The sequence below is a fragment of the Chelonia mydas genome, chromosome 9 (assembly GCF_015237465.2).
Source record: "Chelonia mydas isolate rCheMyd1 chromosome 9, rCheMyd1.pri.v2, whole genome shotgun sequence".
NCBI classification, from domain to species: Eukaryota; Metazoa; Chordata; order Testudines; family Cheloniidae; genus Chelonia; species Chelonia mydas.
In genome coordinates, this window is record NC_057855.1 from 93,120,504 (window position 1) to 93,192,592 (window position 72,089).

General features: G+C 41.7%; 1 long non-coding RNA gene across 1 annotated transcript; it reads left to right on the plus strand.

Moving 5' to 3' along the window:
* Positions 1-45,343: 45,343 nt before the first annotated feature.
* On the plus strand, positions 45,344-56,428 carry LOC122461815. The gene is made up of 2 exons (XR_006284014.1): positions 45,344-45,505; positions 55,657-56,428. It is a non-coding gene; the product is annotated as an uncharacterized LOC122461815 (long non-coding RNA).
* The last annotated feature ends 15,661 nt before the right edge of the window (positions 56,429-72,089 follow it).

Consider the following 72,089-nt stretch of genomic DNA (forward strand, 5'->3'; position numbering starts at 1 on the left):
GTGTTAGTCTGTATTCGCAAAAAGAAAAGGAGTACTTGTGGCACCTTAGAGACTAACCAATTTATTTGAGCATAAGCTTTTGTGAGCTACAGCTCACTTCATCGGATGCATTCGGTGGAAAATACAGTGAGGAGATTTATATAGGCACAGAACATGAAAAAATGAGTGTTATCATACACAGTGTAAGGAGAGTGATCTTATAGCTCATCTTAAGTGATCACCAGACTTCTCATCCTCCTGTCTTGTAGAGACCCCTCAGAATACTGGTCCAAGTATCATTATAAGTTAAATTTATGCTTCCTGTACATTTACTGAGTTAAATCCACAATCCTAAGAAAGCTATCTGAATACTACACCACACATTGTCTTGTAGAGTCAAAATCTTTCCTCTTTAACAGCGGCATCATTGTGTCTACTTATCTAATGATACAGAGGGAAGTCTTGGCTTATAACTTTTGTAATATGTATTAAAATTAGTTTCCAGTAGCTAGATAACTTTTGTCATGCCTAGAATACATATAAAAGGTTTCCTACTGACGCCTTTGAAAGTTTAGGAACAGAATGGATTGAAAAGTAGACAGTAATGGAATGATTTCCATTTTCCTATTTCCCCAGCCTTTAAATTTCCAATCTACAGTTCCAATATCTGTTATCAATGCTGATTTTATTTGAATGAACAGCTATCCTCATTCAGAGAGACTTACATATACCTAAATGTTCCCTGGTCTCTGCAAATTTAGGGCTTAATCATGGGGCACAGCATACCTCCTGCAAGATAAGAAGTATCTTGTAGTATTGGGCCCACAGTTATCTGTATGTCCCTTTTGTCTTTTTTTATATTAGAATGACCAGTTGTCTTGATTCTTTAGTCTGGAAGCTTTCAATATTTAGAGAGAAACATTCTCCCTTTTAAAGTAAAACTTAGGTTTTTACTGACGTATTTGAGCAGCTAATTAGAAAACATGACTTCAAATACAAAACCAAGATATGCACTCTGGAAACCAACTGGAAGTGGGGACAGCAAATTCTGATGCATTGTCAGTGATAGGTACATGAACTGTCCAATAGTAACTGTAACCTCACCTCATTTGATTCCTTGTATAATAGTCCAACTGGAGTAAGGCACTACTTAATGGGATTAAGGGTACTGTAAGGAAAAAAATCTCTGAGCAGGGATCACATTGTGAAAATATTTGTGGCTTGCTTCCAAAATTCACTATGGTATGTGGATAGTGCAGAGCCATTAACTAGTTCAAGCTTTTACCTAAGGAATAAGAGGTGACCACTTGGCCCCACTGAAAACCAATGAGAGTTTTGCCTCTGATTTCAGTGCGATCAGGATTTCACCCAAATACTACAAGGGTCAGATGCAGACGTTCTTACTCAGGAAAGCTTCTGACTCATGGAACATTATGGATTAGGCCCTTACAGTGTGATTGATCTAAACTAATGAGTTGGAACTTTGTTAGATGAAATAAGAGAGTAAATCATAAGGGGTTCTAATTTAAGTCAGAAACAGGGCATCGTGAGACACCACAGTGGTGGTACCAGGTAGTCTGAAACTTCTTATGACTTGTGAACTGACAGCTAGACAACTCATGCAATAGCAGCAAAGGGTCTTTTGATCTCTGTCTCATTCACTGTAATGATGAAGCAAATGCTAAAGCTGTATTCAGTCTTTGCTTAAAGATCAACAGATGAAGCCCTTTTGAATTATGAAAGTAAAAAAATAAAGCCTAGCAAAACCACACCATGACCTTTATCAGTCTCTTCCATTATTAACCCTATTAAGTCTGGGCTTACTGGATAGTACACTTGATTTTGGAAGACACCTTTCTTTTATAAGGTACACACAATCAATATGCTAATTTCCATTTTTCAAGACATTATGATGACTTGAAGGATGATTGTCCATATGAAAAAGCTATATCATAATGGAGAAGGAAGGTCCCATGGTTAGCATATGAGTCTAAGACTTCAGAGAGTGGGTTTAAGTCCCTGCTCTACCCCAGACTTAATATGTAACCTTAGGGAAGTCTCACTTAGTGTCTTTGCCTCTGTTCCCCATATGTAAAATGCGGGTGATAGTACTACTTTACCTCACAGGGGTGTTGTGAGGATACGTAAAGATTATGAGGCACTTGAATATTATGGGAATGGGGGCCAATTAAGTACCTTAAATTATTTTTATCGCCATTATAAACATGACATTAGTCAAGCCTACAGAACAATCTTATTTTGTAAGTGGCCTCTATTTTTAAGGATGCCACTAAATGAATATCTGCTCTGTGCCACTTTCAATAATGTGTGACCTTATTTACAAACAAATCTTCCTCATTCGGTGCTGTGAAATCTAGTATGTTCCTCGTCCACTTTAAAATGATTCCAGTCAGGAACTGATTGTTGGGTGTTTCTCAATAGCACACAACTTTAGTCACTCAGTTCTGCAGCTTCTTGAGTTTTTATTCATGACATGCTCTGCAAGAAATAAGGGGCAAATACTGAACTGTAGCAGATTCACCATTTCAATATATGTCTCTGGTTTATGCTCCTTAAAATAGATTCATAGATATTAAGGTCAGAAGGGACCATTATGATCATCTAGTTTGACTTCCTGCACAATGCAGGCCACAGAATCTCACCCACCCACTCCTGCAATAAACCTCTCACCTATGTCTGAGCTATTGAAGTCTTCAAATCATGGTTTAAAGACTTCAAGGAGCAGAGAATCCTCCAGCAAGTGATCCATGCCCCATGCTACAGAGGAAGGCAAAAAGCCTCCAGGGCCTCTTCCAATCTGCCCTGGAGGAAAATTCCTTCCCGACCCCAAATATGGCAATTAGCTGAACCCTGAGCATATGGGCAAGACTCACCAGCCAGGCACCCAGGAAAGAATTCCCTGTAGTAACTCAGATCCCACCCCATCTAACATCCCTTCACAGGCCATTGGGCCTATTTACCATGAATAGTTAAAGATCAATTAATTGCCAAAATCATATTATCCCATCATACCATCTCTTCCATAAACTTATCAAGTTTAATCTTAAAGCCAGATAGGTCTTTTGCCCCCACTGCTTTCCTTGGAAGGCTATTCCAAAACTTCAGTCCTCTGATGGTTAGAAACCCTCATCTAATTTCAAGTCTAAACTTCCCGATGACCAGTTTATATCCATTTGTTCTTGTGTCCACATTGGTACTGAGCTTAAATAATTCCTCTCCCTCTCCGGTATTTATCCCTCTGATATATTATAGAGAGCAATCATAACTCCCCTCAGCCTTCTTTTGGTTAGGCTAAACAAGCCAAGCTCCTTGAGTCTCCTTTCATAAGACAGGTTTTCCATTCTTTGGATCATCCTAATATCCTAAGTATTAATCTTTTATCTGTCTGGCTCTAAAGAGGTGAGTGTTCATAATTAAGAGATTTGGAGGAGTAATAGATGAGCTTAATTAGCAAAGCAGAACTTGTTTATGGTGGCTGAAAAATATTTGAATGCCCCATAAGTTAATGATGCTGAGGAATTAATTGTTCATTGTCTATGTCTTGTTGCTCTCCATGTTATGATTCAGAAGCTTAAAATTTTCGACTCTATGAATGGACTGAGGCATTAGTCTGATCTGTCATAGGTTGCAGGTACCCTAGGATAGGGCCCCAACTTCCCCTTTTTCTGTAATTGGCAGTTTAAATAGCAATAAACTCAGCCTAAAAGCTCTCTGCACAAGCCTGGCTGCTCTTACAGTTTCCCTGAAGTACCTCTGTCCCAGACATTATTTCCTTTGACCCTCAGAACCACTCACATCTCTATTGTAATCATATTTGGATTAATGAGTCCTGCATGTCACAGAGATGCAACATGAATAATCAGCATTCCCATGTCCGGTTCCACCAAATAACGTGATGGATCAGCAGAAGACTCTGCCATGTTGTTACAGACCCTTGATATAGAAAGCAAGGAGAGCTGGAAAGAAATAACTTGAGTATTTATCACTGAAACAGATTTTTTTCCTCCCCACTGACTCATGAAGAACATTAGTTTTATGGATAAGTGTCTCCAAAAATCCATCTGGTAGCATTGAACCTGTGTGCGCTAAATGTGGACAGCAATTTGTAAAAGTAATATGGAGTTGAAGCTGTAGCGAAGTTCCATTTATATGTAATGCCTGCTGTTAACCTTGCGACTGGAGGAATTATTTGTTAGAACTTGAAGTCAGCCATTACTCAGGACCAAATCTCAAGTCTTGTGGTCAGCCTGAGGCTTTTCCTGATCTGGTAAGTGTAATCTTATTAATATTAAAGTGATTTGTATTGTATCAATTTAATCTATCTACAGTAGTCTCACTTCAGTGTTTCTTTCCTCTTGAGAATGTTAGCAGTTTTAGAGATTTTCCGTATTTGGGAGACCACTGGTATTTCTCAAAATGGGGGAGAACTTCTCTGCAGTTAGAGCTAGTCCAATAAATCTATCCAAATGTGCCCCTTTGTTACTGGTTTTGCAAAATCACGCACACAAAGAAGTCTGCATTTTGAATTTTTTCATCATTGAAAAATGCTGACCCATTCTACAGAGGGTCAACCTCTGCCCCCCAAGTTAAACTAAAACTTCAACCAGCTCTCACTGCAATCCCTGTCTCTTGCTTTTATACCTTGCTCATCACAGCGCTATCAGAGCGTCTTCAAGGTGCTGAGCATCTCCTGGAAGATGCTGATCTCCAACTGAGTCCTGTGGGCACTGCGTGCATTGAGCGTATCTGTCCCAAGTGGCACTCGACAGTTTGCGTGGTTGGGATTACTAATGGCTGACGTACAGTGGAGTTCTGGGGTCCCTGTGAGTCAGGGGATTCCATAATTCCCATCAGTTGTAGAATAGGAAGCATAACTGCTCTCTGGGCTGAGAACTCCTGTGCACTTCCAAAGAGCTGTTTTGGACCGCTGATCCACACAGTTGTGAATCAGCTGGCACTGGCCCCACCCTACCAGTACTCATGGCGAGGCACTGTGTTGAACACGTTGTGTTTTATGATTCATAGCCCTGTATGAACTGAACTTATTTTAAAAGCTCATTTTAAATCTGCTGGATGAAAGTTCTGGGTACTCAGTCTTTGAAATTAAAGCCACTTTTTATGTGACTAAATATGAATTTAGTTTTGAAAATTCTGGCCAAGGTCCAAATGCCACCATGTTCCCATATAAACAAATATTCAGCTAGATCCCAAAGATCTTCCCCGGAGAGGGAGGTGAATTGAGAGGGTAATTCAATCATTAGACCCTGCAATTGAGTCATGATTAGACTATCTGAGTCAATATTAGACTGAACTTCCCCTTTAGATACCAATCCATCTCCCATTGAAGTCCAAGTTTTGTCACTGAAAATTAGGGGCACTGGCCCCTTTGAATGCTTACAAGATAAAATACTAACCAGCAGTATAAATGGAAATATGTACATTGCATATATACATAGAAGAAAAATAATTGCATGATCAGAGAAGGTGCCAATATTTGAAAGCTCAGAAATGGGGATTTTTTTAGGCACCCACTGGAAATAGACAGGACTTGCCATTTTTAGTGGAACAGAGTAGAATCTGTAGCAAAAAATCTCTCTTGTAATAAATGAAATATCCCATGTATAAATCATAATTTTCCATTTTGCAGAAGTGTGCTTCCAATTGTAAAGTCTCAGTTTTCAGTGGTTACGAAGAGTTCTACTTAGCAATGCAGTTCTACAACTGTTTAAAATTCTGGGTTATGAACAAGAACACTTGCAAAATAGGACGTCCCAATGCCAAGAAAATGTCAGGGTTTGTTTTTGGGGTTTTTTCAATCCGAGTTTGAAAAAAAAATGAGGTTGCCTAAATCAGAATTTTGCATTGCAACATAGACGATATTTACAATATGTAGTCTAAATGCTTAACTTATACAGTAATGTAGCCACAACTGTTCTGAGTTAAATGGTGGCAATCCGGTTCTACGCTCGCGAGGAAATAGACATTCCTCTTTTAAAAACCAAATAATTGAAAACTCCAAATTTCTCCCCTTTTTTCATCCCCCTCCCAAATGCCTAAATCAGACATTTGCCTGTTTATAGTTCTTTGTTTTCCTAGATAAATGTTTCAGTTAAAAGCCATTGCTGAAGGCCAAACTGTAGAGGTCTCTTTTTTGCAAAGGTTGAAACAAGGAGTATTTTAAAGCATCTGCCTCACATCCCAGTAATTTATTCTCCTGGGGATCTCTATTAAACACTGGGTATTATGGATTCAACTTGAAAGAGTACAGCACTGTAGCTGTGCGACCCATAGGTTGCCCCCACTTTCTCACTTTGGCAGGGAAATTAATGTAATCTGAGGACTCCTGAAGTAGCAGTCACAATGTACACTGGGAGCATTCTCAATCTCCTTATTCACATCTTGGACTGTGAATTCATAATGTGAACGATCTACTCCTGTTCATACTGATTCAGAATAGTCAGTGCAAATGGCAAAATGCAAATACTAGGGGCCAGTTCATGATTTCAGAGGAACTGTAGACTGTTCTCAGTGGTACCAGATGACAGAACAAGGAGTAATGGTCTCAAGTTGCACTGGGGGAGGTTTAGGTTGGATATTAGAAAAATCTTTTTCACTAGGAGGGTGGTGAAGCAGTGGAATGCGTTACCTAGGGAGGTGGTGGAATCTCCTTCCTTAAAGGTTTTTAAGGTCAGGCTTGACAAAGCCCTGGCTGGGATGATCTAGGTGGGGATTGGCCCTGCTTTGAGCAGGGAGTTGGACTAGATGACCTCCTGAGGTCCCTTCCAACCCTGATATTCTATGATTCTATAGTGAGGTACACCAGCTGAGGATCTGGCCCTTAACCCCAATAGGTAAACAGAGATTGACAGATCAGAAAGGTCATTTTTCCCATTCTCTCCCCTTCTTTAAATATAGTGGCATGCTAGGCACTATTAGCTACTGTCAATGGAGTGGATTAATATTAGTTTCAGCTTTAACTCAGAAGTCACTTGCTCTTGTGGGTTTAGTTTACTGCATTTATCCGGCCATGTTTGTACCAATATCTTCCCTTTCATGAAAACAAAGGGGGAGAGTGGCTGAGGGAGGGGTGAAGTATATTTTAAAACATGACTCTGACCAAGAGAGAAGGAGCTGCTTGCAGATCTTTGCATTGGACTATAACATCATCCCCTTTTCTGGGAATTTTGCAATTTCCATGTAGTCATTCTATCAGGTGGGCTGTGCTCTTGTAAGACCCATGGATATTGGCCCCAGCACATTGTTGTCCTAAGATCTACAGAGGCAGAGAAAAGCCCTGCCCTTGACGAATTCATAAAGGGCTAGCCCTTCTTTTTTCCTCCCCCGTAGCAGCACTGTTCTATGTTGCCACTGCTTCCCACCCCTGCTGAGGGGTTAGCAAGATTCAGTGGAAATTAATGCTGCCAGGGTCTGTGTAACCGCTCATGGACACTTCCCTGTGGGTATGTCTGAGGGATGGTGCTGTACAGTGTCTCCTCCCCCATTCCCTTTAGTCTGGACAAGAGTATTGGCCAAGGGTGGGCTGGCCTTTTAAGGCAATTAAGTGGATTTAGCCCCACCTGAGTTTTATCAGCCACCCAGACCACATGTGTGGGCTTGGACTGGTGCCTGGGTCAGGAGACCAGCAGCACATGACACAGCCCAGAGGCAGTGCCTCCCACCACAGAGCCCTGCTCAGTCAGAGGGGTTGAGAGCTGTGTTACCCAGGGCTGGCAGAACCCAAAGCAGTGGGAACTTAATTGTTTCTCTCCAGGCAGTGGCAGGAATACGTCAATGGGGGTACAGCTCATCCATCTGGTATACAATTGATACAAACCGGAGTGCATTCACCTAAAACTACTTCTTTCTTAGCTCTTAAGCGCACACACACACACGCTGTCGATGTAGGTTTAGAGCATTTCGAAACATTTCTGTTTACCTAAAGTTAAGAAATGGTTTCGAGGGCTCAGCTGTCAGGCATCGGGGGGCCCTGCTTTCCATCTGGCTGCTGGGGAACTTAGCTGTCAGATTCTTTCCCAAAGTAAGCTTCCTCAGAGTGCTCCGAAGCAAATGCTTTTGCCTAATCTTTTATAGCTAATTTCAAACAAAGCACATAAACTATAGTGACCCTTAGTGGGTCACCATACTAACCCCTAATGGGTCACCAATTCTACTTTCAGCAAAACTACTCATTATCTCTTCTCAAAACATTTCTAGTCATAACAATAAAACCTACATGTTGAAAGTGTCAGAGGTGCTCAAGACCAAGGTCGACCGTCCAAAAAGTCCTTCTATTCTTGCAGTACATTCACTTCTTATCCCATCCTCCCATTCTGATAGCGAAACTGCAAACATACGGGTATTTGGCCTTGCCTCTCGGGGCCTAAGATTTTCCTAGCTGTGTGGTGATTGGTTTTCAGCTGGCCGTGGCTGAACATACAGAATTGCTGACTGCAGTACTGTTAAATTCTGGAGTTACATGCAGAAATGTCAAATTCGTGGGTTACAGCTGTAGCCAGGTTCTCCCGCACTAGAGGCTGGAAGAGCTAAGGGTTCCAAGGAAACCAGGCTGACACTCTGGGACTGATAGCGACCCTCCTCAGAGGGAATTGGGGAGTCAAGAGAGCTGGCACCTAAAGTTATGGTTTAGGGGTGACTGGGGAGCCCTGAAGGAGAGCCAAAAAAAGATGTGAGCTGGCAGTGTTGAGCTGGACTCGTGGTTTACCCCCAGAAAGGGGCAGTGTGGGGAGGGAGGTGGAACTCAGGATTTGGCTGCCGGACTAAATCCTTAATAAGCACTGGAACTGGCCCATCCAGTAGTTGGAGAGTAAAGTGTCGGAGTGGGAATAATCCTCTTACAGGTACCTGTGGATATAGAGGGAGTGGGGTGAAAATGTAGCCTCTCCTTAATATCTTTAGGGATTCCTTCTCTTTTTATCCTTTCCACACCAGTTTGTGGAGAGGATAATTTAACCTTTAGTAAACCCTCTCATATCAACAAAAACAACAAGGAGTCCTTGTGGCACCTTAGACTAACATATTTATTTGGGCATAAGCTTTTGTGGGCTAAAACCCACTTCATCAGATGCATGGAATGGAAAATACAGTAAGCTGTATATGTATTACAGCACATTAAAAGATGGGAGTTGCTTTACCAATGGGGGGGGGGGGGGGGTCAATGCTAACGAGGCCAATTCAATCAAGGTGCAAGTGGCCTATTCTCAACAGTTGACAGGAAGGGGTGAATATCAACAGAGGGAAAGTTACTTTTTGTAGTGCTCATATCAATAATTTCAGATGGCTTTCAGGCTGTGTTCAGAAATATTCATTAACCTATACTCAAAAAACCTTAATAAACACGCTCACCGACTCTGTTTTGATCTGTTTCCTACAATATAGGGCTAAATCTTGACAACTTTCTCAGGCCATACTTAGGCAAAACTAAATTAGAGCTTTGAGATTCAGCCTCCAGTGACCAAAGCAATGTCATTCAGTCTATCCCTCAAGAGTCTGAAACTCTTGTTAGAGACTTCATGTTAATTAGAACCAAGATGTGTTTGGAGTATCTTTTGGACTGATTCTCCAAAAACTCTTGTAACCTTTTTGCAGCTTCTATATGCTATGCCTCAGTCTTCAGGAGGAGTGGAAGAAACTAGGAAGAAGAAAAAAATGCACTAAGGATGGGAATCTTGTACTGTATCTTAAACACTCTCTTTCCTGAATGCCCAATCTACATGTTATAGTCTAGCATCTTCTAAACTTTGTTGGCATAACAGTAACTACTTTATTGTTAAAGGAAATTCTAAAATAGTTGCTTTAAGAAAGCACTGAGCCAAATCCTGCTTGCATAGTCCTAGTGGCCTGACTTTTCTGCCACACAGCCAGAGGAAATCAGCTTATTCTGGAGTTACACTAGTATAAATGAGAGCAGAATTTGGCTCATTATTTTCAATGAGATTACATTTGTGTAAATGGAGCAGGATATGCCTTGAAATTGCAGCCCCACCCCCACCCTCAAAATATCCTCTTAAAATTAAATTGAAACAAGTAATTAAAACTTCCATTAGTTATGCAGGGGCATATTAGGTGTTTAAAGCAAGTGGGGAAAATATTAAGGGAACACTTTATAGTTTTCCATTGTAAGCCAGATCTTCATACTTCTCCTCAACCCTAAAGTGAACCACCTGAAATCCAACATGTATGATTTCAAGCCAGAGTAGATTCTTCTGGAAAGTTTCACACAAGCCAAGAATCACTGGGAGATGAGGTCAAATACTGAATTGAATAGACTTGGGAGCACCTTTCCAGGAGCTCACTTACTCTGTTTTATGAATGAGTTAAGTTTTGTACAAAGCTTTTTCATTTTGTTTTTGTTTTTATTTTACTTGTATTGCGGCAGGCACCAGGTTGCAATTCCACTCTTACAAGATTTTGGGTGTGAGCAAGTGGTCAGTCTTGGGATGATATTCTGTTAACTTTTTATGCTAGGTTCTATGCTTAAAAAAAGCAAACAAACAAAATGTGGTCCTTGCAGAGGGACCTTTCTCAGCAACAGGACAAGTTTCTCTCTGATTGGAGTTGTCTCTTGATTAAGGTAGAATTGCTTCATGGAACCAGACACTGGCATTGGACTGAGTTTCTTGAAAGAGGGGATTGTCCTACATGTTTGACCACCTCTCTCCCAGGGCTGGGGTTTCTGTAAATAAAGCAAGTTAGAATATACCCAGACTTATTGTCCCTGACTTCTTCTCCACTGGGAAGCTAACCTGCTTGACAGTTGCCCCTTCTCTCAACATCAACATTAGATCTCTATTTGATGTTGTCTTTCTCCTTTGCTAACTGGAGATCTCATAAGAAAGATGTACGTAACTGAGCTTAAACAGGCACTAAGCAAATTATATGAGCACATGGAAAAGAACTAAATAATACAATTCATATTCTAATGTGAGTTGATATGTCTTTCTATGTGCAACCCTGAAGATACTGGGTAATTGATAAACAATTAATTTAGCTAATACTCAGGCAGTCTCTTGTTAATTGAAAGACTGTTGTTGTTGTTTAATGGCTGCCCTTCCAAAGAGCTAAATGCTCCATTGTTGCAGCAAATCAAAACATGTTGCACATTGGAAAATGAACTTCCTATTCAGGGATGAATGGAGGGAATAACAAATAGGTGGGTTTTTTCCTTCATTTTTCAGCAGAGGGACAGGGACAGAGTGAACAGAACAAAAACAACACCTCTGTCCCAAATCAACATGTTGCCTGTGGAAAGTTGCCCATGTGAACAACATCAAACATCATTCTGGGAGAAGTGTTTTAATGCTGGAAAGGCTGTCAAGGGGGAAATGGTCCCTAGAAACTGAAAACCCCATAGCAACATGTCAGTGTTTATCTGGATGGAATACTTTAAAGTCTGTCATGCCGCAGATGTCCGCAGTTTTCAATGTGAAGTATCTTTTAAAAATATATACATAACACAATCTGTTTCTGTAACACTTCAGACCTCACTCAGAGCCCATTTTTAGATAATGAGAATTCTCATTGCTGTGGGTCAGCCCCAGTCCTTACACCTTCAGTGGGTCCCCACCCAGCTTCTGAGGTGTGTGGTTTTTTTTTTGGTTTTTTTTTTTTTACAAAGGAACATGTAGAACTGGGCTCATAAATAAGAGACCTGGTATAGAACTTGCAGTCATAAGAAGACAACACCCAGGACTACAGTTAGGTGGGGAGTTAAGAGGGTTTTGAAAAGGGTGGCATTTGGAAGATGAGTGGGGAGATTATCTGGCATAGGGGCAGTATAACAATGTTTTGACGTTCAGAGTTTTAGGAGCCCATGGGAGGAATAAGGTGTACGGATTGAGATGGAGCGGGTGAATAGGGGGAAATGGAGGGGAAGTAGATGGACGTGAGGTTGTGTAGGCCTTTGTAAGGAGAGGATGCTGGACTTGAATTTGGTGAGGTATGAGATAAGCCAGAGGAGAGGTATTGTGGTTGAGATGATGGGAGTGTGCGTTACCACAGTGCAGTTTTGGAATGGGCTGGGAGGAAGTGCTGAGTGGCCTGAGGCTGGAGAGGGGAAGGCTACAGGAGGCGAGGCAAAAGTTTACTGGGGCGCAGGTCAGGTTTCGCAATGGAAAGGGTGAGGAAGAATGACTGGATTTATCAGAGTGCTTGATGTGTGGGGAGCAAAAGAGGGAAAGTCAACGACCAATCACATCTTCTGTAATTGCAGACATCCAACGAGTGACTGTTCTTAATCAGTTCTGATTTCTGAGAGGCTGGCGGGCCTCTAAAATTGGCACCTACATCCACTTCTGCATCAGCACAAGCAGCTGGGCGTTTCAAGTGATCAACAGTAAGTAACCGGCCACAACTAGAGGCTTCCTTGTGCCAGTCCTCTTTGGAGGGACACCCCTCTGTGCTAGGCTGTTTCGAACTCTGTAACCTTTAGGGATTCAGGAATTTGCCCAGGAATTGCTCCAATGCGCTGATTTATCTCACTGCCTTCATTAGTATTTGCAGAAACCCAATGGCACTGAAAATAACAGTCTGTGGGTGTATAATATAAATCAGATGCCTAAAAGAAACTGCCTCAATCAGTCAGCCTTGACAACCCCTCTAGTGTCAGTTTTTTTAGTCCTGGATTAAGGTCCCTCCCTCAGAGGTTGTAGCCAATTCTTACGTATTGTGCAGGCTCATAGGGACCTGCAGTCCAGCTGGGACTGTCCCTTAGGTCTGAGCTCAGACTTTCTGCCGGCTGTGTCCATGTCGCCTGAACAGTCCCTTCTCTAATGGCAATCCCATCACTTATCAAAGGAGAGTATTGGAAATTTTCCAACAAAATAATTTAGTTGGAAAATGCCAGTTCATCAGATCCAAAATGTTTAGCAGAAAGGGTCTGGGTGTAAACTTTCATTGAATCACAGGCAGGGTTGTGACAGAAACAAGCCAGCTTCCTGTCAGCTTAGCTGGCAGGCTGCTGGGAATAGCAGAGCTTCTTGGTTCCTCAGCCTCAGGGCAGTCTCATGATGGGGCTGACCTGAAGCAGTGGACCCTGGAATCCTGGCAGCTGATGACCTCAAATGAAATTGGCATGATTCTGGTCTGTTTCACTGCTGCTACTGAATAACAAGAATCATGTCAATTTTGCCTGCAGTCATCAGCTGCTGAGGTCTAGAAGCATATTTCATTTGGTAAACTCCGGTAGATGTTCTAAACAGACAAGCCAAACCCATGGAAAAAACACAGAAACTGGGCTTGTTTTTGGCTTAATTGGCTTGTGAGTTGCTTGCTGACTAGTTTTTGGCTTGTTGCTTTTTTGGCTTATAGCTTGTTGCTGCTTTTTTTGGATTGGCTCCTGGCAAGCAGGGGCAAGGAGGGGACAGAGTCAGGGGTGCACAGCAGGCCCACCACAGTCCCAGACTGCACGCCGGGGGGATCTAGTCCCATAGAGTGTTGGGGTTCTTAGGGAATGGCTTGTTCTGGCCTTGTTTTGAAAAGGGATTAGCTTGATTTTTGGCTTATTGTGAAAGTCAGGTGCTTATTTACCGTGTGAAAGTTGGCAACTGTGGTTCTAAACCTTATTTTGAAACTTCAGGTTCATGGGCAACCGGACATTTTGGTTTTGTTTCAAATTGGACCAAACCCAAGCTCTGAAATGTTGAAATTTTCCAGGAGCCAGACACTTTGGTGGGTTTTTTTGGCCAGCTCTGGATGGGACTTGGCAGTAATCAGGGCAGCAGGACACTGTCACCCTTACAACACTGCTGTCCTGTGGAGTACAGCTCCGCTTTGGAACAGGCTTGAATCTCATTGAATAGGTGAGTAACCCTGGTATCCAAGACTCACCGTGTATAGGCCTCAACAGTTTGTCGATGATACAAGTAGCTCCTGGTCTGTAACTAGCTTGAAAATATCAAGACCTTGTAAGCATCTTGTGACATCCATCCATTCTTTCAACATATGTTTCTCTGTTTCTCATGTATCTGGCCTTTGGTGTCTGAAAGTGGTATGAACAATCTAGCTGATTTTTTCAATCCGCTCCAGGTATGTGGAATGGCACCCCACTGTGACCTATAGCTTCTAGGATCTGCTGAAATGGCTGTAAATTTGGAAACATTACAAAAATGTCACTATCAGGGATGTGTTCAACTTTGTCTTTAAATCCTTCAATGTGCATTCCTGTGCTAAATCCAAAATTCACGCAGTCTGCTTAAGCAGTTCATGAAGAGGCCTCTTGCATGCAGGATAGCTATTCATTTGCTCCAAAACTCTGTTATGCTAGAATCCCTCTCTGTTCTGAGACATTTTTATGTGGTGATACTTCAACTCCAGCTTAGGTAGAAATAACAGAACTTAAAATGTGTTTTCAGGATACATTTTAGGAGAGAAAAAGAAAACAACAAATACTACACAACCAAGACTTGTCTTTCCACACCAGATCAATGACACTTTTTTAAATGTTGCATTTTTTGAACACAAACTAATTTGATCATCTTTTACTTTACAAATGTGAAGATTGATTCTGCAGTCTTATTGGACCCCAAACTCCTATTAACTTCAGTGGCACTTACTCATATAGGCCCTGATCAGCACGGTGCGTAAGCTTAACTCTAAGCATGTGAGTTGTCCCATTGAAAGAAAATAAGCATGCACGTAAGTGCTATGCTGAACTGGGACCTTGGAGTGCAGCAGAATCATGCCCTACCCAATGACTAGTTGCCCAGAATTAGAAAATTAAATTATTTCCTTTCAGAGACCATAGACTAAACGTTTCACCCACAGCCCAGTACCTCTCTGAGCACGCCTTTTCGTCCTGAACATCTATGACAGGCAATAGGAGACTCATTGCTACAGAGAGAGAATAGTTGTCGTATAAGGAAACGGTATGTGGATGGAATTGCCGAGCTCTCTATTTTGCCAAGTGCTGCAAATCTTATGCTATTTACAGATATAAATGGTGGTCATGAAACGCAGATTGATTCCTTGGTTGCTAATCCTATTTCTCATTTTTAAACAGTGGATGCTTTTGCAGTAAACTCTTACAGTACATTTATATTACACAGAAAAATCTGGGAGTTTGTCTGAAGGAAAACAGGATATCATGTTATCCTTGTCTCTGCTAATGCACCTGGCTAAAGCAATAACTGCACAGCCACCTGTCTGAATTCATCTTTCCATAGCGTGGGCATCTGTGCATGTGTGTACACATACAGGAAATCGTTTCCCGTTTTAGGCTTGCTTCAATTCTATAATATGGGCTGGGGAAAATAATCTCTACTTGCAGCTCTTGCTAAATAGTTGGATACATGTTTAAACCCTCAATTGTGTTGGGGATACTTATTTCCACAGAAGGTAGAATAAATTTTCTAGGGGCAACTTTGAAAGTATAACAAATTTAAGGGGAAGGGAAGAGTATCCTCAGAGTTTATTTCCTAATGGTAGCTCACAACTGAAAATGAGATGAAACTGACATACCAGGTTTGTAGCAGCAGGTGATAAGCATCATATATCTGACTCAAATTAAGGTAAACACAGGCGATTCCTACCTGGCCTGCCCTGAAGAACCTTTGCTGTAACTTAGGAAAGTAAATTCACACTGGTGTAATTAGAATTAAACACTAATATTAAACTCTCCAAATAAATCCATAGCAATGTTGGTTTATGTCAGCCTTGTGCCAGATAAAAGGCAACAGAGCAACTTCAGCAGCCTGGAAACTTCTTCAAGGGGAAAAAGTCTTATTTCACTCCAATCTGCTGCTCCTGATCCTACTGAAGAAGAATTTTTGGACTGTACTTCCAGCAAAGAAACGACATAAAGATAGACAAGAGAGAGTGTGAAAAATCTATGGAACAAAATGGCCCGTTACTGCACCCCTACCAGGAGCAGCACAGAGACTGTTTTTTATTAATGCTTTGGAGCAGTGGTCCCAAAAACAGTATTGATTTTTTTTTCTTCCCCTCCCCAACTACTCTCCAAAGTACACTACTAAAATTGATGATAAAGCAAAGCTATTAAATATCACCCTCTTCCTCCATGCAGCAGTGGATGTGTAATTAAGGCCATACCATGCTTTGGTGCCCACTGAATACTCAGTATGAGTCCAATCCAGCAAGCTGCTGAAGCACTGGTTTAAGTGACTTGGGTGCAGGGATTCCTTTGCACAGAGCCGTTCCAAGCGCTGGGATCTAATGTGGAACTATATAATGTCCTTTTCACCAAAGATCTCTGAAAGAATGATCCTACAAATGCATAGTCTGGTGAGTAAGGGCTTGTGGAGTGGAGGCCTCTAATTTATAAAGCCTAATAACTTTGGAAAATGAAATTGTTTTTAGTTGAAAATGATTGGAACATGTAAAGTATAGTATCTAGGATATGATTATTAATCTTTCAGTGTATTATATACCACAATATGTTGAATTCTCCCCACTTTCACTTCCAATGTGTTTAATCCCCAGGCACTGGAAATGTAATGCCATCAGAATAATTCAATGAAATGTGTATATTTTAAATAAACTAGACATAAAATGATTGTATATTCCTCAGCTAGGCTACCCAGCATGGCTTGTGGGGTTCACCCCTCCCTGACCTCCATAACTGGAAAAAGTTCAAAAATCATATAAATGTTTGAGCCATGGGATGATTTAAATTGTCTCCTGTCCATTCATTATTATTATTATTAAGTCAATAATACCTAGCTCCTATAGGACATTTCATCCACAGATCTCACAACTGTTTTTATGGTCTGATTGGTCCCCCCCGCCCCTTCCATCCCGAGATACTGACTTACATTGTAGATTTAACTGAATGGGAGCTATCTGGGGCCCAGCAACACAATCAGCCCATTTCATGTGTGGTTGAGTTGCAAAGAAGGCTGAAAGAGAATTGCAAGCTCAGGGCATAAAGTAACTTATCCAGCTAGAGAAACACATTGGATGACTCAAATCTTCTTGATCCATTAATTCTTTTTTGGAAATATTGGTGTAACATTATCAGCTGATGTGAAATAAAGATGTGGTCACTTCTTAATAAAACATAAAAAGTAGAGCTGTGCAAATATATATCTTGGTTCACTGACAAATCAAGAAGTGTTTTTTGGTTTGATCCAAAACTTTTTAAAATGTATCCTGTCAAAAATTAATTTCAGGTCAAACAAAAAGTTAATGTTTCATTTGAATTTCCAGCTCATTTTAACACTTAAATGTAAAAAAATATAAAAATCAGAACATCTTGAGAGTTATTTTGAACTAAAAAGAATGTTTCATTTTGACACTTTCCATTTTTTAAACACAATTTGGCAAAACCAGCCCAAATTCACCAAACACTTAGGCATTGCTGAATCCACCTTTTGTATGTTTGAATATTGCTGTTCTACCAGTGTACAGAGCAAAAAGATTCAGTTGTTATGTGTATTGTAGTGACATACAAAACTAAATAAAAGCCGACCCTTCCCCCCTAAAGAAAGGAGCCATCTAATACCAGCATGTCTCAAATAATACAAAGTTGCAAACACATGCATCAGCAAGAACGCTTTTCTGCACTTTCTGGCATGCAGGGATCAGAGCAATAATAATCCGCAAAGGCAAAAGCCAACTAAATATTTACTATTCACAAACATCAAGCTTAAGCTGTTGCATTACATGAGAACTATGCTACATAATGTTATCAGGTATTTGTCTGTTGGATTGAATAAAACACAGCTCAGTCACATCCAATTATAACAAAAGGTACAAACAAAATGCATGTCATCTAGCTGTATAATGCAGTGGAGGCTAGTTTAAACCTGCTCTAGTTAAAGCTTTCATTTTAACTCCCTGAATCTTTGGGCAGAAACTTTCCAGGTGGTGTCTTTGCTTTAAAGTGGTTATGTGAGCTGACGGGAAGGGGAGGGATGTGTCTTTTTGTTTGGATAGCCATAATGCTGAAACTCCTGAGATCTGAAAGGTGAAATATAGTGTGGAAAGAGTCCTTGCTGAGGAACAGCACCTTGCCTTACCTTGTAGTGACTTGACTTTTTGAATGTTACAAAATGGGCTTGTGATCGTGCCCAGTAATCTTTGTTGATAAATTTAGTGTTCCTGGAGGAAAGATGGGCTGCTCATGTTAATGTATCTGTGCAGTGAAGTAGCTTGCCTCCTGGGTCTATGCTTGAGTTAGGACCAGAGCTGCCTTACCATATCCCTAACTTCACCCAGTCCCTTTTCATCCCTTTCTGTGAAGCTAATTCCACCCCCACTCCCAGCAGTGCTGGGAGCAATACTTCCACTCTGCGTTACTTGTCCCTCTGCTGGGGGCTATGTGCATACAGGATGAATGGAAGGCTCCTTCCACAACTTCCTCCTGTCTGGCTCCTCCTGCCTGACGCATGTTGGCCCAATGTACGTTCAGCTGTCAAAAACATGTGCTTTTTTTTTTCCTTCCAGGTGATTGTAATGCCTTAGCTGGAAAACACTACTACAAGTATTAGCTGCTTGAGTAGCATATAGTCAGACAAAAGTTTAGAGTTACTGTGTTTAATAGGCTTCCCCACCAGCGACAAATTTTTATATTGACCAATTTAAATCAGCCTGTCACTTCCCATGCATTTAATCATTAGGGCTATCTTTCCCCTGTAAAATAGCTATAACTGTTGGCTAAAAATGGAAGGCAGCTAGATACAGTAAGGTGTTTACTGACCCAGTTTGGCTGGTCACGGTTTTCTTTCACTTTATCATCTTACCTCCACTTAGACTAGCAATTTAGTCTGTGGGCTACAGATGCCTACCTATTAAATCACTGCTATATCAATTCCAATCTTTCCCTAAGAGACAAACTGTTCAAAGGCACATATTAATATGTGGCAAATTAATGGATACATCCAGGCTCTTGTATAATACCTATCAAAATAAACCTTTTCTGTCTCTGCCCCCTGCTAAAACCCCTGCCTGGTACTTGGTCATCTGTAACTTATAAATTAAGACGACAATAGGAGGTTATAACATTTTTCTCTTGACCTCTCTGCAGCCATGGTATGTAAATTGTGACCTTCCTCTTCTGCCAACTTGACCCTGTTCTTCTTTGAATGCCTTCTTGCATCACAGATCACCTTTCCTATTCCAGTTTTGCTACCTATATCCTCATTCTTTCATCCTGTGGCTACATCTCCACTACAGAGCACTGCCGCATATCGTGTGCGTGTAGCTGCACACCACAGTGAAAAGCACACCACGTGCACACTGTGATGTGTAGCTGCCCATGACAGTGAACGGCTCTGGCAGACAGGAGGCTGCAGGGAAAGGATGTAGCAGCTCCTCACTGCTGGAGCCTTTCACTGCAGAAAGCAAAGGCCCAGCCTTTCCCCAATGCTGGAGTCTCTTCCTGTGTTGGGGAAAGTCTCAAGCAGCTGGACACTACAATGGTAAAAATAGCAGTGCAGACTGGGTGGCCCAGCTTGGGGGAGTAGAGCTGACCCCTTTCAGGTATGTCTTTTTTTCTACGCACCTAAGTCATGCCTCACCGTCTACATGCCCTATATACCTATGCTAGGGGAACTATGTGTGTATGTATCCTACACACCACTGACAGAAAGGTGCAGATAGATGCGCTCTAATAATGGCAGATGTCTACAACTTGCCTTGTTTACATTTCTGTAAGTGGACACCCCTGCAGTAAACTAGACAGTTATGAATTAGGCTATAAAGTTCTTGGTACACTACTTGTTTATATTGCCATAGCATCTAGGAGCCATAGCCCTGGGCCTGGACCCCATTGTGTTAGGCCCTGTACAAACACAGAATGAACAGACAGTCCATGGCCCGAAAAGCTTACAGTCTAAGTAAGACGAGAGACGACAGATGGATACAGACAGAGGAAGGAAAACAATGAAGCAATAATACTATACTGGTCAGCATGCTATTCAGTGGTCACTGCACATTTTAATTTTAATTTTTGTTGTAGGAATTGTGGCAAAGGACAGTTTAAGGAGGGGTTTGCAGGTCAATTGGGGTAGTTTTGTGGATGTTTATTGGGAACTCCTCACCCATATGAGGGGCAGCCTGGGAGATGGCCCAAAGGTGCTTGTTTGGAAACTTAGCAAGTGGGCAGGTGGAGTGCCACTTCTGAGCTTTCTCTGGAAAGGCCATGTGGCAAGAACAGTTTCTGTGAAGTGCAAGGGGCAGCAGTTGGATTGGAGAGGTCTAGGATTGAATTGGAGGACTGAAGTCCAGACCAGGTTGTAGAGAACATGCTCAATGAGCTTAGAAATGAAAGGCGGATGGGGAAGGGGGGGAGCCTGTGGAGAAGAAAAAAGGGGATGAGTTAGTGCAAGATAGATCAGGGGATAGGTTGGATTAGAGGAGAACCAATGAGCCATTTCTGCATCTGTAAAATGGGAGAAGGAGGGAGTTGGAGTGGAGAGTTCTTGGCAACTTTGTCTTGGAAGAAAGTGGTACAGTGAGAAATGGAAAAAGGGAAACTCTGAACTATTTTCACAAGCTGTTCTAAACACCGACCAATTGACAAATATTACTCTGATTACCACTGCTGATAGGAGATAGCTGCACGGGGTGGAATGTTAATCTAAAGGCCAAATTCAGACCTGGTGTTAACTTTTACTGATGCTAGTGGAGTTACTCTCATAACAACTTTGGCACAGTGATTACAGTGGGGTTGTACTTGTGTATATCAGGGTTAAATATGGGTTTATATTTTAAAACAACTCTTACATTTCAACAGTTACCCAACAGGCTGATTTATAAATGTATTGGAATGTTGTCACTTGCTATGAGTGAAACTGTTCACACTGTTCCTAATACCTATGCCCCACTTGAAATTTTAATCCCCTGTGTGGAGTCCCGTCCTTGTCAAAGATCTATCTGTGTGAGCTTTGCCCAGGGCAAGAGCTCTGTCTTGGATGTAACTGAGAGTGACTGGATTTAGTTGGATAGGGTAGGTAGGCAAGGTAGTATCTTTTTTGGACTAATTTCTGTTGGCTGAAAGAGACAAGCTTTTGGATTTAGTTGATTATATATCCTTGTAAACCTGTTGGAACTGGATCTGACATGCATGTCAGGCAGGTAAGAATATAAAGATAATGACAGGAGACTAATACATACCTTGATTCTTCAGATAAAATTCAACCTGTATATACACGATCACTTCCCTAATCTCAGTGGGACACAGGGAATATTGATCTTTTGCACTCAGTGTCATCTTGGGTATATGTCAAGCTACTCTGTGGAATTCCAGGAATATATTACATTGCCTTGTAAAATATACAATGGAAATATGATCCCCAGGAACAGCTACATGTTAAAACCTGAAACGTTTGCCATTTTAACTTACCTCTGTGAGAGTATCTGCAGTTTACAAGACATTTGATCTGGACATTGGCATCTTGGCAGTGATCCTATACAGACAATAATTGCTAATGACTTTGTTTTGTAACTTGTTTTGTGGTACTACCAAGGATTTCTGCACTAAACTCATTTTATGCTAATATTAGGCCAGCCATCCCATGCAGATAGGAAGGGTAGGTTGGGAGGACGTCTGGACACTGACTTTTCTATGGCAGAAATACCAACACTAAACTTTTGGATAATTCAATATGACTTTTTTTTTTAAATAAAATCCTCGTGTTTTGGCCAGAGGGTCCTGAGACCAAAGAGGACCCCTCTGTCTGATGGCTCAATCTGCCTTACAGAGCTACATGAGCTCTGAGAGAGAGCCCTTTTAGGTGAGCGAGCCACATCACAATTGGGGCAAGCTCCTTGCTGATGTGTCTCTCTCACTACCAGAGTTATTGAGAGCTGGGAGAGCCCACTTGCTCATGGCTCCTTTCCCCCTCCCTCTACCAAAGGCAGCATCAAAGTGGTGGCGTGACCTCGTGCCATGCAAAGATTTCAATTCTAGTCCCAAGACTGAAGAATCAGTCCTAAACCAATTGAGTACTACGGGTGGCAGTTTGCTCTGCCCCACTGGTTGAATTGTTCTTTAGCACTATTTCTGTTTAACACAAGGTAGGAGACACTTCTATTTTCCCTTTACCAGAGGAAAGACCATCCTGATGAGGAGCCTTTCAGCAAAAGTACGTACAAATAAAAATATTGGAGTTTCACCATTGGCAGATGGACTCGGAAGACCTCCTGCAATACCCAAGAAAAGGAACTTGCCCATTGTCCCTTGGGATGGTCAATCAATAGTGATCTCTTTACAATCTTCAGTGACTCTGCAATACTATATAATCTCACCCTTCAAAAATCCTGTTCAAATAGGATTTAAACTTACAATATTGTAAGTTTTAGGGTTTTTTCTGCATCTGGTCCATGCTGATAAAACAAGAGCTGTCTTCAAACAAAAAGAAAAAGATTATAAATCAGGTGCCTTTTTACCAACTTTCAGGGCCTTTCCTCCACAGTTGATTGTCCTCAAGCACTCCTCCTCACATCCAGCAGATCACGAATGTCTCATTTATCTTAATTTCTGTTAGTAAGAGACACAGATGTCTAGAGCAGAGAATGAAATATGAATTCAGAATTACTTCAGTTGCAGGCATATCTATCTGTCTGGAACACCTTCTCCTGCAGAATGGAGAGAATAATAAAGAGAGAACCAGAGTGATCATTGTATTCTCTTTATCCCCCTTCTAAATCTTCTTTTAACTGTGATATTTGGTACCCAGAGCCTCTCCTTTGTGTAGGTGATCTGTGGCTTATGTCTATAGATGTTAACAGAAAGGTGCAGAGAAACAAGTCAGGTTACAGATTGTTGCTTCCAATACCAGTCAACATTAAAACTTCTCCAGTGAGGGAAGGTCCTGTTCCTCAGTGTCCCAGAAATCCCACATGGTAAGCAACACCAACCGAATTTGCTTTTTCGTCTGCTGTGGAACTGGCGGGTGTGTTAGTAAGAGGTTTGGTTATGCACCCACTAGCATAGCCCCTCTCATGGTATTTCAGTAGCACCATTTCCATCTGTAAGCAAGCTGTGCTTGCTTAGTTGTTTTATTAGTGACAGTGTGCATTAAGATTTCTCCCCCCAGCCCCTTTTTTTTAAAGGGAAACTATCCTGGGTGGGCAGGGGAGATTATGGAAAAGAGAATATTTATCCTACCAAATGAGAAATGACCAAGGGCAGCAGGTATAATGAACCATTATACATGCTGACATTAATACATGAATAGTTTGCTGTAATCTCGTGAAGGTTGAGCCTGTGATGTGTCTATATTGGACGTTAATTAAACCTCTCTCTCTAAACTGCTCACTTTGTCTGGTGATTGGTTGGTGGCTACACTCATCAGGGAGCTCAGGTTCTCTCCCAAATTCCTTTCACACGAGCAGTCCCGACCTTTTCATTTAAATTTCAAAGGCCTTCAGTGGCTTATTGCAGAATGCCAGAAGGCAAGGATAATTTCTGAACATCTTGATCACTTAGGGACCTTCTTTCATAGCAGAATAACTGCAGAATTCTGGGAAGCCTGACCAGCAGTAAGATTTTCTTCAAAATATCCAATATGGCTCTTCATTTCTCAGCTGTTTACCCTTTTCCTCAGTTGAATGACTTCCCCTTTATATTCTAAAAATAGCCTTCATGCCAGTCTTCAGAAAGCAGCCTGGCATTCATAAACTCTGAAATCCCATCATTGTGTTGCAGGTTTAACTGACATGCACTATCCTACCTGTGGAGTCTGTCTGTTTTAAGCACCTTTGCGATTGCTATTCATGCTGACATTTTGAGTTTTCAGTTGCTGGCATTGTTTCATTGCATACTTTTCAAAGGGATATGAGACAAGACCTTGCATTTAAATAAAAAACAAATTAGAATAAGCTGAACACTCATTAACTTTTAATATCGAAGAGAGAAACTAATAAATGAACATACAGTAAATGATACATTCATATGAAAGCATGTTGACGAACAGCGTGTATCAATTAAAACACTAAACTGAACAAACAGCTTGCCAATTTCACTTTTTCCACCACGTGTTTAATTTCCTTCAGCCACTTGGTTCTGTTGCTGGGGCAACTTTTCACTGCATGAAGCAGCTTCTTGTCTTTTTATTTTCCTTTCTAACTGAATCTTGTTCATATAGAATTCTAGGACTAGAAGGGACCTCAGGAAGTCATCTTATCCAGTCCTCTGCACTCATGGCAGGACTAAGTATTATCTAGACCATTCCTGTCAGGTGTTTGTCTAACCTGCTCTTTAAAATCTCCAGTGATGGAGATTCCACAACCTCCCTAGGCAATTTATTCCAGTGCTTAACCACCCTAACACGTAGGAAGTTTTTCCTAAAGTCCACCCTAAATCTCCCAGGCTGCAGTTTTAAACCACTGCTTCTTCTCCTATCCTCGGAGTTTAAGAAAAACAATTTTTCTTCCTCCTCCTTGTAACAACCTTTTACATACTTGAAAACTGTTATGTCCTCTCTGTCTTCTCTTTTCCAGACTAAACAAACCCAATTTTTTTCAGTCTTCCCTCACAAGTCATGTTTTCTGGACCTTTAATTATTTTTGTTGCTCTTCTCTGGACTCTCTCCAATTTGTCCACATCCTTCCTGAACTGGCACCGAGAACTGGACACAATACTCCAGTTGAGGCCTAATCGGCACGGAGTAGAACGGAAGAATTATTTCTCGTGTCTTGCTTACAACACTCCAGCTAATACATCCCAGAATGATGTTCGTTTGTTTTGCAACAGTCTTATACTGTTGACTCATATTTAGCTTATAGTCCACTATGACCCCCAGATCCCTTTTTGCAATACTCCTTCCTAGGCAGTCATTTCCCATTTTGTATGTGTGCAACTGATTTGTTCCTTCCCAAATGGAGTACTTTGCATTTGTCCTTATTGAATTTCATCCTATTTACTTCAGACCATTTCTCCAGTTTGTCCAGATCATTTTGAATTTTAATCTTATTCTCCAAAGCACTTGGAGCCCCTACCAGCTTGGTATCATCTGCAAACTTTATAAGTGCACTCTGTATGCCATTATCTAAATCACTGATGAAGATATTGAACAGAACCAGACCCAGAACTGATCCCTGCGGGACTCTGAACCACTGATAACTAACCTCTGGGAACGGTTTTCCAATCAGTTTTGAACCCACCTTATAGTAGCTCCATCTAGGTTGCATTTCCCTAGTTTATTTATAAGAAGGTCATGAGGCACAGTATCAAAAGCTTTACTAAAATCAGGATATACCACGTCTTCTGCTTCCCCCCCCTCATCCATAAGGCTCGTTACCCTGTCAAAGAAAGCTATCAGGTTGGTTTGATATAATTTTGTTTTGGACAAATCCATGCTGACTGTTACATATCACCTTATTATCTTCTAGATATTCACAAATTGATTGCTTAATTATTTGCTCCATTATCTTTCCAGGTACAGAAGTTAATCTGACTGGTCTGTAATTCCGTGGGTTGTCCTTATTTCTCTTTTTATAGATGGGTACTATCTTTGCCCTTTTCAGTCTTCTGGAATCTCTCTTGTCTTCTATGACTTCTCAAAGATAATTGCTAATGGCTCAGATATCTCCTCAGTCAGCTCCTTGAATATATTCTAGGATGCATTTCATCAGGCCCTGGTGACTTGAAGACATCTAATTTGTCCAAGTAGTTTAACTTGTTCGTTCCCTATTTTAGCCTCTTCTGATCCTACCTCATTTTCACTGGCATTCACTATGTTAGATGTCCAATCACTACCAACCTTCTTGGTGAAAAGCAAAACAAAGTAGTCTGCCATTTCCACATTTTCTGTTATTTTATTCCCCCCTCCCCATTGAGTAATGGGCCTACCCTGTCCTTGGTCTTCCTCTTGTTTCTAATGAATTTGTAGAATGTTTTCTTGTTACTCTTTATGTCTCTAGCTAGTTTGATTTCATTTTGTGCCTTGGCCTTTCTAATTTTGTCCCTACATACTTGTGTTATTTGTTTATATTCATCCTTTGTAATTTGACCTAATTTCCACTTTTTGAAGGACTTTTTGTAGACTTTAATCATTTTTGTTGCTTTTCTCCAGCCTTTCTCCAATTTGTTCACATCTTTCCTGAAACACGGTGCCCAGAACTGGACACAATACAGCAGGAGAGGCAGTCTGAGCACAGAATAGAGTGGAAGAATTACTTCTCATGTCTTGCTCACAATACTCCTGCTAATACTCCTTTCTAGGCAGTCATTTTCCATTTTGTACGTGTGCAACTGATTGTTCCTTCCTAAGTGGAGTACTTTGCATTTGTCCTTATTGAATTTCATCCTATTTACTTCAGACCATTTCTCCAGTTTGTCCAGATCATTTTGAATTTTAATCCTATCCTCCAAAGTACTTGCAACGCCTCCCAGCTTGGTATCAACCACAAACTTTAAGTGTATTCTCTTAGGCCATTATCTATTCGAAATCATTGATGAAGATATTGAACAGAAATGGACCCAGAACTGATCCCTGCAGGACCCCACTTAACATGCCCTTCCAGCTTGACTGTGAACCACTCATAATTACTCTCTGAGAATAGTTTTCCAACCAGTTATGCAGCCAGCTTATAGTAGTTCCATCTGGGTTGTACAGTTCTCTATTACTACAATTCTGATGAAGTTTGTTTGTAAAGCTTTTGTTCTGTTCACCTATTAACTCCCAAAGTAAAAGCAAATTCAGCACAAAGCTGATGGAAAAACTAACCACAGTCCTTCCGAATCTGATGTTGGATTTCCTCAGTTTGATCTTGATTGTGTCAGTTTCTAGCAACGGCTGCAGTGAAGTTGCCCCACCAAGTAACCAAAAGGAACAATGATTGCCAGTCACCACACACAAAATACTTTTGATCAAAATGTAGTTTCTGTACTGTTCAGTCCTGTCCAGAAATAATGATTCTGCACTTCAGATACTACCAGTAGGCTAGATGGTGCCTCCCAGAGCTGTAACTTGCATACATACATCCATATCTACATGTGGATATGCACCTGGCTGCATGGAAGGTGGGTCAGCTACCTCCACACCACCTTCTTCCTGACATTGGGCCCACAAACTGCACTGGGTTTGGGGTAGGCTGGACACGGACGCTCACTGTAAACCATAGCACTTGGTATGGATCAGAAGGGAGTTTCAGCATAGGACTGTGAGTCTTCTGTGTACTCTCAGATATTCTGCCGAAAACACCTAAAAGGGGCTCCAGGGTCTGATGCTGGTGGGATTGGTCAAGGAAGCTCCACTGGAGGTGGGAGCTAGGGGAGGCTGCTGAAATGTACCTTGCTCCATGTTAGTGTGATCAGTAAGTGTGGGTTAGTGTGATGGCACAGAGCCTCCTTGTAGATGTGAAGGCCATGACTATAACACGGTTAAAAAAAGTACTAGATAGGTTCATGGAGGATTGGTTCATCAATGGCTAGTAGCCAAGATGGGCAGAGATGGTGTCCCTAGCCTCTGTTTGCCAGAAGCTGGGAGTGGGCGACAGGGGATGGATCACTTGATGATTACCTGTTCTGTTCATTCCCTCTGGGGCACCTGGCATTGACCACTGTTGGAAGACAGGATACTGGGCTACATGGACCTTTGGTCTGACCCAGTATGGTTGCTCTTATGTTCTTAACTTGGGACCTCTGGATCTGCAAGCATGAGCTAAAGGAGCAGGTCCCTTGCCTTGGGGAGTAGCAGACTCCATAAGCCTCCTTCTGTCCTCTAACCATTTAAAGAGGACAAAGCTGCCTGCACAACTTTGCACTTTAATAGTCTGCAAAATGAGCTGCCGCCTCCTTTGTTCAAACAGGAGGATGTGGGCTTGCGTCTAGGAGACCACGGATTGCAGAACTCCAAAAGTTGGCTAGACTGTCACGGCTACCCTTGGGAGCAAGGTACTGCTGTCACACTTCTGCTCTGATTGTGACACCAGTCAGGAGGGGAAGGGAGGAGCAGGGAACGCTTGGCCAATACTTCTCCCTCCCTCCTTCCTCACCTTTACAAAAAAGGAAGTGGAGAGGAGAGAAGAGTGAAGAGTAAGAAGAGCACTGAGCCTCTCTCCTTTGTCAGGCAACACTTGCTGAGTGGGTGCACTGCGATGAGTCAACAGGTCCCACACGATAGGGCAAAGTAACTTTTCTTTATTTGAGCCAGGGAAGAACTGTAACAGTGTCATGATTTGGACTGCTCCTGGGCAGTGCTGCCCTAAATAGGACAGTTTATAACTTTGCAATCTAGTCCAATGAGACAGCAGACTGGCTAGGACTGACTGAAGGCATTTTCTTGCAAATGGTGGTAGCATGAGAGAGACCTGAAAGAGGTAGGAGACAACAGTTTGTGGATCAGATAGCATTGACAAATGCAAAAGACAGTGGAGGGAAATGAGATGAGATGCCAAGAGAGGGAGGTGCAGGCAATTCGCTCAAGAGTTTTTTGTTGTGTTTGTGTTTGAAATTGCTCTCTCTATGTAGCATAACAGCATCTCTAAGGCTCAGCATAAGTAACTGCTATAGAATCTAGAAACCCCATGCAGGCAACAGCATTACACAGCATTTATGTGGACAAAATGGTAATGGCCATTTCTTTTCAGCTCCAGAAGTCGGGCTAGAGATTGCAGGTACAATAGTGAATATACAAAGCGGTTGGTTTGTTAAGAAAGTTAAGGCCCATCTACTGCTACCAAGTGAAACAAAAATATTGAAGCAGTGTGATTGTAGATAGCCATGATATATACAAACGGGACATCAATTTGTGTTTAGTCTTGTTTGCCTGGGGATGGGGAAGCTTGTAAATTACCAACAAATCACTATAGGAATTACTCCTCCTGTCCCTCACCCTTTCCTCTGGCCTGGTTGCTATATTTTAGTACTTGCTGGATTTGAACAGATCACGCTCTCTCCAATCAACTGAAATTTTCTTTTATAGATATTGTGTATTTTCATGTGACTCCATTTCAGCAATGTAACAAATACAACTTTCGGCCCCTCTCCTGCAAATGCTTACCCCTGTGTGTAACTTTACTCATGTGATTTCTATGGGACTATTCAGAGAAGTGCAGCTTCACTTTGGTTTGTTTGCAGGATCAAGGCATTATATTTTACTGGTCTAATTTCACATTTTAATGAATAATTTTGTTTCTACCTTTTACTGTCTTTCCGGAAGAATGGCACCACCTCTTTTGATGAACATTAGGAAGTGTACCCCTTTACATACAGAAAAGTCAGAGATTATCATCGGTATTAACCCAATTATTTATACAACAACTCTCTAGTATATTTAACACGCAAAGAATATGCCTGATGTGGTGGCATAAAGGTCTTGTTGGCATGAATAACGGGGACTTATGTTCATGCCAAACGTTTTATGTTGCAACATCATGCACATTTGCTGTTTTAAATACTGAAGAGTTACTGTATGTAAATTATGTTAATCCCAGTGATAATTTGTCTTTAGTCAGAATCCATGAATGAATTGCAGAGGTCATCCTACATGAGTGTCAATTAAAGCCTAGTACTCTACCACACCTATTTCCATTCTGTATGTGACACATGTTACAGTAACAGCTAAAATAGCTTATATTGGGTAGGGGCAGTGGAATTGAGAAGGGATAGGGAGGGTTAGAACACTTCACTGGAGATATTGTGATGGTTCCAACCCTGAATAAACTTGCCTATGCCTGGGGGAGCTGAGAGGAAAGAGTGGGACCCAGATGGGCTGAAGCAGCCATCACAAGGCATTGGACTGGGGCAGGGAGGAACCCCCAAGACCCTCTTTTCCAGCCTGGAGCAGGCTACTCTCCCACCACATCTTAGTACCTCCCCTCACTCCCCATCCTATCCATCCACCCCTTCATTCATAGGGCATTTCCACTCCCCTTTCCCCTGTGTATTGGGAACAGTGTCACCAGCTCTTGTGATCATGAGCTCTGAAGTCATGTTCACATATGGAAACTTCAACTTTCATTTTTTTTTAAAGTAAAGTAAATTCATGGTCCTGAGGGTCATAAGAAAGCTTGAAAAGGACTCTGAAGGCAAGGGTGGGGGGGGACCTCAAATTGTTAAAATTCAGGGGAAAAGGTGGGTCTTGAAGAAGAGCTCTGTGTAGCATGAAAACTTTTTTCACCAATAGAAGTAGGTCCAATAAAAGGTGATGTCACCTACCTTGTCTCTCTACTATCCTGGGACCAACAGGAAGGCAGCACTGCACCAGCAGCACCGCAGAAGTAAGGGTGGCAATACCATGACCCCCGTCTAATAGCCTTGCGACACCCCACCCCCCATGATCCCCTTTTGGGTTGGACCTCCACAGTTACAACACACACATTCATAAGTCAGGTCCACAAAAATCATATTTTTGAACACTTGATGTTGGCAATACAGGGACTATTTCTTGTATTGTAAAGCTATTCATTGCGAGTAAAGCCACCTTAGTTGCCATGAGTCCATTTAAAAAGTCACCTCTTCAAGTTCCTTTTTGTGTGGCCTTTGCAAAACTGGCAGTACATGTTGGGTTCCACTGAAAAATGGATAATCTTCTCCACCTTAATGGGACAAATCTCCCGTTTCTGGCCTGGCAGAAGCACAGGATACCATCTATCACAGTGTTGACACTGTGTGTGGAAAAGCTATCCACACTGAAACTTGCCTCTCCTGCATTTGTGGTCAAGGGCTACTTACTTGTTTCTTGAAGTGAGCAGAAATTCTCATATTCAAGGGACAGAAGGAAACTTTTCACAGGTTAAACTTAAATACATAGTTTGTCTGAGCTTTTCTGGGAGTAATCATCTATCATATGACTCTGCAATTTTATCACATGGATATTACCTTCATATATTACTCATTAGCCTTTGAAAGACTCTTGCTCTAAGGTTATGTCTACACTTACCGGGGATCGATCCTGCTGGGATCAATGCACTGGGGTTGATTTAGCGGGTCAATTGAAGACCCACTAAATCAACTGCAGATTGCTCTCCTGTCTACTCTAGTACTCCACCAGAATGAGAAAAGTAAGATAAATCAATGGGATAGCGTCTCTCATCAATGCAGCACAGGGTAGACACCACAGTAAGCCGATCTAAGCTACGTCAACTCCAGCTATGGTATTCATGTAGCTGGATTTGCCTAACTTAGGTTGACTTGCCCTGGTAATGTAGACAAGGCCTGAAATATCTAACGTCATCCTTCCCTTCTCTATTCTTGGGTGGGATTTTTAGCTTATTGCGTTGCTTTGATATGGAATTAAATTTTTGACTTGCTGGGCCTTTGGAGCTATTTTGCTATTTACATATATCTGTGAAAGTTTGATTTAACTACATGTTTCTGTGTGGCTTTTTGAAACCCACAGCTTTTTGCACTTAGCAAAGTTCAAAAACACAGTCAACTGACATATGTCTCTCTCATGCAAATAGCTTCATTTAGTTAAGTGTGATCGTGACCATCTGTCATCTAATGCCTGCCAAGTACCAGCTGCAAGAGTGCCACGGTTTCAGTTGACTTCAGTATAGTACCTGCTGTTGAGCACTCTGTTGCCACCATATTTAAGGTCCAGAGTCAAGATCGCATTGCAATCAAACACAGGAGAGATGTAATGTAGAAGCTTTCACAGAGGCCTGTTCGGCTGTGTTGTCATCAGTGCACCTGGGAGGTCACTATTTTAATCACAAATCACATTTCTTGGGATTTAGAGCTCCATGTGAACCTTGGCAAATGCATGCTTCGAGTTTCAATGGAAAATGAGCTGCATCAAAGCTGCATAAGCAATCTAGCCATTCCTTTGATTAAAGATACAGAGACTTCAGGTGGCTTGGCAGGACTTTGATATTCGTCAAACAAGAGCTTCGTTTTGTAAATGAAGTTTCAAGCAGCTGTATTGCATTACATCACAACAAACCTATCTCCTGCAATACGGGTTTTTTGGGTAATTCTTTCTTCCTGTTTTCCAGATCATACACATTAAAATGAATTCATATTTACTCCATAAAATTGTCCCATCCCTTCCCCTATCCCATACACTCCATGGAACAGACAGAAAGCTAAATATGTTAATGCAATTAATTTTGGCAGGCTGTGGTACATAATGAGAAAACTCTCATTTTTAAGGCACTTAGACTGAATTCTTCCCTATAATACAAGGACCCAGAGACCTACAAGCTAGTGTTCCGCATTCTGATATTCTGTGTTCCTAAATGACGGCTACTAGAAACAAAACCTTCAGGTTTACGTGCTTCAAATAAGAAGATTTGAGCAGAGGATTTGTCGGAGCCTTCGGGGCCATTATCCTGCATGTTGGCTTAATCCTCACTAGGTTGCAAAAGAAAAGTTGACCTAGAGAATGTGTACGGTCCTATCAAATTCACAGACATGAAAAACACGTCATGGACCATGAAATCTGGTCTCCCTCATGAAATTGTAGGAGAGGGTCACAGTATTGCCACCCTTACTTCTGTGTTGCCTTCAGAGCTGGGTGGCTGGAGAGTGGGGACTGCTGGCTGGGCACCCAATTCTAAATACAGCACTGCTGCCAGCAGCAGCACAGAAGTGAGGGTAGAAGGATATGAGGGATTTGTCATTTTTGGGGGGGGGGAAGGGACAGGGCCAGCCTCACATGGGCAACCACGCAGGGTGCCGTGGTCAGGGGGGTGCTGTGGCCACCACCCACCCACCTACCCAGGCAGCCCAAAGCCCCTTTAACCTGGGATGGGCAGGGTTGTGGGCGTCCCAGCCGGGAGCTCCTACCATGCACTGGGCTCCAGCTGCTTGTTCCAGGTGGGCTGCAGAGGGACAGGAGTTCCCCTTCTCCTGCACGGGCCACTCCCTTCACTGATGGCACAGAAGTAAGGGGCGGGTAATACCATTCTATGCTACCCTCACTTCTGCGCTGCTGCTGGCAGTGGCTCTGCCTTCAGAGCTGAACTTCTGGCCAGCAGTTGCCAGCTCTGAAGGCAGCGCCACCACCAGCAGCAGTGCAGAAGTGAGGGTGGCAATACCACGACCCCCTCTAATAGCCTTGCAAACCCCCCCTCCCGCCCCCCGTGATCCCCCTCTGGGTCAGACCTCCATGGTTACAACACTGTGAAATTTCAGATTTAAATATCTGAAACTGTGAAATTTAAGATTTTTTTTTTAAATCCTATGAGCGTAAAATTTACCAAAATGGACCATGAATTTGGTAGGGCCCTAAGAATATCCCTTAACAGTTTCCCTGATAGTACTTGGGCTGATGGCCTATTGCTTTAAGGAGCTGTTATACCACTGCTGGGAAAAAATCTAGAACTTGTTGAGACAGTTGAATAGATGTTTCTTGACATCTTAGCTAGAACTGTTCCCAAACCCAGTAATATGAAAAAGAGGTAGAAGGCACTGAGTTGGACCCTCTTGTGTACCAAGCTGTGGGCACTAGGGAACTGATATCCAGGTGGAGAACTGACTCTTAAGAAAGAGTTGACTGAGGTCTTGGAGTAGGAAAAAAGCCTTCTTTTCACAGACAGCTGGACAACTTTGTACCTGTAGGATTTGTGCTCACAATAGATCTCAATACGTAAAGCCCCAATGCTGCAAAGATTTACGCTTTTGATTAACTCTACACACTCTGAATAGACAAGGTGGGTGAGGCAGTATGTTTTATTGGACCCATGTCTGTCGGTGAAAGAGACAAGCTTTTGAGCATATACAGAGCTGAAGAAGAGTTTGCGTGTAAGCTTGTCTCCTTGGCCAACAGAAGTTCGTCCAATAAAAGACGTTACCTCACCCACCTTGTCTCCAATACCCTGGGATCAACATGGCTACAACAACACTGCAAACCCACTCCGAACAGTCTACTTGAAGTCAATGGGACTAGTCACCATGTACAGTTAAGAATGTGCATAAGTCTTTGCAGCACTGGGACCTAAATCCCTGGCGTGGGGTGCAACTTGGGAGATAAGTGACCTAAACTGATTAGAAAGAAATGTGCCTACAGTTATTGGCTTCTGTGGAAATGTAGGCCGTGTTGCTAAGCTGGACTGTTTTACCTTGGTGCAGTGCATAATGTCCAATTAAATAATTGTTTAATTATTTAACTATTTACAGTTCTAAACTAACCTATAACACAAAGCTAGCTCTAATCAGAGAAAATTAATGATAACATACCACTGATAATATCTAGCGCTTTTCAGGGTTAGTCCTCATTTACTCTTATTAGCACTAAGGATAATAAGTGGGGGAAGTTACATCTCTTACCTTTGTGTGTGACCTTTTCACTAGGTTCAGTATTTTTATTTCCCAATAATAGACCAAATGACACTCTAGTATAATAGGAAAACTGAGCTCTACCTTTATTAAAGAGCCATTACTGACACACACACACACACACCCAACAATAAAATAAAACAAAAAATCATCACATTCTTAAGCTTCACTTAGAATTTTAACATGGGAATATTTGGGCAGGTGTGTCTGTTTTGTTTTCTTTTCTTTTTTTTTTCCCTTCTAATTCCTAAAATATAGTCTTTTGAAACAATTATGAAACTTTTCTCCTCTAATCCCTTTCCATAAACTTTTACTGTTTTACTTTCCGGTGTAGGTTATAAACCTGTTTTTTTGTTTGTTTTATTTTTAAAAGAAATAGCAGAAATATGAAGAATCCAACTTGTTTGATCACTCCAAAGGCATAAAGCTACCATATGCTTCCAATTTACTGTGAAAGAAAGTGCTTCTGCCCCGTTGAAAACCACTTTGATATCAACTACTGTGACAGCAATTTTTGCACTGAGAGCAAAATAATCAAATAGCAAAACCATCTGATAGTTGAACCTCTCTGATGGCAAAACTCTGAAACATAGTGCAAACATTTATTTGAACCTGATGGTTTTTATTCCTCAAATTCTAAAAGAGAGACCCTGCACTGCAACTGTGAAATTTGACTGGTTTAGAGGGTTAAATATCTCTAAGGGGAATATGATAGAGGTCTATAAAATCATGAATGGTGTGAAGAAAGTGCATAAAGACATGTTGTTTATACCTTCACATAACACAAGAACCTGGGGTCACCAATGAAATTAATAAGCAGCAGGTTTAAACAAACAAACAAAAATACTTCTTCGTACAACACAGAAAGAATCAGCCTGTAGAACTCATTGCCGGGGATGCTGTGAAGGTCAAAAGTATAAGTGGATTAAAAGAAAAGAACTAAATAAGTTCATGCAGGATAGATCCATCAGTGCTATTAGCCAAGATGGTCAGGGACACAACCCTATGCTCTGTGTATCCTTAAATTTCTGACTGCCAGAAGCTGCAACTGGACAGCAGGGGATGGATCACTTGACAGATTGCTCTGTTCTGTTCATTCCCTCTGAAACATCTGGCATTGGACACTGTTGGAAGACAGGATACAGGGCTAGATGGATCCTTGGTCTGACCCAGTGTGACTGTTCTTATGATCTTAGGACACTGTTTTAGAAGAACAGAGTAAGCAATTTTTAGCCATTAATACAAACTAGCAAGCTGTCCTACAAGATGCTTGCAGGCACATTGCAAAAGTTTGATATTCAAATGCTTGCTTCTTGTGGTTAAATAAAGACATTAATTGAAATGTAAACTTCCTGTCAGCTAAAGCTCTCTAGGTTTTAGGGCAAAAGGCTGTTCCATTCTATCAGGATAATAACCCTGAGGACAGGGACAGAATTTCTACAAGGTGACTGGAAATCGAGCTCACTTAATATGGCATAAAAATGTAACAAACTTGTTTTGCAACTGTATTCCTTGGGGGAATATTTTTTCTAATAAGAATAAGTCTTTTCCATGAATGCTAACACTGAGTGATAACGTGTGGCATCCATGTTTATGTCTTCACATCTATAGCACTGACTGTTAGTCTAATTTTAAGGCATGCACAGTGATTTGGGGAAATACTGCAAATCAAATAGCAAAGCCTTATGGGTTTGCCAGACTTTCACATGATTTAGAATTTACTGTTGAATTGTTATTGGGTAAAAAAAGGGGCTAGAAAGACAGATTAAAATAAAAGGATCAAGGTAATGATAAAATCCCCAGTCCTACAAACACTATGTGCTTAAGATCATCCATATGAGTAGTTCAGTAGAACTCAATGAAACTAATTATGTGAACTTAAGTTAAGCATATGTTTAATTCTTTTCAGGATTGTGGCTGAAGGGTGTATGTGCATTTACAGTTTGATTATTGTAGTAACTGTAGGGCCTAAAGATAAGGGCTTGATGCAAAGCTCATTGAGGTCAATGAGTCTTGACATTGCTGAAAGTAAATAAACTCATGTAAGTGAGATACTGATATTGTGTGTATATAGCGAAATAAATACTTTGCCATATCTTCATTCACTGTATTTCTAATGTCCAGATGAGAGAGATGCCAAATTAAAACATACACTGTAGCTGGCACAAGGTACCCCCATTGAATATTTTAGAATGATAGAATATCAGGGTTGGAAGGGACCTCAGGAGGTCATCTAGTCCAACCCCCTGCTCAAAGCAGGACCAATCCCCAATTTTTGCCCCAGATCCCTAAATGGCCCCCTCAAGGATTGAACTCACAACCCTGGGTTTAGCAGGCCAATGCTCAAACCACTGAGCTATCCTTCCAGTAATTTTTAATCTTGCCAACAAAAAACAAAAAACTGTCTTTCATGTTTCCTTCCATTACAGTGAGTTATATGTCCTACCATGGGATTAATTTTTGCTTCATTTTAATATGATACACTGGGATGTGAAAGAAAGGATATTGAGAACAAGTAGACTTGGGGGCTTTTAAACTGATTTTAACCAATTATTAACTCTGCAGGATTAATTGACTTAATTTACTTATTATAAGGTGCCTCGCGTTGCCTCTGCATAATGTAAAGATGCACTTGGAATTCAGCAAAGCTTCTTTAACACAGGCAGATGTTCTCAAATGGTGGTTGGTGGACCTCACTTCCAGAAGCTAAATTACTGCTAAGACTAATTCTCCAAACGTTCAGCTGCTGTAGTTGCAGTACAGACATTATGTGACGGTGAAAGGGAGGGGAGAGGTGGTTCTCTCAACCAAAAGTAGGAGGGCACAGGACAATCCTAGTAGGAAAGTGGTACCCAATGTGGAAAAACGTTTGGAAAGTGTGGGTTGTATTCCTCTTTTGTACAAGGATCATTGGACTATTTAAAATAATGATAATAGGAAAGAGATCAAGAGCCTCGGGATGAAAGAACATTCACTGTTTTTCTAATAAAAAGAAAAGGAGTACTTGTGGCACCTTAGAGACTAACCAATTTATTTGAGCATAAGCTTTCGTGAGCTACAGCTCACTTCATCGGATGCATACTGTGGAAAATACAGAAGATGTTCTTATACATACAAACCATGAAAAAATGGGTGTTACCACTACAAAAGGTTTTCTCTCCCCCCACCCCACTCTCCTGCTGGTAATAGCTTATCTGAAGTGATCACTCTCCTTACAATGTGTATGATAATCAAGGTGGGCCATTTCCAGCACAAATCCAGGGTTTAACAAGAACGTCGGGGGGGGGGGGAGGGTAGGAAAAAACAAGGGGAAATAGGCTTGAATAGAGACTGGGAGTGGCTAAGTCATTATGCAAGGTAACCTAAGTTAATTGTATCCAATTTGCAAATGAATTCCAATTCAACAGTCTCTCGCTGGAGTCTGGTTTTGAAGTTTTTCTGTTGTAATATCTCAACTTTCATGTCTGTAATCGCGTGACCAGAAAGATTGAAGTGTTCTCCGACTGGTTTATGAATGTTATAATTCTTGACATCTGATTTGTGTCCATTTATTCTTTTACGTAGAGACTGTCCAGTTTGACCAATGTACATGGCAGAGGGGCATTGCTGGCACATGATGGCATATATCACATTGGTGGATGTGCAGGTGAACGAGCCTCTGATAGTGTGGCTGATGTTATTAGGCTCTGTGATGGTGTCCCCTGAATAGATATGTGGGCACAGTTGGCAACAGGCTTCGTTGCCAGGATAGGTTCCTGGGTTAGTGGTTCTGTTGTGTGGTGTGTGGTTGCTGGTGAGTATTTGCTTCAGGTTGGGGGGGCTGTCTGTAGGCAAGGACTGGCCTTTCTCCCAAGATTTGTGAGTGTGTTGGGTCATCCTTCAGGATAGGTTGTAGATCCTTAATGCGTTGGAGGGGTTTTAGTTGGGGGCTGAAGGTGACGGCTAGTGGCGTTCTGTTATTTTCTTTGTTAGGCCTGTCCTGTAGTAGGTGACTTCTGGGAACTCTTCTGGCTCTATCAATCTGTTTCTTCACTTCCGCAGGTGGGTACTGTAGTTGTAAGAATGCTTGATAGAAATCTTGTAGTTGTTTGTCTCTGTCTGAGGGGTTGGAGCAAATGCGGTTGTATCGTAGAGCTTGGCTGTAGACAATGGATCGTGTGGTGTGGTCAGGGTGAGAGCTGGAGGCATGTAGGTAGGAATAGTGGTCAGTAGGTTTCGGTATAGGGTGGTGTTTATGTGACCATCGTTTATTAGCACTGTAGTGTCCAGGAAGTGGATCTCTTGTGTGGACTGGACCAGGCTGAGGTTGATGGTGGGATGGAAATTGTTGAAATTGTGGTGGAATTCCTCAAGTGCTGCTTTTCCATGGGTCCAGATGATGAAGATGTCATCAATATAGTGCAAGTAGAGTAGGGGCGAGAGCTGAGGAAGCCTTGTTCTAAGTCAGCCATAAAAATGTTGGCATACTGTGGGGGCCATGCAGGTACCCATAGCAGTGCCACTGATTTGAAGAAAGAAAAGGAGTACTTGTGGCACCTTAGAGACTAACCAGTTTATTTGAGCATGAGCTTTCGTGAGCTACAGCTCACTTCATCGGATGCATGCATCCGATGAAGTGAGCTGTAGCTCACGAAAGCTCATGCTCAAATAAACTGGTTAGTCTCTAAGGTGCCACAAGTACTCCTTTTCTTTTTACGAATACAGACTAACACGGCTGTTACTCTGAAACTGATTTGAAGGTATACATTGTCCCCAAATGTAAAATAGTTATGGGTAAGGACAAAGTCACAAAGTTCAGCCACCAGGTTAGCCGTGACATTATTGGGGATAGTGTTCTTGACGGCTCGTAGTCCATCTTTGTGTGGAATGTTGGTGTATAGGGCTTCTACATCCATAGTGGCCAGGATAGTGTTATCAGGAAGATCACTGATGGATTGTAGTTTCCTCACTAAGTCAGTGGTGTCGCGAAGGTAGCTGGGAGTGCAGGTAGCGTAGGGCCTGAGGAGGGAGTCTACATAGCCAGACAATCCTGCTGTCAGGGTGCCAATGCCTGAGATGATGGGGCGCCCAGGATTTCCAGGTTTATGGATCTTGGGTAGTAGATAGAATATCCCAGGTTGGGATTCCAGGGGTGTGTCTGTGCGGATTTGATCTTGTGCTTTTTCTGGGAGTTTCTTGAGCAAATGCTGTAGTTTCTTTTGGTAACTCTCAGTGGGATCAGAGGGTAATGGCTTGTAGAAACTGGTGCTGGAGAGCTGCCGAGCAGCCTCTTGTTCATATTCCGACCTATTCATGATGACAACCGCACCTCCTTTGTCAGCCTTTTTGATTATGATGTCAGAGTTGTTTCTGAGGCTGTGGATGGCATTGTGTTCTGCACGGCTGAGGCTGTGGGGCAAGTGATGCTGCTTTTCCACAATTTCAGCCCGTGCACGTCGGCGGAAGCACTCTATGTAGAAGTCCAGTCTGCTGTCTCGACCTTCAGGAGGAGTCCACCCAGAATCTTTCTTTTTGTAGTGTTGGTAGAGAGGTCTCTGTGGATTAGTATGTTGTTCAGAGGTGTGTTGGAAATATTCCTTGAGTCAGAGACGTCAAAAATAGGATTCTAGGTCACCACAGAACTGTATCATGTTCGTGGGGGTGGAGGGGCAGAAGGAGAGGCCCCAAGATAGGCTATTACCAACAGGAGAGTGGGTTTTTGGCGGGGGGAGGGTGGGGAGAAAACCTGGATTTGTGCTGGAAATGGCCCAACTTGATTATCATACACATTGTAAGGAGAGTGATCACTTTAGATAAGCTATTACCAGCAGGAGAGTGGGTTGGGGGGAGAGAAAACCTTTTGTAGTGGTAAACACCCATTTTTTCATGGTTTGTATGCATAAGAACATCTTCTGTATTTTCCACAGTATGCATCCAATGAAGTGAGCTGTAACTCACAAAAGCTTATGCTCAAATAAATTGATTAGTCTCTAAGGTGCCACAAGTACTCCTTTTCTTTTTGCGAATACAGACTAACAGGGCTGTTACTCTGAAACCTGTTTTTCTAATGGGAGTGTCAGTGGGCAAAAGAGAAGTGTGTGGGATGGCGGAGGGGAAGGGGAGAACCAGCTTTAAGTTGTTGATTGGAGTTGAGGTTTCATTATTGCACCATAGGGGGAATGATAGCTTGGAATGGCTTGGATGGAACGTGGGTGAAATCCAGCCCTGTGCAGAAAGCCAGAGCAAGGCCTATGCACCACTTAAACCGCACTTAAGCCCTAGTTGTAAATGATTCATGGCACTTGCTGCAGAGTGAAGCACTTCACCCATAGTGAGCTCAAAAAAATAGCACAGGAAACATGGGAAGAAGCATTGCAGGGAAAACTTCTGGGTGCAATTTGGGTATCTGCTGTATGTGGTAGTGGACTGACTATGTTTTTCATTTGGAGCATATTCTGCACTCATCCATACATTCCTATGGTCTGAGTTGCATGTCCAGTGGAAAATGTACACAAGGATCCAACTTATGTGTGGGAGAGACAGAGAGGTTTAGGTTGTATTGGAATAACAATGAGACCAGGTCTTCATGCTATGACTCTTCAATGCAGGGCCTCAGTCTCTTCTCTCCAAACGGATGTATCTTCTCCTAAAGCAAATTTAGATCTAAATCAAGGTCAGTAAACAGATAAGCCATTATGCCCAGATTGGCAAAAGCAAATGCTGTAGAGGGAAGAACAGTTCAGAATTATGAAAACTTTAGGTGGTCAAGTATGTGAATTGGATTGAGAAATTTGCACTACAAATCCTGGCAAAAACGTGAGCTTTAAAATAAGTGTAAAGTTCTGTTCACCAAATTGTGTGGCGGGGGGCGGGCGGGGAGTGGGGGAAGACACATAATTAATCCAATTGCAAAAAGATGCATTTTTTTTACGTAATTGTCCCTCTAGTTCAACAGGTTTTTGTTTTCTTTTGATTAATTTTAAAAGTTTTGTTCATGTATTTTAAATCGAGCTAATAGGCCTATCGTGAAACTCTGGGCACATGTGCAATGATTTAAAAAAAAAAAAAGCACATTGGCAAATACCACCCAAATTAAACCTTTCCCAATCACAGCCCAATTTATCCCATTCAATTGCCTTCAGGCAAACACATACAATTACAAAGCCCCCCTACATGAGAAGAACATTATTGAGGTTGCAAAGTCAAGAAATGCCAGAATTAAGGCTATTTGTGTCTCCACCTCCCACCTGCTTTGTCAATATGTATTATTATACAGTAGAGTTAGCCAGTGAACTAGAATTCCATTTCGAGACCGTTCCTAAGGGTTTGGAATTTGCTTTTGTTCCTCATTGGAATGAAAATAATCTTTTGAACCTTTTAACAAAACAAAAATGTCAATGTCCATTTTTGATTCAGGTCTCTGCTTACTTTCAGGTGGAGAGAAAAACAGTCCATCCTGGACCTCAAACCTTTCCATGAAACTTTGAAACCAACAGTCTCTGCAAAATGTTTTGGTTTCAAAATATCATACTTTGAATAAAATGGAAAATGTTCCAACCCACTGTAAAGATAGTGCAGTCTTTAATTATGTGATCTCATCCTATTTTGTCCCAGGGGACCTTTGCCTCGTTCAGAAGTCCACAGAATGGACTGTGCCACCTGAATGAGCAGCTATTCAATGTTTTTTATTGTATCCCTGTCGTTCAATGTGTGACCCCCTGGCCTTATGTAGTGCACACCATTCAAATCTTGTTAAATATTTCTGTATTTGGAGCTTCCTTCTAGGCTTTTCTGTGGTACTTGTAAAGCACACAGATGCTACGGCAACAAACATTAATGAATTTTTCTTTACTTACCTCGCAGGGGTATTCCCGTTCCACAGATGAACCATTGAGACAGATTAATGGATAAAGTGTTGTAATACAGGAGGGCCAGGTAGCAGTAGGAGAGTGGTAGTGGGGAAATACATAAGCCCTAGACTAATTAAGGCGTGGTTCCCTGTAGACTAGGGAGGGTGGCTACAGGTTAATTGAGCATCTGTAGTCAATTAAGGCCTTGTCAGGAACCTAATAAAACCCCCCTGCTTCAGGCAGTCAGGGAGAAGGAGGAAGAAGGAGAGAGGACTAGAGCTTGGAGGTATGCTTTGAAAAGCCAGAGGGATCCTGCTGCAGTGTCTCAGGACCAAAGGTACCCCCACCCAAGTGGGGGAAAGAGTGTAAGACCCCACAGGGGTTGAGGGGGCTAGGGCTCAGAGTGAGGAACAAATCCAGACCCCTCCCCTACTTCCCTCCTGTACCACGTTCCTGGGCCACTAGCAGGGCCCTTGGTGCCCCAAGAGCAGGGGCAAGGAGTGGCATTTTAGCCCCCTGCCAAGAAAAGCACAGGACCCACCATTAGCCATCTTGTCCCACGGTATACTAATTTGGGGTGCCCAGGGCCTGAATTCTTTTAGAGAAATTAATCTCCTAGTACTTTGTTCAGTGCACAGCTCTGACTTCTGTTGAGAGTGCTCAATACCCCTGCAAATCAGACCACAGAGATCTCCCATTGCATACCCAAAGGAACACGCCATGGCTGCCTGTGAAAAGTGGGGTTTAAGTGACTTACCTAGTGTCCCCACAAACTCCCTATAGCAGTGACAGGGATAGAATCTGATTCTCCAGGTCACCATTCAAATGCCTAAAGCATCTTTTCTCTTCCTGCAATCCTTGAGGTGAATAGGGAATGAGGCAGTGCCTATAATAAACAGCCATTTACATAGTCTTTATTAAATGCCATTTCTCAAGACTTTGTGGCCAGTAGAGCTTGTCAGGCATTAGTTTGGGACCATAGCAACTTCTTTGACTTAAAATATTTTATATAACAAATATTAACATGAAATTGGTATTTCTATGTATTAGTCAAAAAGAAACTGAAACACTTTGACATTTGAAATGTTTAGACATTTTTCATGTCAAAAATGATACATTCTCATGGAACTTGAATTTCAATTAAATTGTTGTTGTTTTTTTTAAATGGAACTCTGTTCCATCAAAATTTTTCAACTAGCTCTAATGGCCAATATCCTCCTCTCCACCCCCCACTTTTCCTTATTCCAATTCTTGATTAGGCATTCTGCTTTGATGATAACTACCATTCCTTCTTTCATCCCCTCCCGCCCCAAACCTCAGTGGGTATCAGGAACTCTGTATCTGAGTGTCCAGTATTCCATACTGATTGATGGCATAGGCAGAATCACTGAAGCTGGGTAGAATGAAGTCCAAGAAAGGTTATATGGAGTACCATAAGAGGCCTAGTGCTACAAGGGATTATAAAGAGGTCTTTTTAAAAGAAGGGCAAGTATTTAACTTCTGTAAATCCTTTAAAGTTATATACCACTGTGTTTGAGACCAAAGGACTAAAGATCTTTGGTGTGAAGTATAAAAGCAGTCTCAGTAAGAGGACCAGGGAAATTATCTATTGTGCAGATCTGCAGAAAGTACAAATGGACAGATAAGTCTGAGAAAGATGCAGCAATAAAACATTTGGAGTTATGACCCAGACACCTGGTTCCTCTGCCAAGACACAGAAACCTATTAAAAAGGAAACAAATGTGAAATAAGTGATCCAGGGACATTGTGTGGGTTCCCCCTTCCCCCACTATATTACAAAATAATTCTTTTAACACTCAAGATATTAAAACAAAATGTTTGACCCTGAAAGGGGTGGGGGAGACAACCCCACCTTTTTAATAAGACTAGTGTCTTTATTCCCCATCCTGCCACCTGCAATAGCTTGGATTTATCACTGCTATGAGACTTTTTCCTTTTGCTGATGCTATCAAACTGGAAGACACATTGTATGAACAAGGAGAGATGAGAAACAGAACTCCCTGAATTTAAAAAAAATTGAATAGTAGGCTACCTAACTCTGGAACTAATTGAGTAATAAGACCATAATAAGTGAACTGCAAATTAATGTCTACTTTACAAAAAGTCAGCTCTTCCAGTTGTCTGAGATGTACCCACATTCTCTGCAACTCAGGAGAAAATGGTGAAGCATTTTCTTGTTCCTTTCTCTGATATTTCTCCAGCGCATGCAAGACTTAAAATCCATGAAAGAGAACGTGAATGTAAAAGAAAATCTGGGAGCTAAGTGCATTTTTTCTCCTATTTACAAATTAGAAAAATTGCATGAAGAGCAACCAAATATAATGAGAGCTCTCCGCACCATGAGACTGCTTGGAGAGATCATCAGATGCCCTGATCAGAGAAAGGGTGGAAATGGTCTTCTTCCATCCTGTTTTATATTTTAGAGTTTAATTTCCCCCCCTCCCCCACATCTCAATCAGAATGAATACTCAATCCTGAAAATAATAGGAAAAAAAGTCAATGCAAATACTACTTTTCAATGTCAATGTCAAACTTTTTTGTTTAACCTTTTTGCCCAGGCTAATTAGCTTAAATTTTGAAATGGAAAGTCATTTTGAACCAGAATTTTGTTTAGAAAACCTCTAAATGAAACCTTCAGACAATATTTTTGCAACTCTTCTCAACACTCTTTTGGAATCACAAAATTAATCAACCTTGGCCATGTTTTGCAAACTCTTTTTTTGACAAATTGGCTTTCCTCTCCCCCCTTTTAACAAAACCATTTGGCAGAAAGTGATTCAACAAAAGACTTCCACCCGGCTCTAGCCCTGGTGCCAAGAACATGCAGTTAACATTTGTAACTGTACTCCATCACTACTGCTGATGCAGTCTTTGCCATCACCAAGCTGCCTCAGTGCCTGGAAGAAAACAATTTGCTAAGTGCAGAGCAGTTAGCACAAGGTGAGTTGAGAAAAGACAAGTGATGTAGGTAGGAAGGGGAACTCTGTGGTTTCATTGGCAGTGATACTGCCAATGTTCACACTGATTGTCAAAGGGTACAAAGCTTCTTTGACTGGCTGCTACAGCCAAATAGGTGTGAGACCTTGGTCCAGCCATGGCAACGGTGACCTTCTGGGACATCCATCTAGGCCAAGATCTTAATCATGGAGTCAAGATCAAATCATTCCTGTATAATACAGGAGAGCACTCTGCCTGGTAGGAGCCCTGTGTTAAGAAAATAAAGTTGAATGATAGCATAGTAAAATGTTAGCAGGTATTATTCTGAGACCCTAAAGTACAGTTATGCCCACTTTAGTGTTTCCTGCTGCTGTACAAATAATTATGACTAATTTCATGACAATGTCAAACCAGCAGAGTTGTCCTGTGGATATAAGGACTTACCATCAAAAGACAGAAATCTCTCTCAGGCATGCACAGCTTTTGAAAAGAATTCTGCATCCTGCAATTACATGTGAATTTCACATTCTATAGCCCATCCCTGGCATTGCCTTGACCTTAACGACTCCAGGTGAGTTTTCTTTGAGGTATAGAATTTGAACAGATACTCCAGCAAAACAAACACACACTTTTCCTGCCTATTTACCATTCTAGTACATTACAGATTGCAGTATGGTATGATAGGGCCCCCTTCCAAAAGAACTGTTATAGGAATCGTATACAATATAGTTACATCCCCTAAAGCAGAGGTTCTCAAACTTCATTGCATTGCGAACCCCTTCTGACAACAAATTACTACATGACCCCAGGAGTGAGGACCAAAGCCTGAGCCCACTCACCCAAGCTCCATGGCCCCAGCAGGGGGCCCAAAGCCAAAGCTTAAGGGCTACAGCTGCAAGTGGGAGCCTGTAACCTGAGCTCCGCCACTCAGGGCTGAAGCCCTCAGGCTTTGGTCCCAGGTGATGTGGCTCACGCTTTTGCCCCAGGCCCCAGTAAGTTTAATGCCAGTCCTTGGGACCCCTTTAAAACAGGTCATGACCCACAGTTTGAGAACCACTGCCCTAAAGTATACCTATGTGCCAAGAAAGGATGTGCTGCATAAAGGTTAATGTGCTAAATGTTACCTTTCAAGGCCACATTATCACGTGGCTTCTAACAGCACCCTCAAAATTTGGGGGTGCATCCATTTGTGCAGTTGTAGACCTGCATTTCTCCAGGCAGTAACCCCTTTTCCATAGCCAGAATGGCTGGACTCTAGAGGATTCTCCATGTGTAAAGCATCTGATGGCATAAGGAAACTACAGCAGTTCTTAAACTTCCTCCCCTGGACTCAACCAGTCATCTCTCCTGCACTGGCCAATCCCTTACATCTGTCTGATCCAAAGATCCTGGATCAGTTCCTCAGGGCTGATGACTGCCTGATTAATTTAAGGCAGCCACATAAGCCCCGCAGCCACATAAGGCAGCCACGTACATAGCAAAGTCTTTAGGCTTTTCTACCATATGACAGGGTCTGGACTAGCATCCAAACAGTCTCAAGATTGGGAGACACCAAGGTAGCTTGACTCCACCTTTTTACTTCCTGAACTATGGTGAGTATTTTTTGGCCGAAGCTCAGAAACGGGGCAGAATTTGGCCCATTTTGTGTGTATTGAAGAAAAATGGCCACTATCCCATTTGCTGTTATTGCACGAGTAACAGATTGGAACCTGTCAGTTCGTACTTGTGGTGATTCCTAATATCCTGGCAAAAGTGGCTGAAATGAGAACACTAGTGAATTTAGATTAGTCCCCAGCTTCACTTACAAGTAATACTACGTTTTGTCCAGGATGTTCATTTCAAAGTCTTAACTTAATCCCAGTGTCCATTCCCATTACAATTCCTAATGGGATGAATATTATTTTATTTAAATTGTTGTGTTTTTTCCTCTGCTATGCCTCAGTGGGAATGTTGAGTACCACACACGAGCTCTAATTGAGGAGTCCCTCACTCTGTGTGACTCTGATTGCTGTTATAATTGGAATAATTTGCATTTTTATGAAGATACTATTCCATCTGCAGGCATCGTGACAGTGCCTGATGCTGCAAAAGGCCTGCAGATCATTTGAAATGTACACAGAAGTGATTTGTTTTTTAACAAGCTGATTTGTAGTGTAAAAAGTGAGTTATTTGGGATCTACAGTTTTGGGGGCAGGGAGGAAGAGGAGGAGGAGGAGATACTTACAAAGATCTAGGGGCTTGAACTGTCCTTGGATGTTTGGTCATGCAAAGATGCCAGTTGCTAAAATTCATTGTTGCACATGCATGCACGAACAAGCGCACTGTGAACCAGATTCTGGCATCCTTACTTCTGAAGTGCACCCTGCTAGGAGGTATAACCTGCATCTATAGAGAGGGAGATATACTAACCCCTGGTTACAGGTGATCCCATAACTGCATATTGCAGGGCTGCTCACATCTTCCTCTGAAGCAGCAGCACTGCCCACTAGTGGGGACAAGAGGCTGGACTAGATGGACACTGGCAGTTCCTATAAATCAGCAGTTACTCACGGGGTGCCATGCTTCCCAACAGTCCTCAGTTTCATGGGAATGTCCCACCTTGACTCCCAAACCTCCCTGTCCAGGTTGCAGGCAGTTTACCCCATGCCTCCTCTTTGAGAGAGCCCCCAAACCAAGTGGCATTGCAACGTGGCACACAGGATTGGAGCACCGCTCAGGTTTGACCCTGTCACTCTCCATCTACAGAGAAACGGACAGGCCAGATTTGATAGGTGTTGCAACCCCGGGCACGATGAATCTATGCCTATCAAATTTGGCCCATCCACCCCTGTCTCAATCTGTGGAGGAGCAGACTGGCCGTTTTAGCAGTTTGACAGGTTGGGAGGTATATGGCGTAAGGTACTATTTAGCATGATTTAAGGGGTGGCCCTTTCTGGCCCATGGTAACTTTAAAATATACTGACTAATTCTGTTGAACTGCATCCTGGGCACAGGTCCTTCATCTGGGTTTCATTGCCTCTTTGGGCTAGATTCTGCTGCACATGTTCATGTTGGGTAGTCCAGTACTTTATTCTGCAATCAGAATTGGTGGGACTACTAGACCCTCTGACTAAGAATGTCAGAATGTGGTTCTGGGCTGGCCAGCTAAACCAACACACTTTGACGACAACATTAACTAAATAAAGCACATGTAAAAGACGGCAATCTAAATGCCAGATTAGGTGATTCTTACTCATATTTAGTGCCTTGCTCTGCATGTAGCCCTGTTAAAGTGTTTTGTAACAAGAATGAAAGTCTCACTGAGACTATCTGTGGATTCAGGTATTGCTCAATGTGAGTTAAGGCTGGCTAAATTTGGCCCTGAAGGTCAGATCAGATCTCTTTACTCACATTAAACAGTACTCACCCGATGTGTAGTTCTGTTGAACTGTTAACACAGTAAGGGGCTCAACATTGTGGCACCTTCTTGTGGCTCGTCTGGGGGATAAGCTCACCAATGGTTTGACGCTGCCTTGTGTGGTTTCTCGCTCCTGGTCCCAATTTCTCACTCGGTGGCCTCTCTTACGCTCCATGAGCTGATGAGCTTCCTCTTTGTGGCTTGGCCCTCCAGCCAGGTCACTATAGTACCCTGAAATGGGAGGGGGCATCAAAGTCTCTCTAACTTACTGCCTTGGGCGGTCTTCTAAGGTCTACTGCCCTGTCCGTGCCATTCTCCCATTGGCTGGTAGGGGAACCCAGGCCAGCCCTTTACATTGAGTTCCATCCTAGGGACCCTACACTCAGCAGCTAAGGGCTGTGCCGTCTAACCCTTACTACTGTTTTCCCTAGGCTTCTTCCTATTCCATTCTTTCAACCCTGAGAGCATAGGTGTTGGAACTAGGGGTGCTGCTGCACCCCCTGGCTTGAAGTGGTTTCCATTATATACAGGGTATACAGTTTGGTTCAATGGCTCAGCACCCCCTCTATAAAAATTGTTCCAGCCTTCCTGCCTGAGAGTGATGGTCAACTCTCTCCTCCTGGAGCCCCTTTCTCCTCTCCTCTCCTCTCCCTGGCTTTATACAGGCCCCTCCTCTTCCTGCCCAGCTGGGCATCAGGTTGTATTAGGGCTGTATATCCAGCCAATACCTCACCCAGGTGCAGCCCATCCTGTCAAGTAGCCCCTTCTGAGCCCCTTTAGCCATGGTGTGTGGTGAACACCCCATCACAGGGATATTCAGAATGAGTATGGCTATCAGGATCTCACCCAGAGGGATTTTGTAAATGAAATAAAAATAACTCCACCGTTACTTCCTAAATATGCGGTGTCTATCATGTATTGATGCAACTATCAGGTATAAATTGTTTTTTTATGTATGGTTAGCACTGCACTACTGCATGTGCACGATTGAGCTCAGAATAGAGATTTAATATGAATCTGAGAACTAGGACAATAAAACATATGGCTGCAAAATTCTAAAAAATAGCACATGAATGTTCAAGATATTGTAATGATCATCCCAAGAATCAATTTGTAGTTCATAAATTATTCTCAGGGTTAATGCTAATGAGTAAACATTTGGGATTATTTGTGGTGGTAGCCTGAATATAGGATATTCCTTTAACAGAAGAAAAAAAATCTCCTGGTAGTAAAGTGTCTCCCAATCTAGTTCCCCCTGCTACCACATGATGGTAAGATTTGGGGGGAGTGAATGGGACAAAAATCCCTTACTAGTCTGGGCATGTGCCTAGAAGATCTTCCAGAGATTTGTTCTCCTCCAATGCACTAATCAAAGTTAAAAAATTCTGATTAATCTTTCAATTTCATGTCTCAGGTTTAGAAGTCCTAGACTAGATCTTTTTGGCAAGATTTTGCCTTTTAAAAAGCAGCAGATGACATTATCCATTGACAGTCACTGACTTGTAACCGTGAAATATACAGTTCTGTATTTAACTGGACTTGATCTGGGTCACAGTGTCCGTAGTACCAACCCAAAGTGCTCATGAGTCATGGATGAGACTCCTCCAAGATCGACACATAGTTCATGAGATCTTTAAAATGGATTTTTTTATTTGCCTTTTCTTTTGTCCTCTTCAGTTTCATGCTTTCAAGCTTTCTGTGCCCCCCTCCCCACTTAAGGTGACCAGGCAGCAAGTGTGAAAAATCAGGACAGGGTGTGTTTGGGGGGGGGGAGTGTAATAGGAGCCTATATAAGAGACCCAAAAATCAGGACTGTCCCTATAAAAATCAGGACATCTGGTCACCCTACCCCCACTGTAAGGCTAGAAGTCTGTGGGGTGGGTTCTTTGTGAGGTAGCAACACTGCAATGAACTCCATAGATAAACATGAACAATCTATACAGTAGCTGGTGAAATGAAGGTCTGATAGTTATGATTGACATAGATGACACAATCTTCTCCGACTGGAAAAGCAGCAGACATTTGGGGCTGTCGTGTTGCAGAAGCTGCTCCAAGACACAGTGGCAAGAAAGTCTAAGGTGTTGGTAATGTTGGAAAGGGTCACTTTTCTTTTCATAATAGTTTGACTGTCTTCCTGAAGTAGCCTAGAAGGTCAGTTTGTTCAGAATGCTGGTGGTGAAAACCTGGGCATCTGGGCAAAAAATTCTGAAGCTGGCACAAACCCTTGGGCATCTCAAAATGTTTCTCTAACATGCATTACCCAACTCTTCTTGTATTTACAATTGTTAAAACCAAACTGGTGGGGAGAGGGGAAGTTTGGTTAGGCTTTTTCTCTGCTTTATCCTGCAAAACTAGAGCTTTGCTTTGAAAGACCAGTATATTTTCCCTCTGTATATTTTTCAGCTCCCTCCCTGAGCAAGGTAAATTACACTGACCTAAGCGCCAGTGTGACCAGTGCTATGTTGGTGGGAGAGCTTCTCCCACTGACAGAGCTACTGCCTCATGCAGGTGGTTTTATTCTGCCGAGGGGAGAACTCTCTCCTCTTGGCATAGCGCGTCCTCACCAGACGCACTACTGCGGGGCAGCTGCATCGGTGCAACTTCTAGTATAGACTAGCCCTGAATTCCTCTAGATGCTGCACTTTACAGCAATTAGTAGGAGAGAGGCACACATTTTGTTATCTGGGATCCATCAATATCCCCACAACACATGAATATGATTTTCAGGGCCCTAACCATTTTTCTCTAAAGCTACAGGCTGAAAACATTGCAGCATCAGCATTTCTAGGGCTAGGACATGATTCCTGGAGGTGGAGAGGAGCCCAAACCCAAAACTCTGAATCTGAATCCCTTGTAAGGTTTGGGGGGAATTCAGAGCCAGAACCAAAGTGTACAACTGGCCTCTTCTGATCAGGATCTAGAGCCAGACTCTGTGACTCAGGCCCCTCCCTTTGTGAAAGTATTCTTTTGAGCATGTTGGTTCCAAGGACAAAGGCAGGAAGTGTGATCGTTCTTGGAAATTTACTGCTATCTAAATCACCTTAGGAAAACTTTTGTTGAACTTTCTTCAGTGATGGAATGAGAAAGGAAAAGAATTCTGTCCAGTATCTTATTTCTTCTTACATTGTCAATGTAGCATACTGTTTTGGATCTTTGGATGGAATGCAACTGAGGTCCTAACTAGAGCTGGGTGACATTTTTTGAACAGTTTATTCACCAAAAAATAGTTTTCAGTTGACCCAAAATGATGTACCAATGCAACTTTAATCTGGAGCAGGATGTGGACCTGGATATTCCACATCCCTGCTGAGCCTGCTAACTACAGAGCTAAAAGTTATAAGGTGGGTGGCAGCACCACCACTTTCTCCACCTCTTCCTGTTTTGCAAATGTAACCCTTTTCAAATGCCCAGAAATGAAGCCTGTTTGACCCAACAAGTTTTATTCAACCCCAAGTGAATTTTGTAAGAATTTTCTGATTTGGTTTGACCCAAACCCCAATGGGTTTGTTTTAGGAACTACCAGCAAAGTGAAACAGCATTTTGCCCGATACATAGTTAGGACTAGCATGATCTCAGGAGAGACCACCTTTATTCTTGTCAGAGGTGCCATGAGATTTTTTTCAATGCCCTTGACAATTCCAGCTCAAGCATTTACTTTGTCTGTTACACTTTGCTTCAGTTGAATACAGTATACTTATCTCCCATACCTAAACTCTTAACCTCATGTATTTTTGCTGCACACTTTAAATCAGCTGCTACATTCCACCTACACAGATCGTGTATTTAGTGATGAGCAAGAGAATATATCCTCATATAGCCTTTACTTTTATCCAGGGGTGCCATGAGGCTTAAGAAGTCAAGATTTGTAAAGCAATTTGTGATCGTTGGATGAAAGGTGTTAACAAAGTGCAAAGCATTATCATAATCCACTTGCACCTTCAAAAGAACCAACTTTGAACAGCTAAAACAACACAAATTTGTTCATCTACTGAGGTTTCATGCACATACAAGATCAAATGACTATTTTTCTCCCAATATGGTTGTAGCATTGTTATTCATGCTGTATAATTAAAGTTCTGTCATTATTTCTATTATGAACCTCTGTGTTTACAACTCACACATAATAATTCAGTATGAGTGTAATGCAAAATCTTATCCCACTGGCAAATTTTTACAATTACTAAAATATGACCAAGATTTTCAAAAGTGACCATTACCTTTGCATGCCCAACTTGTGTCCATTAATCTGGGCCTGATTTTCAGAAGGTGGGTTCTTAGCATTTTCTGAACATCACGACAATCTTAAGTTGGGGGCACTCAACAACTCTACTCACTTTTGAGAATCTTGGCTTCTACCAATATGCTGTATCAGCTTGTAACGGGGTGATGACTCACTGGTGCAGTGCCTCCTGCTGGTTGTCTCAGGAATTAGTTGTTCCGGCCCAGAGTGCCCTCTGCAGGCCCATGTCCCTCCCAGACCTCAGTGCCCCTCTACCTCAGGGTTCTGCCCCCAGCAGTAACCCACAATGTGGGTCTCCCCACCCAGGGGAACCCCCAATCCTCTATCCCCTCTTTGCCTCAGTGGCTACTGCCAGTCACCCTCTAACCCCCGCTCACTGGGGCAAACTGCAGTCTGTAAACCACTCATCATCAGCAAGGGGGTTGGACCAGCTGCCTCTGCCTATTCCCAGGCTACACCTCTGTAGCCCCAGTACCTTTCCTGGCCTTTAGCAAGGCCTGCAGCCTGGGGGGTTTCCAGGCTGGAGCTCCCCAGCTCCTCTGGCCTTCCCCCAGCCCTTCTCCACTCTAGCTACCCTGCTCAGCAGCCAGGCCCTTCTCTCTCAAGAACCAGAGAGAGACTCTGTGTCAGCTCCTGGCTCACAGGCCTTTTATAGGGCCAGCTGTGGCCTGTTTGGGGCATGGCCCTAGCTGTGGCTACCCTTCCAATCAGCCTACCCTATTGGCTCTCCCGAGGCAGCCCTTTCCCAGGGCTGTTTTAACCCCTTCAGGGCCAGAGCAGGTGACCACCCCATTACACGGCTTGTCCCTCTTCTTTTAAACAGAAGAGACTGCGAGCGATGAAAGATCTTAGTGGCAGATACTCTTTGCAGTGCCATAGTGTGAAAGATGCTTAATTTTCCAAAATGAAATTTGGCCGTGGGTTATTTTAAAAGGTGGCCGAATATCTTTTGGTATTCAAATAATAAAGAAATAAAACAATTGTTAGTGGGTTGAGGGAAACAGCTACCACTGCATCTCTGTAACAATTACTTTTAATCAACAATACCATTGACATTCAGTGCAGAGTTAGTGTGCATATGCAGATGAAAGATTTCCTAAGTATGAGTGGACATGAGTGACTCACTGGTGCAGTGCCTCCTGCTGGTTGTCTCAGGAATTAGTTGTTCCAGCCTAGAATAGCTTGAAAGAGCTATTGTAGCCACTCATGTCACTGATAATGTGTTTCATGCTTGATCATGGAGAGTGTAGTAGCATATTGTGGAACACCATAATGATTCTATTGAAATTCCATCAGATCCTTCAAAGCCTGTATACTTTGATTGTTTCTCCCTTCATTGTTTTACTTGACACTGTTTTAAAAAGGAGTCAAAATTAACTCCAATAATCAGAATTTAATTTTAACAGAGAGCAGACAGTTCTCATTCCATCTTCAGAAAGTGCCACCAGGGCCAGTTCAAACACTTTGAGGACCCATCCTTTCAGTTGCATCCCCCCATCTCTCTCATACACAACTCCCAGGATCTAGCATATAACCTGCACCAAACTGCTAGGCCATGCTAGAGGAGGAGATGGGGATTGCGGCCAGAACACGGGAGGGCGTTAGGGGAACAGTGCACAGAGTTCCTATTACAAACAGGAGAAGGGGGGCTTTGTGACATTTCCCAGGTAGCTCTGCATTAGAGGGCTAATGCCCCAACATCTCACAATGCTCTGTCATCAAAGTTCGACACTCCACACCACTGGAGCATCATACCCCGGATGTATGTGTAACCCCCACAACTCCTGGGCTTGGTGCTCTGTCCCATGTAATGGCACCGAGACCACTTAGAGATTAATGAGTCTGCTCTACAGCCTTAGCTAAGGACCATGTGGCATTTAGCTCTTGCACTAGAGGCTCGTGCATTTAGCTCCAGAGGTCCCAGGTTTGAGCCTGCATTCCGATGACAGGAGTATGTCGGTGTTATATATGTATCGGGCAAAGGCTCCTGATTCAGCAAAGCTTTCCTAAACAGGACAGCAATCGGGCCCCAATTCAGAACAGCACTAAGCATGTGTTCAAAGTTCAACACATGCTTACGTGCTTTCCTGAATAGGTGTCTTCCAGAGTCAGGTCCTTTAGCACATCCTTAACTTGAGGCATGTGCTTAAGTTGAATGTTCTTACATGCTGTCCTGAGTCAGTGCTGATGGGAGAGTTAACTGGACTCCCTTTTAAGGGATGTAAAATACACTCCCTTCGGACCGAGGAGTTGTCAGTCCTGGAGGGAGGTACTGAAATCTGGTTCTTAAAGGCTCGATTTCCTGATTAAATAAAATAGTGGATGAGTTCACTGTCTGGATCCTGGGCTCAGATGCCATCTGCAGCACCCTCTACCCAGGTGCACACAGGGTAAGAGACTCTGAACTTAGTTGTCTTTGGACTTGCAGGACAGTTAGTATAGTGTGTCCCCAAGAGAAGCGAAGGATGGTTGCTGGAAATGAATCCCTGCACGTGGCTAGGAAGAAAACCCTCTTTAGCACCTACAACTTGTCAGGCATCACTGATGTTTCCAATAGGCTGCGTCCTGGTGACACTAAAATCAGTGCTACTCAGCTGGACGGTAAACCTTGCACTTGCATTGGCTGACCCTGTAGCTGCTTGAAATTCAAAACTTTCCTGAATGTTTTGACTGAACGAAAAAGAATGTTGACAATGTTGTGAAATTCTTTGGCCTGCTCTACAGCAAATGGAACAGACAAAAGCTTTTTACATTTTCAAAACTAGGAAAAAATAATTGTTGCAATCCCATTTCCTTCCTCTCTTTTGATCAGCTCTTGAGTCTATGTGGCTGCAGGCTTGGCAACACAGGAACCAGCCCTGATTACTGCATGTGGTGACATAACTAGTCACAAGGGTGAGGGTTAGGAATGGACTAGACGCATTCACTCCATATTCCTCTGGTGTTTTTGTCATGTGGTTATTTGTTTTCTTATGCTCTGCACATTCTTGTGGCTAATGATGTCTATTTAATATATGAGCATCTTTAAGCTTAGAGGAATAAGGAAGCTATTACAACAGGTTCTGATTACTTCCCTTGCTTGCAGGAAAAAAATAGAAATGCTACTGGTACGATTTGCATCTGGAATTCTATTAAGAGATCGGAAAGTACAAAATGAAGACCTTCTCAAAGGGAAACTAGCGACTGAATAGAATGGAATCTAATTTATAAGAAGCTCAAAGAAGGCAGATCTGAGGGAAGGAGAGAATTAAAATCAATGGGGATGATCAAAGAAATGCATTCAAATCCTGAAGGGTTTCACCGCTTCCACTCCCGCTGACTTCAGTGATAGTTGAAGGCGCTCAGCATCTCAGAGATGCCACCACATTTACTGAGTGAAGATCATCCGCAATCATGAGATTCATGTGTAAAAGCTCTTGGCATTGTCTTTGTTACAGATCCTATTGGTCTTTGGTCTAAGCAGACTGCATCTCTATCTTGTCTTTTTTCATTGGTCACTTTGGTACCCTTCCTGGGTGCAGTTTTTCTGTTTCCCTTCATGGAAATGGAGTGTCATGGCCCAGCCACAGTAGGCCTCCAGGACCAGTGCTTTGGCCTCCCATACTCGCCAGTAGCTTAAATACACCTTTCCCAGAGCTCCAGTCTTGTTGGGACTCTGGGTTTAACTGTTCACGTGATAGTGAAAGCAGACAAAGAAGCTTTATAAGGGTTCCCAATAAACAATCTCTCTTTACTTTAGTTAGCCAAAGAAATATACAGTCCTAGACAAAACAATTAGATATCCCTGCCTCAGTTTCCTCACCAGTCTTGAGCGCAGGCTCTACGGAGTACAGGATACCCCTTCCCGCATATGGCTTCAGTTCTGAATCATGGAGTCTTTCTCTCTCCTGTGTAGCCAGTTTCCTTCTTCCTCCTGGGTTAAACAGGACCTCCTGCTGTGAAAGCATACTCCTTACTTCCTCTTTTCTTCCCAAGCTGCCGCATGTCTGAGAATCCCCTGAGGCTCTTGGGCACTGCAGCTTTTAATACCAGACTTCTTTGGTCTCCTCTTAAGGATTTAACGCTGCTCCACACCCCCTCCCTCCAAACAAACTTGGTCAGGCTGCTTTCCCAAGGCTTCTTGTTATTGTCATGCAGCTTGGATCTGGGAATACATAGGTGTACCTATGAAACAGCAATTAGTTTATGGGACTTGGTTGTGACCCTATTAGTTTGTTTTTACACAAAGTAAAACTATTTCCCCATGTTTATCCCCCCCACACACACACACACTGTTCCCCAGACATTCTTGTTAACTGCTGGAAATGGCCCACCTTGATTATCACTACAAAAGGCTTTCTTCCCCCCACCCCACATGATAACACTCATTTTTTCATGTTCTCTATGTATATAAATCTCCCCACTGTATTTTCCACTGAATGCATCCGATGAAGTGAGCTGTAGCTCACAAAAGCTTATGCTCAAATAAATTGGTTAGTCTCTAAGGTGCCACAAGTACTCCTTTTCTATTAGTTTGTGCAATTTTAGAGCTACTCACGATATGGAAAGATCTCAATACATCTGCCAATCCGGGACAATGACTTGCATGTTTTGTTGAGCAGAGGTGCCATAGTATCTGACCTGTCCCAGACATGTCCTAATGGTTGGCCCTCATTCCCCTGAAATAAATGAGATGATCTGTTTTTAAGGTCCTATGCAATGCAGCTCCAGATGATTGGCATAGCATTTGCAACATCGTGTTGCTGAGATAGCAGGAGAAAATCCTATCATGAGAGAACATTTAAATCCCACGAATCTACATATAAAATTTAGATAAAGTCCTGGAATCTCTAGAGAACTCTTTAAGAGAAGATGAACGATTTGAGGGGGAGGGAGCAAAAACGGTCTCTCAGATTCCTGTCAATCTTAAATAAAAACAACTCCGTCAAATATGCATATTGATAGCTTTCATGTTTGCATTGTAGCCCAAGCTTGAGGAGAGTGGAATTGAGTTTGCAACCTGATCTGAACAAATCTAGTGGGATTTGGTTGCTGGAGCTTGCATCCCTGATGAACTGCTCACTGGCGTGCTAGTCAACACATTCCATTTTTTTTCAGCCTAAAATTATTAAATTTTTAAAAGGAGACATATTTCCCCCAAAACAATATTACATCCAGCTATCTAATTTTGATTAAAAGTGAAGGAGACAGAATCAAAAAATCATGTTCAAAGAAAGCTCAGCATGATATGATAGTCAATAGGGAAAGTAATTTACTAAAATTAGCTCATACCGTTGATGCATGCATCTTCAGTAGCAGATTTTACAAATGACAATGCTCTTGTGAAAAGGGAAGCTTAAATACAAGGCGAAATAAGCGCACCCTATGGAGATAAAATAAAATCAATCGTATGCTTAGGGTCAGACCTGAAGTCATTACTCAGGCATAACTCCAGCTGGCTTCAAAGAGTTTCACTTCAAATTGCAAAACATCAGGCCTTCTCTTTGTATAGCTGAATCCCAAAATAATGAATAATAGCAGAGGGAAAGAGAAATTTAGAGCTACAGGCAAGGGAGAGACGATATGTTTAGAAATGGCTTGGACAGTCAATGAGGTGGAAAGGTTAGAGGGAGGCTGCTCCAAATGGCAAGAGGCAGATAAGGATCTTGCCATCAGCAGGGTGGGAGCTTGTGTGGAGATTCAGAGAAGAAGCCAATGCTCAAGGGTCAGAATAAATTAGGAGGTGGGGGGGGGGGAAGTGCTGAGTTACGCTACAACGATTCCATGGTGTGTTTTAGAATCGGGTGCAAGTTTGAACTGAATCAGTATTGCCCTAAATTCTTAGCTCATAAAAGCACTGTTTCCATGGAGTGCTAATGGTACCTTCCAAATAGGTCTAGGGACAGATTTGGATCTAAGTTCCACCTCTAGAATCAGAAGTGACTCTCTTGAAACCACAGGAATTATTCCACATCATACCAGTGAAAATCAGAATCTGGCCCTGAATCTATTTGCATCAGTGAAAATGAGATTGGGTGTCATTTTGTGTTGTCACAAAACTAATGAATTTTAATTAATGATCCAAGAGACAGCAAGCACAAAAGCCCAATATGTAAACTTTTATAGACCAGCCTTCCAATTAATTTAACCGATTTGTGTCCGTGGGGCTGATCCTGCATGCCTTGTACACCCAAATTCCCACTGATTTCGCTAGGCTCTTGGATGTGCAAGCAATGCACAACTGAGTCCTTCGAGTGTTTGCAGTGTTGTGGTAGCTGTGTTGGTCCACGGATGTGAGAGAGAAAGACAAGGGGGGGAGAGGTAATATCTCTTAGTAGACATTGGTTCAATAAAAATGATTACCCTCACCCACCTTCTCTCTCCCTAGCATGTGGTGTTTGATAATCCCGACAAGTGAACTTGAAAATGTCTGGATAGGGGAATCCAGAACCCTGTGTGCTGATGTTGATACATTGTAAACATCCCTTCTATCATTTCTTGTCCATGGTGGAAGGATGGGACACAGGTGCCTGCAGAGGGGCAGTCATTTGCAGATGTGATCTACCTTCATTTTTCAGTCTCATAAATTCCCCAGTGACCTAAAGTACCATGCCAATTTAGGGACTGAAACTTGGTTTGCTGTACAAATGCAGAGCTGGTTGTGTTAATATAATCAATCCCTCTAGGGCAAATATGAGCTTTAGACCCATCTATTAGCTGTGTGGCAACACGCTTTACAATTTTCTCCTAAATATTGTAATTAACAAAGATGCGATACTTGTCAGAGTTGACATAATTCATTCAGCAGAATGCAACAAGTAAGTGCATCTGTCTATTTGCATACTAAAAATCTAAAAATACTTGTACGGAAGACAAAAGCTTGCTTTGCTTTGAATACGTAACCAACTGCTAGCTTCAATTATATGCTTCAGCTTAGCGTATTATGAGCTTGTTTTCAGCTACATGTGTGTAACTACCTAATTACAAAGAAAAGCTTTTCAACATAAGGTGTGATTCTGATCTTATGTACATCAGAGTAAATTAGGAGGAATGCCATTGAAGTTAACAGATTTTAGCTGGTGCAAAAAATCTGGTGAGATGGGAATCAGGCTCATGAAATGTACTTCAAAAATTGTATCTTTTATAACAAAAATGCATTAAAGTTGGGGATTGGCTGCCTCACGGATTGGTAATGAGGCATGGAGATTTTCATCATTAAATTGCAAGACCTTTGTTTGTTGTGAGCAAGTGTTATTACCACCAGTTGGCAATGTGAAAATGAGTCTGTATCAGTCTGGTTCCCAGAAAACAGATGTCCGCATCACAGAGCTACCTCTACATTTCCCCTACTAGGCAGTTTTGTGGTGAACTCAGCTAAGTTATTGAAGGGGCATGGAGCACTCCCTGTTAGAGGGTCAACACTTGGCAAGTCTCCCTCCTCTCATACCCCTCGGAGTCATAGTTATGGCGCATTAGGGGAGTAATTTGTGAAACTTGTAGTTCTCCCTCCATGCTGTACCCAGTCTGTATAAACAGAAAACACTGTCTCCAGTGTTGTCAATACTATACTCTTCATGAGCACTATATTCACTAGAAAAATAATTTAATCAGACAATACTATTGCACAACATTTTGCAAACTAAAGTTCTATGTCATGCAAGTATCCTACATTCAGACCCATGTAGTCTGACCATCATTGACTTTAGTAAGGCTTGGTGTATGCATGAGCATCTACTCACATGCATCCAATTGCAGGAACGGGGCCAAAATTTGCAACAAAAATACTCTAATCGACTTTACTGAGGCTAGTTCACAAAACAGAGCAGGTCTCAATAATAAAAATGCTTCACTACTTTTTTTTTTTTTCTGTTCCACTGTTTCACAATAATCAGTTAATCACATTTTGACTTTGTTTGCATTGTCCAAGAATCATAGTGTAAATATATTCCTGAAGTATGCATTTTATCAGGAGCCAGCTTTCAGCGTCGATAAATCACTTACTCTTGATAGTGTGCATTTTTTTGTTTACAGCATGATGCATTTTCAAATCTGGCTTCAATTGCGTGTTACATTTTTTAAGCTAAAAAGGAGAATGAGTTTGATTCCTGCATGGAAAGATTGAGAGCTATGAACTTCAATTAAGTGCACTTCCCTATTTCTTATCTGGATTTAAATGTGTACAGAATTTCAAGTGCATCAAGCTTCATTTAAAGCATGCTTTATTTCTTTAGTAAAGAAATGGAAAGAACAAGAAACTTTCTGTGTTTTAGTTGTAAATAGCTCTGCATATGTAGTAGGGCGTATGATATACCCAGGTTGTGGCCTATCCTGCAAACCTTTAGTCATGTGAGTAATTCCATTATGGCCAGATCCAGAATCTAATGCGGCCACTAGGGAAAAAAACTTCCATTGACTACTAGGAACTTGATCTGATACCCACTGCAATCATTTTGAAAACCACAAAGGAGTCTGCCTGCAGTCCTATTGCATGGAACTCCCATTGAAGTCAATGAGAGCTCTGCGTTTGGAGAGACTGCAGAAGTGAAAGAAGAATGGTTTGGTGTTTCCAGGGTTGTATTAAAAAGCAGTGAGGTGCTTTATGGTCCATCTTGATTCAAATCACAATAGAATATTCAATATAAAAATGGAAGTTATGAATGAGAGAGTAAATGCCCACCTACTGTGCTCTACCCTGTTAACACCTGATTTTAATTATTCTCCTTATTTAAGTGGGTTCCTGTGTCCAGCTTCTACGTAAATAGCTTTCTATTTAGGAAGGGAGAGGATGCAAATTTTGCTTTATAACAAATTTGTAATTACTACACCAAATTTCTCCCAGGTTCTAGCTGCAGTGCAAATAATACGTCAGAGTAAATGCACATTTGACTTTTTGCAGAGCTCACATAACAATGAGGATGATCAGAACCTTTGAAGGATGAATAATAGCCTCACCGGAGGGAGCTCATAAATCGGAAATGATTCTATTTGGATGTTAAATTGGGTCATTCTCCTGTTGGTTGATGTTGGCATTTAGCAAAATGAGCAGCAAAACTAAGAGCCAAAGAAGAAATGAATTCCCTCCCCAACCTTAGTCTGCCCTCTGACACCTTTTGAAATTGCCATTAGCATCAATGGGGATTTGAACATCCCTGCCTGAGAGCAGTGCTGTTACCCTGCTGAATGTAGTTCAGAGACTATTAGCTGCATACCATTTGTTTCCTCAGTTCATCATGTTTAAGTGATTGTAAACCAATTTTTTTTTTAATGCTGAAAAGAAAACTTCTGTTTAAATTCCTGGAAGAAGTCACTGTAATATGGCTCGCTTCTTTTAGAAGGATAATTTCCTTCGTTAGGCCAGATTCCTTTTAGCTTTAACAACCATTTACTTCCATCAGGTGTGCATACTTATGTTTAAATGGCTTGTAAATTCTTTCTCAGGGTGCATCTTACCATATAGAAGACAAGCCAAAGTTCTGGTGTGCAGCATGTCATGCTCTGTTGATTTCCCAGCAGCGTGTTGATGTTGTACATTACTAGTTAGTCGTTATAGTTCTTGTGTACATACCTGTATTTCAGAATTAAACAAAACACGCATTCTTTTCCTTTGCTAATAGGCAGGAAAATGGCCTTACATCACTTCCACACCAACCAGAAGAGCTGGCCTGGGGTACTGAGGAAGTTTGCTCCACCCAAGACTGGGTGTAGAAATAAGCATGTAGCCACTGTACAACAAGGAATTTTGAAAGGGATTCTGCCTTCTTGAGGAGCAATCTCTGTGGAGCTATTCCAGGGTGGCTTGACTCCACCCCAACCCAAAAACAGTCCTGTAGAGTTGAGCCGATAGACTAGCTCACAAAACAGAGCAGGTCTCAATAATAAAAATATAAAGCATGCTTCACTACTTTTTTTTTCTGTTCCACTCTTTGACAATAATCAGCTAATCCCATGGGTATATAGGTTTATCTTACACACACACACACACGCAAATCCCTGTAAACCTGTCTTGCATGCACATATCACATAATACGTATATGGAATAGTGAAAAGATTAGTATGATCCTTATGATCTAGAGTTACTTTACACACATTTATTTGCACCCAGACATCATGGTGCTGAACATGCTAGAAATACATAGATTGGTCTGACTGTAAATAAATTGTTTGAGCTATTGTAATTTGAGCAGTAGTTACAATGGCTATTTGGATAACTCAAGTGCTATGGTAGGAATCTAATCTACATCCTGTTCAGTTTAATGATCCCCCAGAACTTCTTTGTGAGTATTTTTAGGAACATAGCAATAATAGTGAGATCCTGCAAACCCTTATACACCTGAGCACTGTTTAGTCTAGGCAAGTAGACCTAGTGACCACACAACTGGAAGAGTCTGCATTGTCTGTAAAGGCCCAACTCCACTCCCATTGATATTGGTAGCAAAATTCCTGTAGATATAGTAGATGTATGCCATCATGTGCCAGCAATGCCTCTCTGCCAGGTACATTGGTCAAACTAGACAGTCTCTATGTAAAAGAATAAATGGACACAAATCGGACACCAGGAATGGTAACATACAAAAGCCAGTAGGAGAACTCTTCAATCTTCCTGGACATTCTATAACAGATTTAAATGTACCCATACTTGACCAAAAAAACTTCAGAAACAGACTTCAAAGAGAAACTGCAGAACTAAAATTCATTTGCAAATTTAACACCATTAATTTTGGGCTTGAACAGGGACTGGGAGTGGCTGGCTCACTACAAAAGCAACTTTTCCTCTCCTGGAATGGACACCTCCTCATCAATTATTGGGGGTGGACTACATCCACCCTGATCGAATTGGCCCTTTCAGCACTGGTTCTCCACTTGTGAGGTAACTCCCTTCTCTTCATGTGTCAGTATATTTATGTCTGTAATTTTCACTCCATGCATGTGAAGAAGTGGGGTTTTTTACTCACAAAAGCTTATGCCCAAACAAATCTGCTAGTCTCGAAGGTGCCCACCAGACTCCTTGTTGTTTTTGTGGATACAGACTAACACAGCTACCCCCGATACAGGCTCTAGAATTTCATTCAGTAATTCCTGCATGAAACCCAGATCTTGTAGTTGCATATACATGCTGAAACTTTTTTTTTAAAAGAAAGGCACCCAATCTTCAAGTGATGGAGACTCTATCACACCCCTAAGTAGGTTTCTCTTGTATTCTCAAAGAAAATACAAAAATGTGCACTTTATTTCTAGCCTAAATTTTTCTACCTTCATCTTCCAGTCATTGGATCTTCTTCTGCCTTTGTCATCTAGATTAAAGTGTCCTCTGTTATCAAAATGTTCTCCCTTTGTAGATGCTTATAGAGTGCCGTCAACTAACCTCATACACTCCACAGATCTGAAGCTAAATTCCTGTGGAGCTCCCAAGACTCTGCAGATATTGCCTGGGAACTCTCCTCCTGCAGAGCTTATCCTTATTTAACATCCAAAAAAGGAACTATTTTTAAGCAGCTAACAATGGTGCAGGATTTTGGCAGCCTTACAAATCCATTTTTATAGATTGCTTGGTGACGTACAGACGAAAAGTATGGACCTGTGCCAAAGCCTGCTGAAGTCAATGGGACTCTTTCCATTGACTTCGGTGGGCATTAGATCAAGTCTTTATAAAATATTTTTGTATTATTACTAATTACAAAAATAATTGGTTTAAAACTAAGGGAGCCAATACAGCAAAACTCTACAGCATGTGCTTAATTTTAAGCATGTGTGAGTAGTCCCATTGACTTCAAATCCTGTAGAATTGCTCCCCACGTGTTTATTTCAGCATTCACTGATTTTATGTGTGTGTGTGTGTGTTATGTATGTGCAAAGTCCTAGTTAGGCAGTAGCGTTCTGCATCCCAGAAAACTTCTGCTTTATGTAGCTTAAAAAAAAACCAAACAAGCAAACAAAATAAACAAATGCCAGGTTGTCTCATTACAATTGAAATTCCATTAGTGTATTTTAGTTCTCCTTTGAATTTTCTTATAAACAGTTGTTACAAAGGTGACAGTTGAGATTGCTGGCACGATACATCAACCATACATTACATGTAGCGTATAAGCCCCTGGAATTGATTGATACTTAAATGAAGATAACAGAAAATGTATGAAGAGCCTATGACTGGGAGTGTCAGTGACTCTCTATATTTAAATAAGTCTATATCATTTAAAAACTGTGTTAATTTTGAATGTTGAATTAAGATAACCAGTGGTATGTCATAATACTTTCATTACACTGTGATTTATGCTCAGGTATTCAAAGTTGATAAACTACGTTATGACTCTTGTTTCATTATTTGCCTGTTCTTCTGACAATTAGGGCTTCAGGGATGTTTCAGTTGATGCCAGCTAGAGATGAATAGATGAGGAAAGTTTAAAAAAAAAAGAAATGTAAGAGTTATTAAACTTTCGCAATGAAGAACTGAGGTTACTTTCTAAGGCGAAAGAAAGAAACCAAAGACATCACAAAAGGCATATAACAAATCAAACTTTTTTTGTAAAATCTGTCTAATAGGAGCAGGAAATGGCACGTGATGTTTTAAAAATAACAAATCCAATCAATACATTAGAGGTGTAATAAACTAGCAAAGACAGTTTATGTTTTGATATTGTGGGCCCAACTCCTCTGCTGCTCAGGTGATGCTGAGTACAAATAACTGTATGATAATGCGTTAACCAGCTTTTTTAAAAGAGTATATATGAAAAAGGCAATTGAATACAGTTATAATGGAAAATGTTATGCAATCTTATTACAGTTATCATTACTGCTGCACCTATGATAAAAAAAATATAATGTATATCATAACTTCCATGAAAAGATTTACAAATATCAGTCTTCAAAACAACCCAGTGAGGTAAGTATTATTAGCCCTGTTTTACTGATAAGGAAGATGTTTATAATGAGAGAAGGAAACATCCATTGCCCAAAGAGGGTGATGCAGCTTTGGTACCATTATAGATGGACATTTTCAAATCTTCACTCTGTGAACATAGAATTCCCATACTGGACCATAACTGAGGTCCATCTAGTCTAGTATCTCTTCTCTAAAAGTGACCAGCACCACATACTTTAAAGGAAACTGTAAGAACACCACAATTGGCAATAATCTCTCCCCTACTCCATTAGGTCTCAGCCTGGTCTCTAATAAATACTGTACTTCAGGGCTTAAAACGCAGGTTAATATCCCTTTTGAAACTCTATGATAACTCTGCATATTCTTGATATCCATATCATTACCCAATCCCTTTTTGAATCTTGTTAAGCTCTTGGCCTCAACTTCTGTGCCAGTGAGTTCCACAGTTTAATCACTTTGGAAAAAGTATTCCCTTTTATCTGTATTGAATTTCACACATTTACTTTCATTGGATAGCCCCTTGTTCTTCTGTTCTGAGACTGTTCTCCCAATCTTCCTTCTCTAAATCATCCATTATTTTATATACTTTTAGCATGTCCCCTTTTATTCATCTCCTTTCTAAGGTGAACAATCCTACTCTTTTCTTGACTACTCTTATGACTCTTCTCTAGTCCTTTTTAGAGATGAGGTAACCTGTACTGCCCACAGTATTCCAGATGGGACTGCATGATTGATTTATAGAAAAGCATTATAATCAGTCTTATTTGCTATCCCATTCCTTTATATATCCCAACATCTTCTTGTTTTTGACCACAGCTGTACATTGAGCAGAGGTCTTTCCTGAGCTGTCTATAATGTTCCCTGGGTCCCTTTTTTGCACTGATACTGTTAATTCAGAACCCTATACAGTGCATGAGTAGCTTAATTTTTACCTCTAGTGTGCGTTTCTTTGCATTTGTCAACACTGAATTTCATTTGCCATCATGTTGCACATTCACTTAACTTGGTTATATCCCTCTGAAGGTCCTCACAGTCCTCTCTGGTCTTGATAAACTTAAATAACTTTGTCACTTACAAATTTTGCTATCTCACTACTCACCACCCCCACCTTCCAGAGCAATCATAAATATATTAAGGGGCAGTTGCCAACCATCCTTAGGCAGGAAAAGTTCTCTTCCCCACCTCCTTAAGAATCCATCCCTGCACACTGGAGTACTTGCCAAATACATACCACCCAATCTCAGATCCAAAAGATGATTGCACTACATTCCAGGTACACTTGGACACAATTATTATCCTCGTAAGATTCTAATTTTCCATTGGAGGGGAGACTGTACATGTCAAGGTAGCAAATTATCCCTTTTCTTCTAATTCTAGGTCAGAATTGACTATTTGGGTCAAGCTGGACCTCTCGGCAGGTTTTGATACAATTTACCATGAGCTATTGCTTCAATCACTAATGTGTATGATGTGTTTGGAGCTGACCTCTAGTGATTCATGTCATAACCAGAAGACAGTTGTCTAGCAATGGTGATGGACCATTGTGTGTCATCACTGAAAAACCTGAATATGCAGCATCCATGGTGATCTGCCCAGTATCCCAAGTTTGTCAGTATACAATATACAGACTGTAAGCCCTGTATGCAAGATAATCACATCATTATTGAACGTTGATGCCACACCATTGTATACCTTTTGCTCTTATAAGTGTGGTTTCTACTGTGGTTGAATCCTTAAACAATAACGGGAACTGGATACATCAAGCTTTTTTGTTCTTAGCCCTGGTCAAATTGGAAGTATTGCCATTGGCTATAGTTCAGTATGGGGATTTATTTTCTTCCGTTATATTCCCGTTTGTTTGAAGGAACTTTCCAGAATGGCAATATCAGTGCCAGTTGTCATGTGCCAGTTAGGGCAAGAATGCCATTTTTATTTCTCACTGTTTGCGTGGGCTCTTCCCTTATTTATTCCATGGTGAAACTGTAGCAACGCCACGTTGATCATGGTAAGTTCTTCTTAGTAGGATTTACAGCAATACATCTTTGTCACTTTCTACTGGCATAGAATGCAGCAGTGTGTTTATTTCCTTGTTTAGGCAAATATACTTTACGTTACAGCACCCTGCCTTTAAGCACTGTCTGCCTATAATGTGGTGCATGGACTTTGACAGCATTCTTGATTTTTAAAATTCTTCAGTAATTGAACTGGCTCTACCTGCCTGTGTTTTAACCTGATGAATCTAATGGGAATCTTGTCTGTGTAGGAACTGAGTAATAGTCAATAATAGGCTTCTACCTCTAATTATCCTGCTGTATTGATTCTCCATGACTTGAAGTCTTTAAATCAAGACTAAATGTCTTTCTAAAATATACACTATAGCTCAACCAGAAATTATGGCCTTGATGCAGCAATTACTTTGAGTTTCTTTAGCCTGTGTTATGCAGGAGCTCACACTAGATGACCATGAAGACCCTCTATTAATCTATAAACTACCTCCAAACTCCTGAGGGGGGTGCGGGGAAATAGATGCATAGCAAGGAATGATGATTTCTATGAATGTATCCTTCGATATCTAGCTACCAATTGTTCATAATAGTACACTGCAGAGAGATGGTCATTCTGCTCTTTTTTCCCCAAGTGAGAAATTGATTACAAAACTTAAGATACTCAAAGTGTGAGGCAAACTCCTCTCTGATCCCGACTTAGTACAAATATGAAAGTCTGAATAAGTTATAGTCCTGTGTTTTAATGTTATTGTAGTTTCTATATGTCCCTTCACTGTAAGAAACCCTACTCCTTTTTAAAGATTTATTACAAGGATTTAATTGCAGCTCCTTCATGGCAATCTGCTGGCTCATAAGGACACAATATGTACAGCTCCCAGACTCATTTCACACCCAACAATATTTCCCTCTTCTTCAGCTCATCCGGAAAGGATCATATCCTCTCATCTTGATACAAGCTTGTTCCATTCTTCTGGGCAGCCATAGGAGCTGAATGCATCATTTAGATAGTCTCACAAGTAATCAGGAAGGTAACGGGTAGGTTAACCGCCACAGCAGCTTTCTCTGCAGATATCCTCTTCATTCAAAAACAAAGAGTGGTGACTCCCTGACTTGTGCAGAATTAATAATATCCAAAATACACTTTTACAACATTATCAGCCTTCAGGCAGCATTTCTTGGATTTCAACCACCCTCAGAATGCTAGACATTCTAGCTGTTTTATTCTCTCCAGTTTCTCCAATCCTTGGGGTGAAATTTGCTGAGTAAAGAGGGCCTGTAAAAGTCCCTCCATCCCAGTTAAACTCCACGTAAGTCTCTGGCACAGGGCTTAAGCAGTATAGCGTAGTTTGCAATAAGCCATCTCTACTGGACTGAATTCTACCTTTCCACCTTGAGTTTTGCAATCAGCCTTCAGTCATGTGTCCCAACAAACATTAGAGCCAGTTGGCCAGAACCTTAGCTGATGGGGCTAAGCCAGCTGACACCAGCTGAAGATCTAGCCCAATAATTCTATATCAGATCCTGATAATTTAATCCGGCATTCCATATTAGATTCAGGACCACATGTTTTGTCTCATCTTTGATGAATGAAATGTAGATGCATTTGTGGCTTAGTTTTGCCGTACCCCTGACTCTTGCTGTATTTAAAAACAATATTTTAAAAGTAAGGGTTAGTGATCATCCAGAATATCTTGGGTTTCTTTTGCTGTTGTTGGGGGGTTATAGGTATTGAAGGGCTCCCTTGTGGTGTCAACAGTGATGACACAGAACAGGCAATAGTACAGTGGAAAAGAGAGAGGGGGCTCCTTATCAGTGATGAGCACCGGGGCTTCCTACAACCACTGGGGTTGAGGCATTGCCACAGAACATCTTGTGTCTCTCTCTGGTAGTGGGAGGAGCAGTTCTTAGCTAGATCCCTTAGTTCGCGCAGTGAAAAAAGCAACTGTTGCTTGCAACCCTACAAAAAAGTAATGCTGGCCCTTTCGAGAAAGTGCAAAGAGAGTGCTGCTAAGGAAAAGCAGTCACAGTTTTTCTAAAAGAAAAGGAGTACTTGTGGCACCTTAGAGACTAACCAATTTATTTGAGCATAAGCTTTCATGAGCTACAGCTCACTTCATCGGATGCATACTGTGGAAAGTACAGAAAACTTTTTATACACACAAACCGTGAAAAAATGGGTGATTACAAAAGGTTTTCTCTCCCCCCACCCCACTCGTCTGCTGGTACTGCTATGGCTACCCGTATGGCCCCACAGTATGCCAACATTTTTATGGCTGACTTAAAACAACGCTTCCTCAGCTCTCGTCCCCTAACGCCCCTACTTGCACTATATTGATGACATCTTCATCATCTGGACCCATGGAAAAGAAGCCCTTGAGGAATTCCACCATGATTTCAACAATTTCCATCCCACCATCAACCTCAGCCTGGTCCAGTCCACACAAGAGATCCACTTCCTGGACACTACAGGGCCAATAAGCAATGGTCACATAAACACCACCCTATCCCGGAAACCTACTGACCACTATTCCTACCTACATGCTTCCAGCTTTCACCCTGACCACATCACACGATCCATTGTCTACAGCCAAGCTCTGCGATACAACCGCATTTGCTCCAACCCCTCAGACAGAGACAAACACCTACAAGATCTCTATCAAGCATTCTTACAACTACAGTACCCACCTGCGGAAGTGAAGAAACAGATTGATAGAGCCAGAAGAGTTCCCAGAAGTCACCTACTACAGGACAGGCCTAACAAAGAAAATAACTGAACGCCACTAGCCGTCACCTTCAGCCCCCAACTAAAACCCCTCCAACGCATTATCAAGGATCTACAACCTATCCTGAAGGATGACCCAACACTCTCACAAATCTTGGGAGACAGGCCAGTCCTTGCCTACAGACAGCCCCCCAACCTGAAGCGAATACTCACCAGCAACCACATACCACACAACAGAACCACTAACCCAGGAACCTATCCTTGCAACAAAGCCCGTTGCCAACTGTGCCCACATATCTATTCAGGGGACACCATCACAGGGCCTAATCACATCAGCCACACTATCAGAGGCTCGTTCACCTGCACATCTACCAATGTGATATATGCCATCATGTGCCAGCCATGCCCCTCTGCCATGTACATTGGTCAAACTGGACAGTCTCTACGTAAAAGAATAAATGGACACAAATCAGATGTCAAGAATTTATAACGTTCATAAACCAGTCGGAGAACACTTCAATCTTTCTCGTCACGCGATTACAGACATGAAAGTTGTGATATTACAACAGAAAAACTTCAAATCCAGACTCCAGGGAGAGACTGCTGAATTGGAATTCATTTGCAAATTGGATACAATTAACTTAGTCTTGAATACAGACTGTGAGTGGCTAAGTCATTATGCAAGGTAACCTATTTCCCCTAGTTTTTTCCTACCCATCCCCCCCTCCTCAGACGTTCTTGTTAAACCCTGGATTTGTGCTGGAAATGGCCCACCTTGATTATCATACACATTGTAAGGAGAGTGATCACTTTACATAAGCTATTACCAGCAGGAGAGTGGGGTGGGGGGAGAGAAAACCTTTTTGTAGTGATAATCACCCATTTTTTCATGGTTTGTATGTATAAAAACGTCTTCTGTACTTTCCACAGTATGCATCCGATGAAGTGAGCTGTAGCTCACGAAAGATTATGCTCAGATAAATTGGTTAGTCTCTAAGGTGCCACAAGTACTCCTTTTCTTTTTGCAAATACAGACTAACACGGCTGTTACTCTGAAACCTGTCAGTTTTTCTAAAGGTGCACTTAGAAATAGTGTGTATATATATAAGGGTAATAAGTTATGACACACGAGTGGTTTCTGTTGAGAAAGGTGTTTATAAATTGTCACAAACAGGCGTGGAAGGATTAGATTTTATTGGTAAATGTTGGTAAAAGTTGATTTCACCTTGTACACACAAACAAACCAAAAGTCCATAGGTAATCAACATTTACAGACAAGCAAAGTAAGAAATGACGCTCAAGAACTTCTTAGAGTTTGATTTAAGGATATGTACTTTGTATGTTTTGACATTTAATGTCGACCATTTGCATTGTCTATAGAACTTTTAACTTTTGAATCTCAACATCTCTTGTCATTAAGTAATTACTGTCTGATCCCCTTATTCTCTGAACACCCCCTCCCATAATTTCACTCAACTCTGAACATTTAAATTGATAAATACTGAAAAGAGGTTGAAAGTAAACATAGATAATATCTGTTGACATTATAAAAATGAATTCTGTCGAGCCTAGTCATAAGCAAACTATTGTTTATCTGTAAGATTCTATAAAAATTATCTAACCATGTATTAAAACATCTATTACTCATTGTTTAACCATTTGCAAACCATTTATAAATGTACCTTTAATATAAACTGTGGCTGAAAACATTATGTTCCCAACCATGCAAACGAATGACAAGAAAATCTTACTGAAGTTGTTCTTTGGTGTGGGACTTATCTGATAGAAAACAAGCTGGCAATTTTTGTTGCTTTTGTTACAACCGAATAGTCTCAAAGAACTTGCCCTTCAGTGTGTTCCAGATCTTGTGCTGGCTAGCTTCCATATGAAATCCAAATAATCAATTCAATGTGTCTGAAAAAAGTATTATGCAT